Here is a 72089-nt window from a genome sequence, read left to right as displayed (position 1 = left end):
GACCCCGAAGTTATACCAAAACAAAAACAAAGTACAAAAGACATAGAAATAGTAAAGGACATATATATGTACCAAGAGATATATATGATATTTCATCAATGGCCTCTTCAATTATATAGTAGATGAGAAATTTCAACTTTGTTAATGCTTTGGGTTCACACTTGTTCATGAATAGGAGCTTTACAACTTAACTTGCTAGAGATCAAAATATCACGTCTCCATCCACAAACTTTTTGCCAAACAAATTAAAAGATAATAACTTTGCTTGTCGTCAATAGTGAAGACGATTAGGCGATAAGGTGGGGTTAATGTTTTGACAATTAAAATTGATAGAAGAGACTTAGGTAATAGCCGAGCCTTACATTAAAATTTAACACAATCGCAAACGTGAGAGAAATTACCGAGTGTTATCTAAGTACGTAGTGAGTTTTGAATGAGACTAACTCACATTGATGTGAAAACGACATTGAAAGTTAACCATAGAAAAGGTAATTTTCAACGCATAGTAACTATGTACTACCTCTGTTTCATATTATTTGCAACAATTTGACATAAAGTGTGAGTAGAAAATGTCTAATCGTTGCAAATAATATAAAACGGAGGTATTACTATGAATTCGAAATCTTTAACTTGGGAATTCAAATTAAATGGAGAGAGGGATAAAAGGGGTAGATAGGCCCTCGACCTTGAGAATGATATACAATTGCAACATATCCGTCATGTAGCTACTTAAGTGCATGGTGCACGTACTGTTAAGTGAAAGTGTTTCAAAGACTGTATATATAATACGTTAACATAACAAGCTAAGCAACATTGTGGAAGACAATTAATGGAGCCTCTAAGTAATATCACACATGTAGTGGGGACTTATAACATCTAGTCCATAAGCTAAGTAAGGTCCATTCCATGTTAAAGTAGAAAACAGTAAGCTTATCTCTTGATCTATGATGTTTACCTATAAATAGAAGAAACTTCATAGAACAAATCTAGACTATTTTGTAATTAGTACAGATTTAGGTAGGGAAATGGGAAACATGAGTGAGAGGTTTTTCAAGTGGAAAAAATGGGCAAGCCAACAAAGAGGAAAGCTTTGCGTTATTAAGATTTGCATCTCCATGCTTTTGAGTCGGCACAACCACTCTCATTGTTGATCACTTAATGTGGTACGACAACAAGTTTTTACTCTTTTTTTTTAATACTCTCTGCATCTCTAAAAGTTCTTTCTGTTTGCACTGTGATTTTCTCGTAAAAAAAACTTTTAAAGACAGAGAGAGTATATTTTAATCATAGAGAATATAATATAGTCTATAAATGTACTTTGTCTCGAACATAATATATGAGGGGTGGTAGTGGTGTTTACTATGTTATCTTAATGTTGAGAATTAGCTTTAGTTGCTTTCTTGTCTACAGTTTGATGATATAAGTAATGATTCGTTTTCTTCGCTTTAGTATTTCAAAAACTTAAAATTTAGACACACAATTTAGACAAACACATCAATTTAGATCTCTCTCACATTTATTTCAAATAAATAGAACACATTATTCTAATAACTAGTGTGAACACAAACTAAATAGGGTGTAAACGAACATAGATTTAAACAACAAACTCCAAGAAGGTGTGATACACCATTCTCAAGATTGGATGGAAACTTTTGATAAACCAAACCTCTACTCTATAGGATATATATATATATATATATATATATATATATATATATATATATATATATATATATATATATATATATATATATATATGGTTAAATGCCTAAATGTAGCTCAGGTGGGAAACTTTTGAAGAAAATAACGTGGTGGGTGTGGAGTATGGACTTGGGCGTTGCTCTGTCTCTACATACTCACTATTAGTTGTGATAGTTCGGTTTTAGGTCAAGATTTGGCCAAATCCAATCCAATCCGAAATAAATTTCGGTTTTTGGATTTTAAGTCCAGTACAATTCGAATGCACAAAGTTGAATTTGTTACAACTAATTTATGATAAACTAATTTAGATCCAATTCGATAATTCAAATTAATAAATTCATCCTATTTATTTTAGCATAAAGCCATAATAGCCAAGTCTACAAATAATATATCTATAATATATAGTAAAGCAGAGTAATATATAAGCCTCAAAAAATATACATTAAAAGTTTAAATAAAATTCTAGATATAGAACACTGTACCAGGGTATACTCTTAAAGAGAATTGATTATCTATATAATTTCGGTTTGTTCGGATTTTTTGATCCAATTCCATCCAAAAATCTGAATTTTCATAAAATTATGATGAGTTCATTCCAATTTGATTTTAATAATCCAAATTGAGGACTCAGTTTATTTTGGATAATTTCTATCCCCTACACAAACACTTTTCGAGTAAAATGCATGATTTATACTTTCCATCTTTGACGGGAAAATGCATGGCGCATTGGAGCATATACAAATAACCCCCAGGACCCCCACCCTACGTGAAGCTAATAGCCACATAATAAGATTTTTTTATGATGTGAAACTTTACTTTATTTTTTTTATATTTATTATAGAATATTAATTTTTAAAACACAAATTCTTATGTGGCTGGCCACAACCATTATGGAAGCTACTCGTTAGTGTTATAGGAGTTACTCGTTAATTGTTACAGGGGTTAATTCGTTAGTATTGTAGGAGTTACTTGGTCAATGTTGTAGGGGATGCTCGATCAATGTTATAAGGGTTATTCTGTCAGTAATACAGGGGCTACTCGGTTATTGTTACAGGGATTACTTTGTTCTTTTATAAGTGGTCACATGATGTGACCAACCGCACACAAGACGCCACGCTATTTTTAACATCCTCATTTATGTTTTATAGTGTAAAATTAAATACAAATACTGCTTATACTTATAAGATAAGTTCAAGAAAATTATTTCTTTCAAAAAAAAGTTGGAAATTATTTGAATATTCTACAAATAATCGATCATACTGTTTTTAACAAGCAAAATAAACAAATTCTTACGTTAGGCGAACTTTCATTAAATTATTGTAAGACGGGTTAAAGTTATCCCAAAAATATTTAAGTTACGCTTATATATACTACAAAAGTTACTATTTTTCTAATATAAATTTTAACCTTGAAAAACATTTATAATGTATAAGATTAATCATATTAGCCTTCATAGCATATACCCATTAGAAATTACACATTAAAATACAATCAAACTCATTACAAATTAAAAGATACCCTTATAGGATTTAAAGTTACCATTAAAATTGTTAAAGTTACCATCAAATTATCCATTTTATAGTAAATTTAATGTAAGTATGCCTTATACGAGACTTCTAGTACGAAATATCTACTTCAGTTCATTTTTAGTCTTTTAAGATAGTCTATTTTTATAGTACTATTTTATCTCATTACTTACATTCTCCAATTCCATCGCGTGCATGTATAGCTTATTTCGATATTATTAAATTGTATTTAATTTCAAGCAAAGTTGTTCCTAAATTATGAAAAGTTGATTATTCTTCAAGCAAAGTGTAATTTTTTTTTAGAATATAATTGTCCAACATCTTAATGGCATTGATATATCGTGTATTATGCGTATTTTTAGAGTCTTTTTAGTTAATTTTTGAGTCTAGTTTAGTTGATTTTGGTTCATTTTGGTTTGATTTGGTTTAGTTGCAATGACTTTGTGCTTTTATGGGTAATTTTTTTATTTTTGATGTATTTCAGGAAAATCGGAGCTAATTTGGAGATTATATAATGTTGCGAATATAAACCGAGGCTCACGATGATCAACGATCGAAGCTAAGTTCAGTTGGAGCAGTTTTCAAGTCATGCACGTCCATGTTGGATAAGGCATGGACGTGCCTAGTTGAGAAAGGAAGTGAATAAGCCAAGAAAAGAAGAAAAATGCCCAGCCATGTCCGTGCTCGATGGAGGCACGTCCGTGCCCGAGTAGGGTGTCCATGCCTTTGTGCGGGCATGGACGTGTGGATGCGAGAGAAGCGCAATGCTGTGCAAGCATGTTTGTGCCAATTCCAGGCACGGACAGGCAGGTCCATGCCTCATACATTGATGAAAAAGTTTGTAAAGTTACTGCCTCAATTTTGGCAAGGGGCACATCCGTGCCATGAGAAAGGCACGTCCGTGCCTTTACGAAGGATGTCAAGGAGCTGAATCCAGGCATGTCCTGCCCCAGCGAAGAAGACTTAGATGTGTGCGGTGATGCACATCCGTGCCTCATTTTGGCATGTCTGTGCCTGGACGCGTATTTTAGGAAGTTTAAGATAATTTTTATCTGTTGTCTAAGTTTTTCTATTTGAGTATAAATACTTCTTTAATTCCTTAGTTTTATTTTTATGAACTCTTAGACCTAGTTTTTTCTCTAGAACTTATTTTCCATTGCAATTCAAGATTCAGTACTTTCTTACTCTCTTTTATTTCTTTAATTATTAATTATGTTTTCTTTGATTCTTGTTATTGTTTTTGTTATCATGAGTGAGTAGTTTTCTTATTCTAAGATCTAGCGGAACCCAAATATGATTGATGCATGAATTATTTCTGTAAATTTTTTAATGATAATTGCAATTGACATGCTTAATTGATTGTGTTTATGCCAATACTAGATTAGAGATAATTAGTATTGTTATTAATCCATTGTTTTATCGCAACAAGAGTTGGGTTCTAACGGGTTTGAATAAATCAATTAAGGGTTTGAAGTTCATCACGAGAGTAGTTGAATGAATGATTAGGAAGCTAAGTAATGTGTTTAATGTCTCTAATTTACATAATTCTACGAAAGTAGGCTTGATTGTGATTAAGGAAGCCATTGATAACTCGAGAGAGACCTTTGGTATTTTCTAAGGATTACTTTTCCTCTTGTTGATTGTATTATATGTTAGGGGTAGAATGACTATGCATTGATTATATTCATGGTGATTCTTGATCTTGGATGTTTTTATTATTGATTTTCTCTTGGTGTTTGGATTAATTGTGCTATTTAGTTAATTAGTTAGGGGCCGTTTGGTTCGCAGTAATAATCAAAGGGAATCGGAATCCATGGGAATCATTCCCTTTGTTGTTGTTTTTTTTTTTTCCATTTCTTTCATTCCCTTTCCCCTTTGATTACCCAAAAACCCTCTACTCCCATTCCCCACCCCCCTAGCCTTTCCCATTCCCTTTCCCCAACAACCACCATACCCACATTAGCCACCCTCACCCACTTCTCGCCGAAACGTCGTCGCCCCTCACCACAATGTCACCGCCATCGCCCTCCCATCACCGATATGCATGCACCAACGACGATCTCCGACTGCTTCTGACAATGTACGTCCACCAACGACGATCTCCGACCATCTTTCGTCATGTTCTTGTTCCTTTTTCTTCATGTTTTATACCTTAACCAAGTCTTTTTTTTTTTCCTTTTTTTTCATGAATTGTTGAGGAAACTACACTTTATTCCTATTTTTGTTGAATTATGGTGTGTAATTAATACTAGTGCTAACGTTTGTCAAGGGTTTGATTTTTTTTTTTTTAATTTTTTTTTTTTGGCAATGACGAACAGTGGTTCCATGAATTTACCTTTTTTATTTTTATTTTTTTTCTTTAATGTTGAATGATCTCTTGTTTAAATATACCAATCTTCAATTTTGTCATGAATTATACGTTTTTTTCATGAATTTACCTTGTTTTTTTTTTTATTTAATGTTGGATGATTTCTCGTTTAATATACTAATCTTCAAATTTTTTTCATGAATTATCATACTCCTTTCATGAAGATAAGGTAAATTCATAAAACAAGTTTATCATATAATAACAGGTTACTGTTGGAAAAAATTAAAGAAATTTAAAAACTTATAATTTGATTCATGGCTTGAACCAAACAGTCACAAAGAGAATCAATGAGCAGTTCATTCCGTTTCCTAGACACAACCAAACAACCTGGCTAAATCAGGGTCAATCCATTCCTTTCTCCTTCATTCCCTTTGTTCATTCCATTCCGATTCCCCTGTGCAAACCAAACGGCCCCTTAACATTATTCGAATTGGTTTCTGCTTAGTAATTGCTTGAGTCGCTATAATTGGTTAAACCATAGTCTCTTGGTATCCGACCCTTACTTGCCCTTCTACATAGTTAGGTTTATTTTTGTTAGGTGCGCGACACGCTTATCAAATTTTGGCGCCATTGCCGGTGACTAACAGTTTCATTCTAGTTATTCGTGATTCGTTTTTACTAAGCTTTTTTTGTTGCTTTGGCTATTGTCTCTTGTGTCTTTGATCTCATGTTTTTAGTTTCTTGGTTGCATGCAAATGCGAAGTTCAGGTTCAGATGATTTAACACCTTTGACTCTGAGATCGAAGCTACTGCAAGAAGACAAAGAGGTAGAAGAAGGAGAAATTGAAAATACAATGGTTATTGACCCAGGAACAAAATCTCTTTTGGATTATGGTATTCCTGATACAACAACCGGATTCCTCTCTAGTATTATTAGACCACCTGTCACCGCTTAGAGTTTTGAGTTGAAGCCCCAATTCACACAGTTCATCTCCAATGATTCTTTGCGGGCTCATCGAATGATTGTCCTGTGACTCACATTGATAGTTTCTGGGAGAAGTGTGACACTATGAAGCTCAATGGTGTCACTGATGATGCTATTAGACTACGCCTGTAATACCTCGTATTTTTTGTATATTATAAATTATTTAAGTATTTATAAATTATATTTTTTAGGGCTAAATTATTTAAAAGGGATAAAGTATTTTAATTATTAAGTTTATAAAAGTAAAATATATTTTGAGCAAATCGTTTATTAATTATTTGGACCCGTTTAAATAACCGTATGTAAACAATCCTTACATACTCCTATTGGACTTACCCTATGTTATTTAACTAAGCCTAATTCCTTTATTTGAACTCTTGTGGGTCAAATATTTCATAACTAAAGCCCACTTATTTATTAAGCCCAAAATTAATCTCTATTCTCTACTCTATAAATACCTTCAAATTAAAAACCCCAAAATTTGCCACACAAAGAGGCTCAAAAATCAGATTTCTTAGGATAAGTTTTATATAAAAGTAAAGTATTTTCTTTCTTTTTCCTTATTTTTCCTTTTTTTTCTTCTTATTTTTCCCTTGTTTTCCTTTCATGCGTGAAATTCACGCATGAGTCCAGTTTGTTGCTACCGTACTATCGTTGCCACGTCACCGGTGAACGCATGTTGGCAACTTGCCATGTCACTCTTCCGGCGTCCCATGGCCAGCTGGCCAACCACCCTACGATGGGCTTCATCTCTCTCCTTTCTTAGTCGTTTTAATATATAATTTATGTAATTATATTTTTTGGATAATTGGTTTTGATTTTTAATTGTTAAATAACACTAGTATGTTTTGTAATTATGTTTTGATTATTAAAGAATGTAAATTTTAGATTATAAAGTGTGTTAAATTTTAGATTTTTAGGGTTTTAATTATTAAAGTGTTGATTTTTAGGGTTCTAAGTTGCAATCAAATTGAGGGTTTTGTACACCCATTGTTTATGATTAATAATTAGCCCTAGTGATTGTATTTTTATGAAGTTTTAATGAGTTTTCATTTAAATTAAATTGCTGAAATTTTTATTTAAGCACTAGTTTTTGGTTTTATAAAAAGGGTTTGATTACCCATATAAAGAGAAGTATTTGAATGGTTTTAATGGAATTTTTAGAGTTGTTTAAAGAGTTTTAACCTTAAAAAGTGTGCTAGAAGTTTTATATAAACACTATAATTAAGTTTTTACTTTGGGATTTTAATTACCTATTAAAAGAAAGAGTTTTGAGGGCTTTAAACCAAAGTTTCAGCATATTAGAAGGGTTTTAAAGTGTTTACAAGTTGCTGGAAATTTGTGTAATCAAGGGATTAATTGAGTTATGTACTTGGTATTATAGGAGGCTTTAAGTTTAAGTTACTTCCAGCATTGTGCAGTGGCTAGTTGGAAAGACGATTTAAGGTACGTATGCGCGTAAGATGTATTAATTATACGTAGTACCATGTTAAGAAGTTAAATTTGGTATCAAGCACTAGTAGAGAAATGCTCATTTGCGTCGCCTCATTTGCGTCGCTTGTAGAAACAAACGAAGCAAATGATATAATTTAAGTTCAATTTAAGTTATTTGCGTCGCTTATTTATTAAAAGTGCGACGCTGAACATTGATATAGGTTATTTGCGTCGCTTATTACTAAAAGAGAGACGCAAATAATAATGTCATATGCGTCTCTCTTTTAGGAACAAGTGACGCAAATGATTTTGTGAATAATTTGTGTCACTTGTTACTAAAAGTGAGACGCAAATAACCTACAGTGTAATTCCAAAACTGAATACAAAATAAAAAACCTTTCTAACTTTCCTTCGTTCCCAAAACTTTTCTAAGTACCTCCTTCCTTCGTTCCCAGCAGCAGCATAAGGCACGAATTCGAGCAAAAATTCGAAGGTAATTAAGCTACCTCGTTCATTCGTTCCCAGCAGCAGCATAAGAAGAATTTTCGAGCAACAAATTCGAGCAAATTTTCGAGCAAAAACGCACATGTAACGAACCCTAAACTTGTGCAGCGAATTCGAAGGTGTAATTCAAACCCTAATTTTCGAGCAACATGTATTGATTTTGTTGGTTAATGTATGTAAATTTATGCAGCAAATTTGAAGGTTTAATTTGAACCCTAATTTATAGCATAAACGAGAAAATTCGTGCCTAATAATAGCGAATATATTTTGAGGTATTCTTTTTTCTTGGTTTTTTTTTTCGTTTTTAATTGATTGTTATTTTTGTTTTGTTCAATCTTTGCTTCAGAATTCAGAATTTTATACTATTGTGAAGTGATGATATTATACTATCTGTGATGTGAGTTCAATTGATTTTGGTGGGTTGCTTATTAATGTTGCCATTGATAGGATGCTTTGTCCATGTTTTATTTGCTATATATTCAAGCAAGTGAAATTAAAATAGAATTCACAATGCTTTTGGCTTTTAGGATAAGTGATATGGAGAGATTGATAAATATATATATTTTTTTGATAGGTATGTTGCCTTACCTCTTAATTAGTGAAGAGGTATTTCCAATTGATGTTCAAAAAGTTTAGGTGTTATTAGCTGGTCTCTGCTTCAATTCACTGGAAAGAACTCTCTTAATTCTGATGAGTTATGAATTTTGTTGTTTGTCTGAATGAATAACTTTATGCCTTGTGCTTGTGGGTGGGTGAAGAGGTTATCAGTTTTTTTTTTCCAAGGAATCTTGTCTCATGCTGGTCTTTCAGCTGTAATGTTGTTATTGTTGTAGCTTGTTTTCTCTTTAAAATCAGTCTTTCAGTGGTTGCTGCTGTTTGAATAACGTTTTATTTTATTTTTATTTCTAATTAAGTTATTATTTTTTAAATTTGGATTTGGGTTGTGCCAGGGAAGTCCCTCAACAATGGCTTGGACTTGAAATATCTGATCTTAACACAACAGGGTTGTGTGACTTAGAAAAGTTAATCCAGAGTTCCCCTAATACCTTAAGTGGTGTTTTTGTTCGAAAGGTTTGTGTGCCTTTGTACCTTTATCATTTATCTTCAAGATTATGATTAAGCTAAATTGTTGGATAAACAGTTTAAATGGATGCACCATGAAGCTGAAATTATCTACCTTTGTGATGTAAGGTGCTTTTGCCATTTTATGAGGCTATTTGCTACTAAGAGGAGTCCATGTTTTGTAACTCATTATCTCTAGATGCAACATTCACTTATTAATTCACCAAAATTGTTGAATTGATTTGCTCAATTGTTGAGTTTGGTTGTTGATGGGCTTGGACTTTGAACTTGTTTGAGAATTAGGGTTTCAATTTGTTCTTGTATTCTATTTCTAAAAATTTAATGGATTAGCAGAAAAATGTTAGGTGAATTAGTAAGTTAATTAGGTAAGCCAGTTTGTTAATTATTACAGTACTGTAACAATTACTACCGCTGTTTTTTTTTTTGGTGTTATAATTATTGGATTTGACCACTGTTTTTCACAGATATATTATATATCCTCTTGTTAATTTTTCCTGGTATAAAGTTATTCATTAACAATAGTATATAACTAAAAATATATTCAAGTGAGTTCTTGTTAATTTTGCCTAGTTTGAGGCGATAGTACACATACGACATTGTAGGAATCATTAGGTTCTTCTGGTATTATGCATGACTAAGCGTGAAGTCTACATCTTTGATTCTATGAGGCAAAAGCGAAATTTGGCAATTAAGTTTCCAATGACAAAGTAAGTTTGTTTGTTTATAGAGTCATGTGAATTTATTTAAGGTTAATAAATGCTTTTATATAATTTGCACAAATATGTTATTTATTTCAAATGTATAGTGCTTTTCGAAATTACAAGACACTAGGTGGACAATCTAAGGGAAGTAAATTGACATGGCATTTGGGACAGGTTTAACTTAATGCCTTACCCAAAATATACTTTCTTAATAATGTTATGTATAGCAATTAAATTGAACTAATTGTTATAATGTATGTAGTGTCCTCAACAATTAGGTGGACGTGAATGTGGCTATTACGTCATGCGTTATATGTTCGAAATAATGCAATATCATCATAATAGTGAGGACCTTATTACGATATGAGGTGTCAAATATTTCATTTTTACTTAATAAATACAATTTGAAGTACTTACACTTGGATTAAACTTTTGCACTGATATTTTGTTTGTGTTGTGCTAATAGGATTTTTCAAGATCTACACCGTACACAAATGAGGAGATAAACGAGGTTCGAGATATTTGGGCAGACTATTTTGTATGCAATTTTGAACTTTAGATCTACACTTACAAAACTCCATTTACTTGTTAGACTCTTGTTCTATTTGTTAGGATTGACATGAATGTATGTATTTTGTTTACCAACAATTTGGGTTGGTGTTGGTGATTGTGTTGAATGATGACTATAATGTCAATGGAATTGAGTTGTAAATTTATTGGACAGGTTTTTGATATGCCGCCGTCATTCCCAATTTTATGGGTAGGCCAAATTACAAAGGAAACTCTGCCAAAATTTATATTTGAATTCTTTATTATTGCTTCTTACTTTTTATTTTGTATCATATATATATTTATATATCATTTGCATCGCTGATCATTAAATAAACAAGCAACGCAAATAATTCGCTTTTGAATTGTCAAACAAGATTCATTTGTGTCACAATATTGTATAAAAGCGATGCAAATAACTAGAATTCGCTTCACCATTTAACACTATTTGCGTCGCGTTTTTATTAAAAAAAGACGCAAATAAATCTCATTTGCGTCACTTATTTATAAATAAGCGACGCAAATAACACTCATTTGCATCGTTTTTTGTAAATAAGCAACGCAAATAATTATCATTTGCGTCGCACTTTTATAAAAGTGCGATGCAGATGACTTAAAAGTCATTTGCGTCGCGAACACTTGTTTCGCACCTAGAACCGACGCAAATACACTCTAAAAGTGCGACACAAATGATCATTTCTCTACTAGTGAAGTAAGAGATTAGTATCATGTTAAGTTGTTGGTGTGATACTTGAAATAATTGATTGATTATCCATGTCTTCTATGTAAGCATGTGAGTATATTGAAATTATTATTATGGGTTTGATATAAGTTGAATGTAATTGAAGCATATTATTTATTATTCATTATCAAGAAGGCATGTATTTAATAAGCAAGACTTATGTTTAACAAAAAGAGCTAATGTTATATTTATTGAGCATTATTCATGATTTTATTCTCACCCATATATTATTGGAGTTGAGTCAAGAAAGTTAGTTTATCTATTTACTCACTCACATAAGTTGGGATCAAGTCAAGGAAGTTAGTTTATTTAATTACTCACTCACATACGTTGAGATTGAGTCAAGGAAGTTTATTAGTGCATCTTATGCACCAAGGTAGTAATAGTGAAAGTTTGTGCACAAAACTAGACAAGGAACCTTAATTAAAATAAATTTTATGTGCTCACTAATTAATTCAAGAATGAAATAGAAGCATATGTTGATTACTGTTATGTTCGTTCTTGATTGATTGGTTGGAGTCATCACAAGTTAAATTGGTAAATCACATAAAGTGTAAGAGGATAGGCACCAAAAACTCTTGGAACGTATATACCTTGAGTATGAACATATAAGGGGAGTTATGGGGTATTATATTTAACCATAACTTCTATAGGGGTACAGGACGCTGTACTTTCTTTTATTATTATTATTATTATTATTATTATTATTATTATTATTATTATTATTATTATTATTATTATTATTATTATTATGCGTTGGAATTCCGTCACAAGGTGACACTAGTTGGTACTCACTTGGTTAGCTCCCAAGTGAGGGGTCCCTTATTATTAAGGGATAGTTAAGGAAGGAAACCCGTTCGATGCGTTATTCAAAGCTATTTATTAATAAATAAAATAGAGTCATGAGTCAAAGGTAAGTTGGCTTGTGTTGCATGGCGAGCATGTTTTACTTATTTATTATTATTGTCTATTGCTAGGATATTCATGTTAGTGTAATTATTCCTATTGGTGCATATGTACTCAGCTGTTACTGATTCGTACTTTGTTGTTTGTGTTTGGTTTTTCTTTGGATTGACCCTACTATGACCCATTTTATATGGCGAGTATTGAGTTTGAAATAAAGAGAATTACAGGTAGAAGGAGCATATCAAGCATGATGGGATTGAGCAAAGAGGGTTATATGTTTCTTTGTTTACTATTTATCGTATGGAATTATTTATTTAATTGTTGACACTAACATATAATTATTGTTTTAATATTTTAGTTTGATTTTTAAAAGGCCTTTCATGGTTCCAAATCATTGCTTGGTTTAATGTAAGTTGGTTTTGAATTCTGAGTTGTTTTATTAAACTCTATTTCATTTAAGTTTTTTAAAAGTCAGTCTTCCGCTGTGTGACTTTGAAAAGCCTTAGCCATTATCACGGTGGCAGTAATATTTTGGTTATTTCCTAAGTTTATATTTTATTTTAGAGAAAAATGGTATTTTAAAAGATGGAAATTTTCAAGGTATTACAGCGCCTTTTCCCTTTTTCATTACGGTATAGAGCAAGGGAATGGTTACGAGATGAAGGTATTGGTTCTTTTGATACGTGGGTTAAGCTTACCAAGGCCTTCCTAGTCAAATTCTTGGGGCAAGAGAAAACCCAAAAGTAAGGAATGAGCTATCTACGTTCCATCAATCTAATGACGAATCCCTATATAAGGCATGGAGAAGGCTTTCGGTAAAAGGAAGCACCTCCCTAGTTTGGAAACCTGCGGGCAAAAAGATTGGAGACAAAGGCATAATCTCGAAAAAGGTGAGAAGTCGTCTCAGAATCCACTCGGTAGAAGACACAAACCGAATTAACCGGAATACCACACTTGCAAAGAGTGGCTAAAAGAGGCATAGCGTATGGAGAAGTTTCCAGTAAAAGATCTTTAAATTGGAAGAATAGGCAAACCCCAAAATTGCTTCCACCATGACTTCGAAGTAGGATGGCTAACAATATCCTCCATCGAATGTCTGACCAGTAGAGCGTAAGCTGACTTAGTAGAGAAGTGTCTACCACGCATGAACTTCTAGTAAACAAAATCGCCCATTGGTTGCAGAGGGCGTTCCGCTGACAGAATACAAAATGTTGTAGGATCATCAAAATACTTATGAACCAACGAAGGTTCCCACACATAAGAACGCGAATTACGGATAAAAGAAACATGAGTTGGCATTTCCGACCCACCAACATCGACTTTAAATTGAACACGGCCCCCCAAGGACCAATCATCTTTAAGAATACGAACCTACGAACCCCAACCAATCTTCCAAGCAACGCCCTTGGCAATAATCTTCATCCCAACAGCCAAGCCACGAGACTACCCCACGACTTACAAGCGATCCAACCGGCAGACAGATTAAGCAGAGAAGGATACTTGGCAGACAAGACCTTGGAAGCCAAGAGTTGAGGATGCTGACGAAAACGCCAACATTGTCGGGCTAACAGGGCAAAATTAAAACATTCCATGGAACGAAGGCCCAGACCTCCCATACCCTTAGGAATATGTAATAAAGAGGACACCGTAAGGCCAATCCTCAAGAAACTACAGACGAACACCACCAGAAGTGAGCTAACAAGCCATCGATGACACGACAAATCGAGGAAGGGACCTTCAAAACAGACAAGATGTGATTAAAAGAGGCAACCAAAACTGAATTAATAATGACTAACTTTGCTGCCGCCGACAAAGGAAGGGAACCGAAATCAGCCCATTGACGAGAAATCTTATCAACCAGAAACTGAAACTCAGAGACTTTTCTACGCCCCAAATCCACCAGCAAACCAAGATATAGACCAAAGGACTTTCTACATTGAAGTTTCAAACAACTTGCCAAATAATAACGATAGTCGAGAGGAGTATTTGGACTGAACTTAACAAACGACTTTTGCAGGTTATTCATCTGGCCTGACATTTCACAAAAATCGTTTAATATGCTAAAAACACGGTCGCAAGCATTAGGAGAGACCTGGAAAAATAACAGCGAATCATCGGCAAAGAACAAGTGAAAGGTAGAATGGGCTTTTCTCGACATCTGGATACCATGAAAGAGAGACTAATCCTCTCTATGCAAAGCATAATTGAAAGTACTTCCATACAAAGGACAAACAAGTAAGAGGAGAGAGGATCTCCCTGACGGAGACCACACTGGGGCTGAAAGGGTGACGAAGGATCCCTATTGACCAAGACCTGACAAGAGACTATCGAAACACATTGCTGAATAATATGAATTCGGTAGACAGGGAAACCTAAGGCCTATAAGACATGGAGAAAAAAATCTTATCGAACTCGATCATAAGCCTTTTTCATATCTAGCTTCAATGCCGCATAGAAGCGCTTCTGAGCTTTAGAAGCATTCATGAACGAAAGTACTTCATGGGCCATCAATGCTTTGTCATATAATAATCTTCCTGGAACAAAGGCATTTTGAAAGTCAGAGATCAAAGAGGGTAAAACTAAACTGAGACGGCTGGTGTGACATTTTGCAATGCATTTATAAAGAACATTGCACAACCCAATAGGTCAAAAATCAGACACCAATTCCAGACATTTGATTTTGGGAAGCAAAACAAAAAACTTGCGATTCCATTCCTTTAGCATATAGCCATGTGCAAAAAAAAGTACTCAATAGCCGAGACGAAAAAAGGGCGAACATCCTGCCAATGGGTCTTGAAGAAAGTCGAGGAAAGACCATCTAGCCCAAGAGACTTATTATCCTCAATACTTGGTTGATTGGAATTTCCATGATACAAAAGAATAAGGAAAATACACTTTAATAATGCAACTATGGGCGATTTACTTCTAATAATCCCAACTAAAGTTTATTTTCTAATAATCCCAAATATGAGGTCAGTTTGCCTCTAGTAGTCCCAATGACCGGCAACCTGCTGAAATGATTTTTTTTTCTTAAATCCACGTGTCAGCATGTAATTGCTCCAAAGGAAGAAAAAAAAATTTAAAAAAACCCTAAACCCATTCCCAACCACCCCCTCCCCCTCCCCTTTCCCCACCGTGACACCCTAGGGCCCAACCCTTGGCCACCAAGAACAGGCCGACGACCTCCCCTAACCCCCCTACAAATGGTCGGCAGGCCCTCCCTACTCCCAAAATAACCTAACTGGTCCATTCCCACCCCCTAAACCACTCCCCTCCCCTCTGTCGAAAAACCAAAAAGGAGAGAAAAAAATTGAAGTATCGCTCCCCTCCTTTCCCACGCCCCTGAAATCACCTAGCGGGCCGAATTCGGGGGTTAGGGAAGGGAGGAAGGGTGGTTCCGATGGTTGGGAGGTTGTTTTGAAGGGATAGGGTGGTTTGCGGGTAGGAGAAAGCCGGATAGGGTGGTTTCGAGGGCTGGGAGGGGTCGGCTGGCCGTTTTCGAGGATTAAGGGATGCGGTCGGCCGTTTTTCAGTGGGTTGTGGGTTGGGCCTAGGGTTTCACGGTGGGGAAGGGGTGGTGGCTGTTAGACTTGGCAATAATAACCCGACTCGACCCGAAATGGAGTTGACTCGAACGTGACTCGATGCCCGCAATGACCCGACCTGAAATGGAACTTGACCCGACCTAAAGTGACCCAAAACCCGAAGTGACCTGACCCGATTTAAACCCGAATTGATCACTACAAGAAAACAGCTGGATTCCGACGGAATTTTTCCGTCTGAAACATCGGAAAATCCGTCGAAAAACGGCCTTCCGACGGAATTCCTTCGGAAACAGTTTGTCGCAATACCCTTTGTAGGAAATTCGACGTTTTCTGAGGGAAATTCCGTCGGAAGCCAATTTTTCGACGGAAAACATTATGTCGGAGCTGGTTTTGACTTTAACCGAAATTCCGTTGCAATTTTCTAACAGAATTTTCCGTCGGAGTTGGAGAGGATTCCGACGGAAAATTCTGTCGAAAGAGGTATATTCCGACAGAAATTTCCGTCGAAAAAAGTATATTCCGTCAGAAAAGTCAATAAAAAAAAATTAAAAAAAATGCCTCCACCACCCCCACCCCTACACCACCAGCCCCACCAGCTCCCCTACCACCTTAACCCACCTCAGCAGACCCACCCACCTACCACCTCACCAGACCCACCCACCTGATCGAAACCCACCTCCCCATCTCACCAGACCCACCTACCCACCTCACTGAAACCCACCTCCCCACCTTCCACCTTAACCCACAACCAACCCAATCACCTGCCCCCATAGCCCAACCCACCTACCACCTCACCAGCCCACCCACCCATCTCACCGAAACACACCTCCCCACCTACCACCTTAACCCACCTTCCCACCTCCTCACCTCACCAGACCCACCCACCTCACCGAAACCACCCAAAACAACATCGAAACCCACCTCACCACCCAAAACAACCACCGAAACCACCTTAAAAAAAATAAAAAAAATCCATAATTCACCAACACCATATATTTCAAAAAAATAAGAAAAATCAACAAGTTAAGTAAAATCAAAATTAAGAAGAAAAAAAGATAAACATACCTTAATTTGACAAAAAAACGTCGATATTGGGTTTATAAGGTCAAATTCGACCATGAAAACTCAAATTTTGATAGGCCATCGTCGAGCCTACCAAAGATAATAATTACTATCTTGGTCTCACTAACTATTAGCAAGGGTAATAAAGGGTCGAACCCAAGAGAGGCGTTGAATCAACCACCGAGTACTATCGTTTAAATAAGCTAAATGAAGTCGAAATTGGGTTGGTTTTGAGTAACTTCTACTAATTCAATTCAACTAAAACTAAGAGGAGATTAACAATATTTAGAGGAATCTAGGGCTTGGGTTATACCACTCAACTTCATCACAAATCACAATTAAAATGCAACAATCAAGGTAAATTAATGGGATAAATTAAGGGAAGTCATCTAAAGCACCCAACTACTCTCTCAAGCTAGAGGGATTACTTGAATCATGAATACAACCTACTCTCGTGGTTACATAGCATAAAACAAGTGTTAAGGCATAATCACGATGACATAAACATTCCCTTGACCGGTAATTCCTATTCTCATGGCATTTCGGGTCAATAAAGCATAAGGGAGCTAACTCAAGTTCATCTCTCGATCCTTCGTTGAGAAAGCTTGGATAAATAGTTCTAGCAATGGACATATACAAGTGGTGTATTCATTTTATATAGGATTTTATCCCCGTCCCGTGATCATAGTTAGGAGTATTTTTGGCTCTTTAGAGCCAATTTTATTACTAATATGTGTTTTCTAGTGTTTTCGTAGTTGTGGTATTATTCTACAGGAAACTGCAGATTTGGAACATTTTCCGACATTTAATGGAGCCACCGCGAGCATTGGAGACGAGACGCATTTCTATGATCGTTTTCCGAAGCCCAAGACCGTATTTTGAGGAATCAATCCGGTGATTAAGGGCTCAATGAGGAAATTTGGAGCTTGGGCAATTCGATCCAAGAAGGATGACGAGTTGGGCTAAGGTAACAAGGCCCAAAGGACGAAGAAGAGTAAGCCAAGCATCCGCCCGATCGGGCAGTGCCCTCGCCTGGAGGCGCGCCCGGCCGGGGAGAGGAGAAGACCATAGGGCGAAGGTTTGCCCGGATGCGCGCCCGACCGGGCGCGAGCAACGCACATTATAGGAAAAAGGCGCGTGCCTGCCCGACCGGGTGCGTGTTTACATTAGGATTTTTATTTTGTTTTAACTTTTTCTTTATTTAGCTTTAAGAGTTTAGAATAAATACGCTTTTGTTAAGTGAGTTTAGGGGCGTCACGGACGACTTTCCTTTCTCTCTCTCTCTCTCTCTCTCTCTCTCTTCCCTCTTACTTTCTCTATTTACACTTTATCTCTCTACACACTCTTGATTTATACAATTCATTATTTCCTTTAATTTTGGTAATGATTTCTTCCCTCTTTACTTTCGATAATTTAATTACTTTGATTTAATTATGCTTTCTTTAATTGTTTTGCTTAGTTTAATATTAAATATATGTGAGTAGTTTAATTCTAGGGTCGTGGGAATCCATGAATAGTACGAAGGGGTATTTGTTTATTGTAAATGGTTAATGATTGATTAATTTCCTATTGATTGATTTAATGCTATGCAATTAGATTTGCGCAGATTTAATCGTATGAGTTTAGCATTATTGATTCGAGATTCGAGAGATGAGAATCGATGTTTAGGCTTCGTTTCAATAGGCATGTTAATCTATTAATGGTTAGGTCGAGATTCGAGAGATGAGATTTAATACCAGTAGATTAATTATGTGATTATAATACGTAGCGATAACCCTTTAAAATCTGATTAATTTATGCATTGATGATTGATCGTATGTTTTACCCTGGAGTATTATTTATTGGTGAACCTATACCCTAGAGCTTTTTATTATTGATTATTCCCTTAAACTTGTTTGCTTAGTTATTATTAGATTGATTCACACAAACACAATTTTGGTTACTTGATAATTTAGATTATAATAATTTATTAGGAATAGAAGAACATTGTTTCCCTGTGGATTCGACCCTACTTCCCTATCTACTATAGTTAGAGGACTTAGGTAATATTTTTGATTAGGTGATACGACTTAAGCCTGTCAAAATTTGGCGTCGTTGCCGGGGAAACGGTTTTATTTTTATTTCTGATTATTTTTGTAGTCTAAAGTATTTTCTTTCATCTCAGAGGACGCAAGTTCTTTGGGATAGTTTCTCATATCTGTTTGTTTTGTTCTATGTTTATGCCCAGGATTTCTAGATCAGGTTACATTCCATTTGACCCTGAAATTGAACGTTCTTTTCATAAACAAAAGAATCTTTTTAGACAGGTACGAGCTACTTCCGAGGGTACTATACCTTTGGAACCACCATCTGATTCTAGTGATACAGAGGTTCATTCAGAATTAGAAGCAGAGATGACGCACCAACCACCTCGCAAGCTCAGCGATTATTCGCAGCCGACCCTGACAGATTTCCCACATCTTACTCCTCCACCTGCCCTCGAAGGAGTACAATTTGAAATCAAGCCCCAGTTTATCACTATGATTGAAAGGAAGCAATTTAGCGGAGCTAAGGGTGAAGATCCAAATCTTCATATTTTAGATTTCTGCCAGTATTGCAATACTATTAGGCAAAATGGGGTCACGCAGGACCAAATCAGGGAGATTCTTTTTCCCTTTTCTTTGTGTGGTAAGGCAAAATTGTGGTATAATGGATTGAATAGAGTTTCTCTTGGTATCACTAACTGGGATACTCTTGCTTTGAACTTCTATAATAAATATTACCCTGCAGAGAGAACAGCTCTACTACGGAGTTCAATCACAAATTTTTCCCAAGAGGTTGATGAAAGTTTATATGAGGCTTGGGAAAGATTCAAGGATCTGCAGAGAGAGTGCCCACACCATGGGATGCAACAATGGCAGATTATTCAAGCCTTCTACAACGGGCTTGGAAATTCTTCCAGATCAATCCTTGATTCGGCAACTAATGGGAGATTTATGAATCTGAATGAAGATATAGCAGGAACGATTATTGAAGAGATGGAAATACACAACTCCCAATATGGGAATCCTAGAGGTTTTGCCAACAAGGGGAAGCATAGTGTTGATTCAGTATCCTTTTTTCAGGCTCAATTAACCTCTATTTGTCAGAAACTTGATAATCTTAGTACTATTATTACTGCTCCCGTAGCTAATGTTTCTGCTGTGAAAAATTCCAATGATGCTTTTTGTGAAAATGGTGGAATTGCAGGTCATTGGGAACAAGATTGTAGGAGTTCCATGGAGCAAGTTAATGCCTTCCAAACCTATAGGCAAAATAACCCATACTCCAACACTTACAATCCTGGCTTCCGAGACCATCCAAATCTTTCCTACCGGAGTACCAATGTGCTAAACCCTCCACCTCCACAACAACCTCAGCAACAAGCACCATAACAAACACAGCAACAATATTATCCACCTCCCAACCAAAGGGGCCAACCACAAAATCCACCTCTACCCACTGACCCTGCCTTGTTTGAAATTAGAACTATGGTGACAAGTGTGCAAAAACACATGCAGAGTAGGGATGCGCAAATTGATGCACTTTTAGCACATAATAAAATCGTAGACAATCAAATTGTGCAACTTTCCTCTGCTCTACAAACTCGCCAGCAGGGAGCCCCACCATCGCAGCCGGTGCAACCTACAGATCACGTGAATGCAATTACGCTAAGAAATGGTTCAACTTTCGATGGGCCTCCTATGCCCAAAGATGATGAACCTATAATTACAAAAATTGTTAATCATGATTCTGTTATACCAAATATTGTTGTTACTAGCCCTGCAGGGCTCCAGAGTAAAACTAACATTTCTGATGATACATTGCAGGTTGTAACTCCAAAGAAGGATAAATATCAAGACAAGAGTGGGGATGTACAGAAACCAGTTATCAAACTACCATTCCCCAATATACATCTTAAGAATAAGTTGGATAAGCAGTTTAGTAAGTTTCTGAAGGTTGTCAAGAATTTGCAGGTAACAGTTCCTTTTACAGAATTAATTACTCAAGTTCCTGCATACTCTAAATTTATGAAAGAGATCTTGACTAGAAAAAGATCTATTAGTGAGGTAGAGACAGTTGCTTTTACTGAGGAATGTAGTGCTATACTACAGAATAAATCTCCACCTAAGCTAAAAGATCCGGGTATTTTTTCTATTCCTTGTCACATTGGAAATTTGGTGATTGATAAAGCCTTATGTGATTTGGGTGCTAGTGTAAGTGTTATGCCATTATCTGTGAGCTCTAAATTAAATATGGGTAATTTAAAAGCTACCAACATTACTCTACAAATGGCAGATCGATCTCTTAAATATCCTTTAGGTGTTTTAGAGGATGTACCTGTTAGAGTAGGTAAATTTTATATACCTGTTGACTTTGTTGTTCTTGATATGGAGGAAGATTTGCAAATTCCAATTATATTGGGTAGACCATTCCTTCATACTGCAGGGGCAATAATAGATGTAAAAAGTGGTAAACTTACGTTATGTGTAGGGGATGAAAATATTATTTTTAATTTACATAATGCCCCCAAAAACCCCATGTTGGAAGAAAAGTGCTATAGTATTGATGTGGTTGATGTATATAATTTTTCTAATAAGCCCCAAGCTCTCGTAAGAGATCCCTTAGAGGCGGTATCTTGCGTTACATCTTCCACAGGAAAAGTTACTACATGGAAGAATGAAGTGGATGCTATAGAATGAGCTCTAAATTGTGTAGGGCTTGGGTTTGACGAGGAGCAAAGTGAGAAAAATCGGACTCAAAGTGCTGTAGGGCGCCCGACCGGGCGACCTCCCGCCCGACCGGGCACGAGAGGAAGTCCGTATACGAGCATACTCGCCCGACCGGGCGAGATCCCGCCCGACTGGGCGCGAGAGAAAAGAGGATTTTTGCCCGAAATTTGCCCGACCGGGCGCGAGAACAAAGATCGAAAAAAGAGCTAAGTTCGCCCGACCGGGCGAACATCCGCCCCACCGGGCGCGAGATCGCGTCAGCAAAACCGGCCAACTTCAAAAAGCCATAACTTTTGCGTTTCTTTACGGAATTTTGCGTGTGACCTGTCATTGGAAAGCTCTTCAAGTCTACTTTCCAATGCAATTAGAATCACTGCATTATCATTTTTATAAAAAACTGTTATGATCAAAATAGTGAAGCTGACTTGTTTTTATTTTTTTTCTCACTAACATTTTGTTTCTTTCTTGTCCAGAATAGTAACAAGGTGATGCATCGCAATGCTTGGGATGGTGGAGGTTATGAGTTTGATGATGAGGGGTAGTCGCCTGGGTTACTTTCTTCCCTTTGAGTCAAAGAGGACATTGTCTGGTTTGGCTTGGGGGGGATTTCTTGTATATACAAGTACTCTTTCTTCCCCTTTCTCTTTATTTTCCTTTCTCTTTATTTTCCTTGGTGTGTTTAGTTTAGTTTTATTGCTTTATAGGTTAGATTTATTGCTTTAGTTAAAAAAAAAATATACAAAAATACGTTCCAATGAATTATAAATCATGCTTTCTTGTGCCCCATACATGAAAATTGTTTTGATTCTTGGTATATGATGATGAGTATTGTGGATAGGTTATCCATGATTTGATGTTTGATTGCTTTGAAATCTTAACATGAGTCAATTTTGCCCAACTGCTTGTGAATATAGTGCTTGACTAGTTGATTTGGTTAGGAATGTGTATTAGTTCCTGGTATGTCAATGAAGTTGAGTATTGGTTTATAACTTTGAGTAATGTTTGTATGACTCATTATTATGCACAATGAGGAGGACGAAGGCATTTGTTCTTTTAGGTGGCCTTCAGATGTTTTTAGATACATTTGTTCCCTTCTTGCTACCCATGTTGTTGCTTGTGCCCTTTTTATTGTTTATTAGCCACATTACAAGCCTATTTTGCCCCATTGGTTACTAGTCCCAAGCTTGGCTTAGGGGAGCTATTAGTGAGTGAGGTGAGGGAATTTGTAATGTGCATATTTATTTGCACAGTTTTGGGTGGATTTGAGAAGTTGTTTATTTGTTCTTATTTTTGTGGATTGAAAAAAATTGAGAAAAAGTGTTCAAAAGTTGAAAAATTCCGACTGAGTACTGTGAAAAAAAAGAGCAAAGAAAAAAAATTGTTGATTATCAAATGTTCTATTATAGGTTTCTTGAAAAAAATAAAAGAGGAAAAAAATCAGAAAAGAAAAAAAAAAAGGAGTTCAAGGTTTGTTATCACTTGAAGTTTATGATGTATATATATATGAGTGAATTTGTAAGTATGATTGATAGAAATAAGTGTTGGATGTTTGGTGAATTTTTGGTAGAGTTGAGTTGTGTTGGAGATGATTTGGTCATTATTTATTTTTGACCTTGGTTTTATTTGTTAGGATTTTGGCTCCCTTAAGCATAGCTTTACTCTCACATTTTCCCAAATATTTCCTACCCTTTACCTAAGCCTTACATTACAATCTTTGAAGACCTTCCGACCTTTGTGCATAGAGTTGTGTGAATGTGAAATTAGTTGCTTATCAATGCAAAGAATGATTTGACATATTTCGAGTCGACTATTAAAGTTGAGTGCTTGCTTTTCTTAAACACACGAGTGTTGTGAGTTTGGGAGGGCACTGTTCACAATAAAGGGGTTAGAAGGAGAGCGGTCGGATACATTTTATATCCGCCACATAAATGAGAGTTGAGTGTGTGAGCACTAGTCTTGAATTCTATATGCTCTTGTGGTTTGCTCTATTTGACAATTGTTAGGAAGGATGAGTAGTTAGATGAATTTGATTGGTTAATTTTGATGCATATTTGTTGGATTTGCCCTGAATCGGTAATGGTTGGTTTTGATTGATTTTTGGGGTGAAGTATGTTTTATTTATTCGTTGATGAGCTCTTTGCTTTGGGACAAGCAAAGGTTTGGCTTGGGGGAGTTTGGTGTATTCATTTTATATAGTATTTTATCCCCGTCCCGTGATCATAGTTAGGAGTATTTTTGGCTCTTTAGAGCCAATTTTATTACTAATATGCGTTTTCTAGTGTTTTCGTAGTTGTGATATTATTCTACAGGAAACTGCAGATTTGGAACATTTTCCGACATTTAATGGAGCCACCGCGAGCATTGGAGAGAGACGCATTTCTATGACCGTATTCCGAAGCCCAAGACCGTATTTGAGGAATCAATCCGGTGATTAAGGGCTCAATGAGGAAATTTGGATCTTGGGCAATTCGATCCGAGAAGGATGACGAGTTGGGCTAAGGTAACAAGGCCCAAAGGACGAAGAAGAGTAAGCCAAGCATCCGCCTGACCGGGCAGTGCCCTCGCCCGGAGGCGCGCCCGGCCGGGGAGAGGAGAAGACCATAGGGCGAAGGTTCGCCTGGATGCGCGCCCGACCGGGCGCGAGCAACGCACATTATAGGAAAAAGGCGCGCCCGGGCGGGCGGTGCCTCGCCCGACCGGGCGCGTGTTTACGTTATGATTTTTATTTTGTTTTAACTTTTTCTTTATTTAGCTTTAAGAGTTTAGTATAAATACGCTTTTGATAAGTGAGTTTAGGGGCGTCTTTGACACGGACGACTTTCCTTTCTCTCTCTCTCTCTTTCTCTCTCTCTTCCCTCTTACTTTCTCTCTCTACACTTTATCTCTCTACACACTCTTGATTTATACAATTCATTATTTCCTTTAATTTTGGTAACGATTTCTTCCCTCTTTACTTTCGATAATTTAATTACTTTGATTTAATTATGCTTTCTTTAATTGCTTTGCTTAGTTTAATATTAAATATGTGTGAGTAGTTTAATTCTAGGGTCGTGGGAATCCATGAATAGTACGAAGGGGTATTTGTTTATTGTTAATGGTTAATGATTGATTAATTTCCTATTGATTGATTTAATGCTATGCAATTAGATTTGCGCAGATTTAATCGTATGAGTTTAGCATTATTGATTCGAGATTCGAGAGATGAGAATCGATGTTTAGGCTTAGTTTCAATAGGCATGTTAATCTATTAATGGTTAGGTCGAGATTCAAGAGATGAGATTTAATACCAGTAGATTAATTATGTGATTATAATACGTAGCGATAGCCCTTTAAAATCTGATTAATTTATGCATTGATGATTGATTGTATGTTTTACCCTGGAGTATTATTTATTGGTGAACCTATACCCTAGAGCTTTTTATTATTGATTATTCCCTTAAACTTGTTTGCTTAGTTATTATTAGATTGATTCACACAAACACAATTTTGGTTACTTGATAATTTAGATTATAATAATTTATTAGGAATAGAAGAACATTGTTTCCCTGTGGATTCGACCCTACTTCCCTATCTACTATAGTTAGAGGACTTAGGTAATATTTTTGATTAGGTGATACGACTTAAGCCTGTCGAAATTTGGCGCTGTTGCCGGGGAAACGGTTTTATTTTTATTTCTGATTATTTTTGTAGTCTAAAGTATTTTCTTTCGTCTCAGAGAACGCAAGTTCTTTGGGACAGTTTCTCATATCTGTTTGTTTATTTCTGTGTTTATGCCCAGGATTTCTAGATCAGGTTACATTCCGTTTGACCCTGAAATTGAACGTTCTTTTCATAAACAAAAGAATCTTTTTAGACAGGTACGAGCTACTTCCGAGGGTACTATACCTTTGGAACCACCATCTGATTCTAGTGATACAGAGGTTCATTCAGAATTAGAAGCAGAGATGACGCACCAACCACCTCGCAAGCTCAGGGATTATTCGCAGCCGACCCTGATAGATTTCCCACTTCTTACTCCTCCACCTGCCCTCGAAGGAGTACAATTTGAAATTAAGCCCCAGTTTATCACTATGATTGAAAGAAAGCAATTTAGCGGAGCTAAGGGTGAAGATCCAAATCTTCATATTTTAGATTTCTGCCAGTATTGCAATACTATTAGGCAAAATGGGGTCACGCAGGACCAAATCAGGGAGATTCTTTTTCCCTTTTCTTTGTGTGGTAAGGCAAAATTGTGGTATAATGGATTGAATAGAGTTGCTCTTGGTATCACTAACTGGGATACTCTTGCTTTGAACTTCTATAATAAATATTACCCTGCAGAGAGAACAGCTCTACTACGGAGTTCAATCACAAATTTTTCCCAAGAGGTTGATGAAAGTTTATATGAGGCTTGGGAAAGATTCAAGGATCTGCAGAGAGAGTGCCCACACCATGGGATGCAACAATGGAAGCTTATTCAAGCCTTCTACAACGGGCTTGGAAATTCTTCCAGATCAATCCTTGATTCGGCAGCTAATGGGAGATTTATGAATCTGAATGAAGATATAGTAGGAACGGTTATTGAAGAGATGGCAATACACAACTCCCAATATGGGAATCCTAGAGGTTTTGCCAACAAAGGGAAGCATAGTGTTGATTCAGTATCCTTTGTTCAGGCTCAATTAACCTCTATTTGTCAGAAACTTGATAATCTTAGTACTATTATTCCTGCTCCCGTGGCTAATGTTTCTGCTGTGAAAAATTCCAATGATGCTTTTTGTGAAAATTGTGGAATTGCAGGTCATTGGGAACAAGATTGTAGGAGTTCCATGGAGCAAGTTAATGCCTTCCAAACCTATAGGCAAAATAACCCATACTCCAACACTTACAATCCTGGCTTCCGAGACCATCCAAATCTTTCCTACCGGAGTACCAATGTGCTAAACCCTCCACCTCCACAACAGCCTCAGCAACAAGCACCATAACAAACACAGCAACAATATTATCAACCTCCCAACCAAAGGGGCCAACCACAAAATCCACCTCTACCCACTGACCCTGCCTTGTCCGAAATTAGAACTATGGTGACAAGTGTGCAAAAACACATGCAGAGTAGGGATGCGCAAATTGATGCACTTTTAGCACATAATAAAATCGTAGACAATCAAATTGTGCAACTTTCCTCTGCTCTACAAACTCGCCAGCAGGGAGCCCTACCATCGCAGCCGGTGCAACCTACAGATCACGTGAATGCAATTATGCTAAGAAATGGTTCAACTTTCGATGGGCCTCCTATGCCCAAAGATGATGAACCTATAATTACAAAAATTGTTAATCATGATTCTGTTATACCAAATATTGTTGTTAATAGCCCTGCAGGGCTCCAGAGTAAAACTAACATTTCTGATGATACATTGCAGGTTGTAACTCCAAAGAAGGATAAAACTCAAGACAAGAGTGGGGATGTACAAAAACCAGTTATCAAACTACCATTCCCCAATAGACATCTTAAGAATAAGTTGGATAAGCAGTTTAGTAAGTTTCTGGAGGTTGTCAAGAATTTGCAGGTAACAGTTCCTTTTACAGAATTAATTACTCAAGTTCCTGCATACTCTAAATTTATGAAAGAGATCTTGACTAGAAAAAGATCTATTAGTGAGGTAGAGACAGTTGCTTTTACTGAGGAATGTAGTGCTATACTACAGAATAAATCTCCACCTAAGCTAAAAGATCCGGGTATTTTTTCTATTCCTTGTCACATTGGAAATTTGGTGATTGATAAAGCCTTATGTGATTTGGGTGCTAGTGTAAGTGTTATGCCATTATCTGTGAGCTCTAAATTAAATATGGGTAATTTAAAAGCTACCAACATTACTCTACAAATGGCAGATCGATCTCTTAAATATCCTTTAGGTGTTTTAGAGGATGTACCTGTTAGAGTAGGTAAATTTTATATACCTGTTGATTTTGTTGTTCTTGATATGGAGGAAGATTTGCAAATTCCAATTACATTGGGTAGACCATTCCTTCATACTACAGGGGCAATAATAGATGTGAAAAGTGGTAAACTTACGTTATGTGTAGGGGATGAAAATATTATTTTTAATTTACATAATGCCCCCAAAAACCCATGTTGGAAGAAAAGTGCTATAGTATTGATGTGGTTGATGTATATAATTTTTCTAATAAGCCCCAAGCTCTCGTAAGAGATCCCTTGGAGGCGGTATCTTGCGTTACATCTTCCACAGGAAAAGTTACTACATGGAAGAATGAAGTGGATGCTATAGAAAGAGCTCTAAATTGTGTAGGGCTTGGGTTTGACGAGGAGCAAAGTGAAAAAAATCGGACTCAAAGTGTTGTAGGGCGCCCGACCGGGCACGAGAGGAAGTCCGTATACGAGCATACTCGCTCGACCGGGCGAGATCCCGCCCGACCGGGCGCGAGAGAAAAGAGGATTTATGCCCGAGAACAAAGATGGGTGAGTAGTTTAATATTAAATATGTGTGAGTAGTTTAATTCTAGGGTCGTGGGAATCCATGAATAGTACGAAGGGGTATTTGTTTATTGTTAATGGGTAATGATTGATTAATTTCCTATTGATTGATTTAATGCTATGCAGTTAGATTTGCGCAGATTTAATTGTATGAGTTTAGCATTATTGATTCGAGATTCGAGAGATGAGAATCGATGTTTAAGCTTAGTTTCAATAGGCATGTTAATCTATTAATGGTTAGGTCGAGATTCGAGAGATGAGATTTAATACCAGTAGATTAATTATGTGATTATAATGCGTAGTGATAGCCCTTTAAAATCTGATTAATTTATGCATTGATGATTGATCGTATGTTTTACCCTGGAGTATTATTTATTGGTGAACCTATACCCTAGAGCTTTATATTATTGATTATTCCCTTAAACTTGTTTGCTTAGTTATTATTAGATTGATTCACACAAACACAATTTTGGTTACTTGATAATTTAAATTATAATAATTTATTAGGAATAGAAGAACATTGTTTCCCTGTGGATTCGACCCTACTTCCCTATCTACTATAGTTAGAGGACTTAGGTAATAGTTTTTATTAGGTGATACGACTTAAGCCTGTCAACAAGAACTAAGCAATTAAATCACTTAAGCTCAACTAATTATCATCCCACAACAACCAAATTAGCACATGCAACTAGTTATTAGTGACTACATTGAGGGTTCTACCCAAACCCTAGAAATTAGACTACTCACAATCCATGGAGGTTAAAGCAATTAGAGGTTTCAAGCAATTCATGAAAAAGTTCAAACTAAGGATTAAGCTAATTAACAATCTAAGCATACAAGAATTAAGCAAGTAATCAACAACAAAGTAAAGAGAAGTAGAAAAGATGAGTAAGAAATGGTTACTATGAAGCTTCAAAGTGAGCAACAATGGTGGACTTTGTCTTCTACAATGATTGAATTTGAATATTTCCAAGCAAATAATTAAGAACTAACTAATGATTTGAGAATTTAATGTTCTAAGACTACAAACTAAGAGGAAAGCTCTAAAAAAACTGCATAGTCCGTACTAATGAGCTCAAAGGGGGTATTTATAAGACCCCCAAATAAAAAGGACGGAGAAAACAAGAATCGGGCTTGACTGCAGGTCCGCACGGACGTGCCAAATTTGGCACGGACGTGCAAGGATAAGCACGGTCGTGCCAGATTTGGCACGGACGTGCAGAAGGGTTAGAAATGAGGCAGAACTTACTGCCCAGAATCGAGCAGGTCCGCACGGTCGTGCAGATATTGGCACGGACGTGCAGCTACATCTGCACGGACGTGCCAAATTAAGCACGGTTGTGCAGGCCTTGGCAGAATGTTCTAAGTTTCTGGAGCACTCCTGCACGGACGTGCAAGGTCTGGCATGGTCGTGCAGCCTCTTCTGCACAGACGTGCCAAATTAAGCACGACCGTGCAGGCCTTGGCAGAATATTGAAACTTTCTGGAACCTCCTGCACGGACGTGCAAGGTCTGGCACGGCCGTGCAGGGTCTTCTAAGACCTTTTTTTCATCTTTTCTTCTATATTGCTCCTTTCCTTGGCTTCTTTCAACCATCTTCTTGCTTCTAACCTCGGCTTTGTATCCATAGGCTCCATTTGGTCGTTTTTGAACCTAGAATCTCAACAAAAACACCAACAACCCGTGAAGCATAGGATACACAAAAATTGCATAATAATAGAGTAAAAGTGAACCAAAACACAAATTTTATCAAGTAAACTAGGTTCAAAAACACCCTAAAATCATAACAAATAGCAAGTTATCAAATCCCCCCAAGCTAAGCTTTTGCTCGTCCTCAAGCAAAACAAACATGTCAAACCAAAGGAGGAAAACAATTTGCTAACATCAATCCAAGGAGAAGCAACAAGGAGGAAGCATAAATACACAAATCCGCATGGTGACAACCATCATCACTTTTAGCACAAGTGAGAAGCAATTTAAACCTCTAAGTCGCCTTAGAGGACGAGTTTTTATCTCGTGAGGGTTTCCATTGATCTTAACCCACAACTCACACAGACCTTGACAAAACTATCAACTACACAAATTCCAATATTTTTATCACCCAAGTCAACTCATTGGGATATAAATCGTGAGCAAGTCAAGTGAGCAACTTTCAAGGATTACCAATCATATAAATGTACGAATTTGACATGAAAACCTTGAGTTTCATTGAAAATCTTGAAATTACCTTGAGTTGAAAACCAAAGAAAACGAAACGAAAAAGAAAAGAAAGAGGGGAAGAGGAAAGAGAAAGAGGGAAGAGGAGAGGAAGGAGAAGGAGAAGAAGGAGAAATAGGGGAAGAGGAAAGAGGAGTGATGCGCCGAGGAAGCAGAGAAAGGAGAAGGTCGGAAAGGAAGGAGAGAGAGGGGAATAGGAAAGAAGAGAGGAGAGAGAAAGAGAAGAGAGGCGGGGAGAGAAGAGGAGAGGAGAGGAGAGAGAATATGGTTTTTTTTTAGGTTTTTAAGGGTTTGTTTTTTATATTATTTAATTATTTTTCGACGGAATTTAATTCTGTCGGAAATTTAATGTTTCGACAGAATATTCCGTCGGAAACTTCCGACGGATTTTATTTCCGTCATAATATAAATTTTCCAACGTAATATTCCGTCGAAAAGCCCATATATTCCGACGGATTTTTATTCCGTAGGAATCCGTCGGAAATTTTCGACAGAATATAAATCCGCCGGAATATATAGGATTTCCGACCGTCGGAAGATGTCCGTCGGAATCTGGCCTTTTTCTTGTAGTGGATTGACCTGAATCGACCCGACCCGAAGTGACCTGATTCTTGAAGTGAATTGGGTGAAATGGTGAATTACTTATTTTAGGGCTTCTTTCTTTCCTAAGTAATAGGTACTCATGATTTTTCTATTTTCTTAATGATTCTAATTTATTTTACTAACTATTTTTTAAAGTGAATTTATTTTAGTGACCCAACCCAAACTTGACCCAACCGGAACTAACCCGACCCGAATTAACCTGACCCAAATTGACTCGACCCTCCCCGAAATTGACCCGAAAATTGGTCCTTGATATTGACCCGACCCGAACTGACTCGACCTGACCCGAACTTAACCCGAAGTGCTGACTCGAATTTGACCCGAAACCCGAATTGACCTGACCCGAATATTTGCTGACCCGAAATTGACCCAACCCGAATCCGACCCGTTTAGTGGCTGTTAACATTTTTATTTTATTTATTTTATTTTACACCAATCACGTGTTAACACATGTCATAGTCACCTATTATAACAAGTCGTTTACTTGGTGTTGACCGGTTGGGACTACTAGAGGCAAACTGACCCCATAGTTGGGATTATTAGATAATAAGCTTAGTTGGGATTATTAGAAGTAAATCGTACATAGTTGGGATTATTAAAGTGTATTTTTCCAAAGAATAAATATAAAGAAAGACGGAAGACAAGTCCTTAGAAAAATATTGGTGGAAGTTAAAAAAATAAAAAATAAATAAGATGTGTCCATGAGTATGCTATTAATGCATTAATCAAAAGGGTTTACAATGTGTACGACAATCTTAATTAAGATAGAAAATTTGTCAAATAAAATACTCCATTATATTTACATTAAATAAATATAGAAAATTTGTCAGATATCACCTTTTCAAATACGAAGTACATTTCTTTTGGAAAATTGCCTTTAAGAAGTTGTAAGAATAAATCTTTATTTAAAAAAAATTTACAAGACACCACTTTTGGCCGAATTTTGATGGTTAACCCTACTCTCAGGCATTGACTCCTCACGTGCTACTCATATGACAACTTAAAATATATTGGAAAATTTGTCAAGAATATTATGATCTTTGTCCGGCATTCCAAATATAAAACGACCTTTTGATTATCACAAAATAAAATGACCTTTAACATACGTCTCTCATAAATGGGGCTTAACCGGTTGTGACCTGCTTAATTGGTTAAGAGTGACACGTGTCACTTTGTAATTGTTCAGTTGCTTTCTATTTTTTTTTCAATTTTCTTATTTTAAGAAATTGTTTTTAATAAAAAATGATTTTAATTAAGAAAAAACCTTTGCCCTTATAGCCCCCCAACCCTGTGAACCCCCACTGCAGCCTCCACCATCAGTGCGTGAACCCCCAACCTCATCCTTCACCTTAAACTATGGCCTCCACTAGCCACAAAAACCCCACCCTCGCCGACCACCATGGATTGTTGCCCCTCAAAAAACCAACGCCAACTAACACCTCACAAATTGGCCTACGAATTGCCTTTACCATCGCCAGAACTGGGTTGTGGGGTTGCTAGAAGAGAACAGGGAAAGGGGAGGGTGAGGCGGTTAACAAGAGAGGGGAAGGGTTGCAATTGTCGAAAAATGGAGAGGAAAGGGGGAGGGTGGCCGGGAAAGGGAAGGGAAGGGGTGGGGGTCGAAAATGAAAGGGGAAGGGATGGGGGCTGCTGGAGGTCGATTTGAGAGGGAAGAGGGTGGGAAGGTCGGAAAGGGGAGGGGAAAAGGGTGGGGTGGTCGCCAGTCTTCGGAAAAGGGCGGGGCTGGTCAGAAGGGGGAGAAGAAGGGGTGATTGCCGGAAGTTTTAGGGTCTGCCGGATAGGTTAGGAGAAAAGGGTGGGTTTTTTTAAAAAAGAATTTATAATTTTTTTTAATTAAAAATCAAAAATCTTAAAAAAGAAAAATGTAAAAATAAAAATTTCTAACCAATCACAATGCGACACATGTCCAGTGTTAACCTTTTAAATAGGTTATGGTAATTTCTTTTATTTATGAATATGTACGTTAAAGGTCATTTTATTGCGGGATAATCAAAACGTCGATTTATTCTTGGAAGACCGGGCAAAGGTTATAATATTCCTGACAAATTTTCCAAATATATTTCTTCTATTTTTTTTTACGTGCAACACTTTCCTTTTCACGGTTGTCGATGCATTATTTCGATCGTTAATATCTTTAATTAACGATATATAAAATTATAAATACTTTATGTTGAAATTGTATAAATCAAAACGAATAATCCTACAAGATCTCACATGACTATATTTTTTCTTAGCTATAAATCATAAATGCTAGTAAAAGTGAAGTAAATAAATAGTGTAAAAATCAAATTAATTTAATGCAATGAATAAAAAAATGGAGGAAGTATATAATTTTTTTTTCTTCTCAAAATCCTCTTAGTAAAGTTGAAATGCTATACATAAGAAGCTAATAATGTTAAAAACAAATGAAAATATTACATTAATTAAACTGATTTGCACGTGATTTGTCATTCATTCCTAAATTAATACCGAATTAGGAAAGATATTAAATGTTGGAGTTATGACAATGGTAATGAAAATCGGAAGAAGTTATTACCGAGCTACCTAGAGAGCTATCATTCTCTTGGTGACGACACACGAAAGCAAGGGCGAGCTATAGCTCGCAGGTGAGTGAGAGATAGCTCAGTTGCACACATGTTGCGGCAAGGCCAAGCTATAGCTCACAGGGAGCGAGCGATAGCTCGGTGCATACTAGTGTGCGACAGGGCCGAGCTATCATGCGAGCGATAGCTCGGTTGCTCATGTGTGCGTGGAGTGTAAGTCAAGATATTTATTTTATTTATTTTTCTTGTTTACTCATATATATACCCTCTTTATCCCCCAAATTGAGATATACAGTTTTGTTATCACTGAAACCCTAAACACATAAACACAAACAACCCTTTGAGGTCTGAACAATTCTTGAGTAATTCCGCTCTTCGGGTTCGGGTACACGACTTACGAGGAAAGTTGTGTTAACATTGGGGGGTGTGCGTCATTAGGAAACCTGTACCTAAAAGGAATGTTGTCCTACTAACAAGTGTATTATTCCGATACAGGGTTTAGAATTAATTACGGAGTTAATTATTCAGTGAAGTCAAGTGATTGGAAAGTTGGGCCACATGCCATCTCCGATCAGTGAGATTAATTATATTTATCTCACAGCTTTCCTTTGACTGAACCTAACGGGTCACACCCAAGCGTGCAACCAAAATAAGGCGACAAATTAAGCCGAAGGACTTAATACGTCGATCTAATTCAAACTCAGACGTCGGATTTCGAGCTTGGAGTGTCGAAGCCGAACGTGAAAGATCGAGTGAATTATAGGAATCGACGAGACGAGCAAATAAGTCAAACAACAAGTCACAAGTCAAAACCCCGAGTCGTAGCCTCGCAATAACCTAGCAAAGTGCTAGCCATGCGAGGGCTAGGCTCATGGGGTAATGGCCCTACGCATGGCCTGGCAGCCGGCCAAGCATGCTGGCCATGCAGGGTAAGCATCGCTGCTTGCGAGCATGCTTGTAGGGCTGACAACGCTGCTAGCGCAAGCGCGCTAGCGAGCTCGCACAAGCAGCACACTAGCGTGGTCGCGCGCACCGGCCCAACCCACCAACCAGCAGCGAGAAAATGCCCGCATGGGCTTGCTGCAGCAGGTAGGCCTAGCCGAGGCATAAGGCTGCCATCTTGGCAAGCCTTGTTTCCCTTGACCGGTCATGCTTGAATGTGATTGGTGGAGTGCTTTGCTTGGGGATCAAGGAGTGACTTGTGGTCCTCACATAACCCTTGTAATTGTCGGACAAGTCACTACTACATTTTTTATCAAATGCAACGGTTAAAATTAGGCTAATGCAACGGCTGTATTGATTAACGTTGCATTAGCATGGTCTAATACATTAGTTGGTTAATAGTAGAGCCTAACACAACGGTTGTGAGTTTGCCGTTGCAATAGAGCGGTCTAACGCCACGACCATTAGGATTATACCCCTTTTATTACTTTTCCTTTTTTCTTTTAGGTTCTTCACAAAAAATAGAAAACCCAGAATTGCTCTCTGCCTCTCTCTCTCTCCTCTAAATTTTAGAACAATATGATAACCTCCTTCACTCCTTGTTTGCTGCTCCACCGCTACCGTCGTCGTCGGCTGGCTTCTTCCAATCATTCGTTCTTCGCTGCCTCACACCTCAGTCCTCACCGGCCTCCTGTAGTCCAGTAGATCGACCGTCGCCCATGACCCGTCGTGCCTTAGTGCCTCACAGGAACTCGGCCGTCGTTGCTGCCTCATCGTCGGCCATCTTCGATGCATCAATGGTATGTCTTAATGTCTTATACTCTTAATTAATAATTTAGTATATCTTGCTCTTATAATTGAAATCCCAAATTTGAAATTTTGATTGTTAACCCTATTTTTCAGATTTTAATGTTTCAGTTGTAATAATAAACAAGCTCAATTGCTTATTATTCGATTTTAATCCTCAATTTTAATCTTCGATTTTTGTAGTCTTCTTCTCCTTTCAACCTTTTATCTCTTTCCTCATAATCTTCACAAAAATTGGGTACCTAATTCTTCCTTATTATTCTCTATATTGATTTTTTCATGTAATTTTTTTTTTAAATTTTGATTGTTATATGCAGTGGTTTTTGTTAATTGTATAACTTATTTATAATAAATTTGTTGTCTTGATTGTTATTTGTTAATTTTAATTTCATCAGAATTTTTTGATGAAAGTTGCAGTTTCTGGTATTTTTCGTGATTTACTGTCGAGTTTTGAATCTGTTTGATCAGCTCGTTGTCCTATAGCTTGCGAATTTTATGGGATTATAATGATATAAGTATTTGGATGATAATACTATACTTACAAAAAAATTTGGTCGTGCATACCTTAAGTATTTACATAATCTGTTTCTATGTTCTTTTGTTTGTTTACATTATTTCACAGAATCTCTAAAACAATAGGGATTGATAAATGTCGTAACTTGGTTTTATGTCCAATGTATTAGTGACTGTCCAATAAACTCAATACATTCTTAACTTATTGAGCTTCTTAATTGTCATGTAACTAAGAAATTTGTCTACAAACAAGTGAGCAAATGAATGTGGTCAATATACTCATACCTAGGGTACCAGCCTCAATATTGACTATTCTGCTTCATTGTCTAGCAGCTAGAAGACTAGAGCACCAACATGTAATACTCAGGTAAAGCGGGGTGAAAAACCGAGGACGACCTACAAGAAATGATCTAATGAAACTTACACTAACTAATAGCTACACCTACACCTAACAACAATATTACTTGAGGAATTCCAAGATATCCCACAATTCCACAAAAAGCTATTGTAGAACAGGAAAAAAAAAGGGCTTTGATTAATTAAGGATGAATTATAAGTATATCCTTTTAAGTTTATTGTTTATTATTAATAAATTCCTTCTCTCGAGTTTTGTAAATGGATGGAGGGGATTACATTAACAGGTAGATGTAGATTATAGTATAAACTTTTAATCAGTTTCAAGTTTTTTCTTTACTGTAAATATCTTTCAACTCTTCTGATCTTTTCTATTTTATAACTGCTACCACTATGAATTTGTTTGCCTACTTTGTCTCCAAGTAGCTTAGAAAAGCTTAATTGCAACATGATAATAAGATTATAAACTAAGTGAGATTGCATTGTTTACTACATATTCATGTCGAGCTATTTATGGTTAACATCTTTTTATTTATTTAATTTAACCAAGGAGTATCTCATTATATAAATAAGATATAAAAAAAATTACAATTATTCATCTCTTAAAGCTTGGTATGCCCATGGGGTTGCTGAAGTCATTTTGAGTAAGAGGGGAAGGGAGGGAGGTGATTCCCTCATTTGGCTAAAAATTTGTTAGTGTAAGTTTTATTATTAAAACCCTTAAAATTAATAGATTTTGTAGAGCACGCTCCCAGATAGGTAGAATCAATTTATATTGGGTCCATTAGCCTCGAAATTCATCGATATTCATATTGCAGAGCAGTAGAAAACACTAAGGACATAATTTAGCTTTTGAGGAGTAGGACTTAATTGTGTGTGCATTATATGTGCTATGATGCTAGTTCTTTCTCTTTTATGTTGCTGAAGATAAATTATAGCCTCCCCTCTTCTCATGCCTTTTCCTTGATGAATCCTATAATTAATACTTGTTGTCACTCATTATTACATAAGGAACATTTTGTGAGCAATTAAGATTGAAAAGGAACATTTTGAATACAGTAGGCGAATGCAGTGGTTTAATTTTGCGGAGAAAAGGAAGGGTCAGGAGACAAATTGTGGCACAATAGGTGTAAGGAAAAGGTTTGATCCCTCAATTGCCCTGTCCTTTCTTCCTAGATAATTATATTTGTTTTGTACCCTGACATGTTGATGAAGTTTCAGTTGGTGAAGTTGATCATAAAGCTTTGTCAAACTTAGAGCAAGATTTAGAAGTAAATTAATTATTCTCTTCTTTTCTTGCTAGTTGTTTGTATAATGATTCTCTAATGATTCTATTGTGAGTAAATTAATGATGTTCTCTAATGATTCTATTTTGATGTGGAGCTAATATATAGGGTATTATTGGATTATATTATATCTTTTAGTTATGTAGGTGACTTGATGATTCACAGAGGAAAAATGGTTGAACTTGAAGTGAATATGAATACTGAAGTTTCTTGTTATATCCCCGAAAAAGCAAATCTGCATTGATAATACTACTTTGAGTCTCTAGTATAGTAACAAGTAAGATCCTACTTCGAGTCTATCTCTACAGTTTGGCCATAGTGTATTGAAAGTTTGACACAACTGCCCTAGCTATTACTATAATAATCAATGTTTTGAATGAATCTTCATGGTGTTTATCTAAATTTTTTATCCTTTTGTTTTTGGTTGTTGCCTAACTGCCTACAGTGGGTGGCAGGTACCTTATAAAGTAATGGCTCATTGATCATCAACGTTTGGTCTTCCTCGGTTATTTTTTTTGGTTCCCTACCTTTTGAAGCTGCCGGTGATTCTATATTATATAATTTGGGAACAAAAGATGTAGAGCTTTCATTTCAGTCTATTAAATTTTTGTAATAATCTTCCTCGGTTATTTAGCTATGAATTTTAATGCTAATTTAAATAGTGATAATTTATTTTATAATTTTCCCAATGAAAACAATGTATAAACCCTTTATTTTCATTAATGAAATTTCAATTTAATTGTCTATGCACTGTGTGGCATTAGGTGTAGGGAACCGTGGCATTAGGGTATATGCACCGTGTCATTAAGTGTAGGGAACCGTGCACGACAATAATATTGTCGTTGCATTAGGTACTGATCTAACGCAACGAAACATTGATGCCGTGGCATTAGACCTACTGCAACGCCACCAGATGCCACGACACATGGCCGTTGCATTAGGCTTAATGCCACGGATTTTGACGCCTAATGCAACGGATTTGGGGGTTGCAATAGGTCAAAAATGTAGTAGTGAGTGTTGCTTGACTATATGTTCTAGATATTTGATTTATTTTAGAATAAATTAAATGCTAGATTTTTCACTTTATGAAAAGTCCCACATTATATTGAAAGATTTTAATGGGATGGGAGATGCCAATTCTATAAATACCCAAGCATGCTTTGGGAATTAATTGCAAGAGTTGGACTCGAAAAGTGCATCTCCACATAAAACTTGAGAAAACCCGTGGAGTACGTAAACCTCTTGTAGTAGTGTCGTGTATTAGTCTAGCCACTAATACTGACCAAGTTTGGGCGCACGGGTGGACTCTGTTGGAGGAACCACGTGTGAGGTTCTCGCTCCGTAGTATGAGGTTCTTGCTCGAGAGAGGTTCAAGCACGCTTTAAGGGTATGATTGTCTTTTCCCTCCTCTCTCTCTCTCTCTCTCTCTCTCTCTCTCTCTCTTGTGTGTTTATTGCTTTATTTATTATATGCATGTTAGTCGTATTAATTTATGCATGTGGTTCGGGGCAGGGTTTGTTTCCGCTTGGTGTTCGTGACATCGTAAAACCCTACAGTACCGATGGTGGCGTATTATTGAGATTATAAATCAAGTATTTTTCCTTCCATCTTCTTTAATTTATTATTGAAATCGACATATATTTTACCAACATTAAATATTAATTTTAGTCCTAAAGGCTACATATAACATTATTATCATTATTTTTTTTAATAATACACCATTATTTTTTTTAAGAACACCTTATTCATATATTTTTTTCTTTCAAAGACCACATGTAGCAACTTTCAATCTTTGACTGACATCAAAATTAAACTATTACACTGTTTCACAATCTATAGGCATTGGTAGTGCCTACATGTGACACAAAGACACATACTTCGTAGTAAGTTAGTAACACCTCATCACTGACTCACCGTGCCTTCTTTTTAAAATCAAACAACGTTATACTACAGGTTTCCCTTTGAATTGAATTGAAGTTGCATTCCCCTCTAAAAATAGGGTTCCTTTCAACCTCTATTCTCGTTGAATTTTACTTTGAACGATTGATTTACATTTACTAAATTCTATTACAGACTACTGCATTGGATCTGGGCCTACGGCCTTAGTTGGAATAGTTGGTTTTCATAGGAGCCTTTTATTGTTCCTTTTCAGATTGCTCATTTTATAACTCATACAAGTACATGATTGTTGGTACTGATGAAGAATATGGATCTACTTATGCATTTAAAATTGAAGAATTAAAACCGTTAAGGATGACTGAATGAGTATACGTTGTTGGAGATGTCGTTGAATAATAGTCTCCTTGGTTGCTTCAAAATAAAAGAACAAAGTCCCACATTGGTGAGGTAAAGAGGTTTTACCCTCTTTATATACTTCATTACTCATGTTTGTTCTTGAGTAACTTGTGTGGGCTATTCTTGTTCGTGATACGTGTGTGCGGGTGTGGCCAGATGTTACACATGGTTCTAAATTTTTATGTAAACTTTCGGATAACGGTCACAATATCATTGTTGATATTATAACCGTTATTACGCGGATTTAACCCTTGATTTATTCCGTAATTATGTCAATCAATTATTTGACTGATTAACTTCCCCAAAATCTCCTCCGTTTTCTTTGACTAATTACCGAGATTTTCTCCCTTAATTTTTCGGCTCTTCTCACTTTAAATACGGTTTATTTTCAGTCTTTGAAGAACACAGAAAACACCGACTTCTACACTACTTTTCTCATCTCTCTCAGAAATATTCAAAAACACTATTTGGGCATTGTATTATTGAGTTCTCTATTCATCCTTTGAGATAAGTTTTTGAAGTCGTGTAACCCTCGGGGTCGATTGCCGCGAGTCCGTGTGTACGAGTGCGCGGAAAATACGACTTTAAGGCAGTGATTTCTGCCACGCCACGACAATTCTTTTTGCTTTGAGATAAGTTTTAATTTCGTTATTAGCCTTCTTTTTCTAACATACATATAATAAATTTATGTCACGCAATTGATAATCCAGCTAAATATGCCGTCTTTAACAAATAAAATCATGACAATTAAAAAAATTAAAGGTGGTTAATAGTTAGAAATCCAAATTTTAAAAAGTTGTTTTTGACCCAAAAAAAAGAAGTAAATACTAGTAGTAGTTACTAGCCCGTGATAGTCATCGCCTAATCTAAACAAGGTCAACCGTCGAACAAAAAAAAATCATGTATCTCACTGTAATGTTTTTTTTTTTTTTTATTTTTTTTATGTTTTTATTTTTTTTTAAGTTTTGTTCTAATCTTTTTTATTTAATTTTTTTTATTAAAAGGAGATTTTTCATCATTAAAAAAAAGTGTAATTTAAAATGTGGTTTCTTACATATTGTTCATAACATAACTAATTCTAATATACTATCAATACGAAAAATTGATTTTTTCAATTATTAACATTAAATCATATTATAGCGCCTTGTGTAATCATTTTTTGCTTAATTGATTCTTGGATGGTTTGGTGTCCTTATTTATTTAATTATTTATTTTAATGGTTGTTCTTGTCTTTAATCTCTTGATTACATTCTAGATGGCTTTCATCATGTGATTAATATCATATATTATAATATAGGTGTTTGAACTTAATACAAAGCGCTTGGAATCAAATACGATTATACGAAGCCTCATATTCTCAATCAAATCATGAATTTTATAATTGCCGTATTTTGAATCAAATGAGTCAAGATTCCTAGAATTTTTTTTATAGAAGATAATTACCTACAATACAAAATTTTCTAAAAATAAGAATAACTAATTTTAGATTTTCCAAATTGATGCGACAAATCAATGGATGTTTATTATCTTCTAGTCTAGTGAGCAAGTGGATATACAATACAAGTACTAGTGGGGTAGTAACTAGGAAGGACTAAGGACTAGTAAGTAGTAACCAAAGTAGGCATACAAATGATACAATACAAATATACAATACCAAAGTAGGCATACAAAATATTTTATTGTATGATTGTATCATTTTTTTTTCTTACAATATTTTGAAAATACTCCGTAGAACAAGTTGCCAAATTGGAATACTGATTAAAACCAGCCAGGTGGTCATATTGGAAAATTCATTGTTTTGAAAATTCATGTACTCTTCTACTCTTAAATAATTGACATATTTAATTTTTATTTTTTATTTTTTTCATTATTCATATTTAAGATTTTGTTCTGTTCACCTTATTTTCACTTATTTCAGGTATAATGAGTTCAGATAAATTCAGTTAATTTCAGTTCAGGAAAAATAAGTTCTGATAAGGGCTATCCAAGTATAAATTTTAACTAAAATAAGTTTTAATAAGGTCTAATAAATTGAGGTAAGTTCAAATTAGATAAAATAAGTACAGATAAGTGAAAATCAGGTGAATAGAACACACCCTTAATTTTGAGCATCGTTTTTTTAATACTCCCTCCGTCCTAGATGAGTTGATACGTTGAATTTTTTTCGCTAATCATATATTAAATTTGACTATACTTTTTTACTAACATAATAAAAAACATATTTTATCATCATAAGATATATTGTTATATAGATTTTCATGAAAACATATAAATTTTCATAATAACTTTTTTTTTTTTTTTTAATCTTATTGATATTTAACTATATAAAAATAAGGTAAACTACTACATCGACATATATACAAAGTTTCACTGTGTCAATTATTCTAGGCAAAGGGAATAACATATAAAAACAAATTTGATCATGAGATATATTGTTAAATAGGTATTAATATAAAGTTTCCTAATATCAATTTTGTACATGCCAGATCATAGATATATAAGGTCAAACCACTGCATTAACATTGTGTATCAAGTTCAAGTGTGTTAATTATTCAGGAATGGAGGGAGTATGCACTCTATTTGAATTTTTGGAATTTTTTTGTCAAATTAGTCATATTATATTTTTTATAAAATAATTTTAATAAAATTAACTAATACTCCCTCCGTCCCAATATATAGTTACTGTTTGTGTTTTTTCATGCTATTTAAGAAATAGGAGGAGAAAGTGGATGAAGTACATTAATAAAAGTGAAAAGCACAATTATAGATAAAAGTTAGAGAGAGAAAGTGGAAAAAAGTACAAGACATGTGCAAAATTCAAGGGTAATGTAGGAAGTGCAATGAATAAAGTAAAAAAAATGAGGATATAATAGTCTTTACATATATATTATCCAAATAGAAACAAGAACAACTTTTGGTCTCCAAAATAGGAAAAAAGAAATTATATTATGGGACGGAGGGAGTATAATATTTAAGATATTGTACATTGATAGGTTCGTCAACCAAAAACTCAAGAATGCACTTATTTAAATATGGAAAAACTATGATATAACGCCACTAAGATTAACAATTTAGGATGGTCTATGTTGTGCTGCTATATTATTATTCTGGAAAAATTTTGGGTGAGACGGACTCACCTTGAGTCCGCCGCCTAAATAAGATCACCGTGACTCATCGAAAATCGGAGTATACAAAGATCAAAGCATACAGAGCAGGATCGAAGAAGACGATTCAGATGATGATCTGATGATGAAGGTGTCGCGAAGAAGACGATCCAGATGATGATCTGATGATGAAGGTGTCGCGAAGAAGACGATTCAGATGATCATGATGAAGGTGCCGGCTAAACACATTAGTAATGACTTCAAGCAATAAAACTGCTAAGGTGATGACTTTATGAGTGCAAACAAAAGTGAGGTACGCACAAAGCTAAAATACTACTAAAAGAGTTGAAAATAATTCCACAAACTACAGGTTTTTATCAACCAACCAGTAACTACCTAATAAATGTAACACAATATGATATCAAAATACATAAATAGTCTATCTTGTGTGCAGCTAGCCACATCATATGATCACTACTGGTAAAAAACACAAAATAACCTTATAACATTGATCGAGTAATCCCTGTAATACTAACCGAATATCCCTTGTAACATTGACGAATTAACCTCTGTAATATTGAGCGAGTAACCCCTATAACAATAACGAAATAACCTTTATAATAGCTATCTACACCGTGTGTCTAGCCACATATAAAAATAATTGTGATTGAGCATTGTTTGTATCATCGCATAAATGTTTTAAAAAACGCTAATAGTTAGAGATCAATGTACAATAACACCGTTAAATTAAAAAAATAAAAAATAAATAAAAATAGATGAAGGGTCCAATATCTTAAAGTCTTAGATAGGCGGTCTTATTAGGCCGCAATTTAATAACTTTGACGACTATATTTTAAATTATAGCCTATTTTTTAAATTTAAAATGCCACACTTGCTAAAAGTTTATAACGATTATTGTTCATACTTGATTACTACACTTCAATACTCTATATAAACGAGGCACTATCCTTTAAAGTATCACAGCCTAAGAATATCCAAAGAAATCTCAAAATACATTTTAAAAGCTTAAAAGATGTCTAGTGCAACATCTGCTTCTCAACCTATTGCTTACTTTCATCCAACCCGTTGGGGTGACCAGTTTTTAGAATTCACTCCTCTCGATAAGGTTCATTTAATTTATCCTTACTCTTCGTAGTTGAGTCTTTCAATACTCTTCGTAGTTGAGTCTTTCAATACTATAAGTTAATCTTGCGTGAGACTAAAGTTTTGTTCTCCTGCAACTTGGTTTTGTTGACTGTAATTTAAATAATATAATAGTTTTTGTTTTGCTTATTAACTTTTCTTTTTGTTGAACTTAAGAATATGGATACAGCTTGATATAATATAATTCTTGTCAAATTTGTTTCTTACAAGAAGAAGATTGAAATCCTATAGATTTCTTAGCTACAATTTAAGTAAACGAATTGAACCAAAAAAAAAAAAAAACAAAAAAAAAAACACACAAACTAATACGAGTAGTACGAATTGAACCTTTTATACATGTATCGTAATTTGTAAAACAAATTAAAATATTGGATGATATAGGCAACCCAACTTGAAAAGGTGCAAGAAGTTGAGCATCTAAAAGAGGAAGTGAGGAAAGAGCTACTTGCAAGAGTTGCAAATGTTAACAAGCAATTGGAGCTGCTGAATTTCGTCGATGCAATCGAACGCCTTGGATTGGCGTATTACTTGGAGAAGGAAATTGAGGAAGCTTTACTTCAAGTGTATGAAACCTACCATGATCAATGTGACAAAGATGATTTGTACCATGTTTCCACTCGATTTCGAATCCTTAGGCAACATGGCTATCACGTGTCTTGTGGTACGTAACAAACAATAATTTTGTTTTAGAGTATATTTTTTATTAACCGTCATGTATATAATATTATAATATATCCGAATGTGTAATGGATATTCTACTTGACTTGATTGGTGATGAATAATGAAGATGTTTTCAAGAAGTTTAAGAATGACCAAGGAGGCTTGGACGATTGCATACTCAATGACACTCGAGGCATCCTAAGCTTGTACGAGGCATCCCATGTTCGCATCCATGGAGATGATATCCTAGACGAAGCTATCGCCTTCACCACAACTCACCTTAAACTTATCGTCGATAAGTTGAGTTCTCCTTTGGCTGAACAAGTAGTTCACGCCCTTCACCAACCACTTCACCTAGGCTTTGTTCGATTAGAGTCAAAGCACTACATCGGATTTTATGAACAAGATGCTTCTCACAACAAAACTCTTCTCAATTTGGCTAAGTTAGACTTTAATTTGCTTCAGTTATTGCATCGAAAGGAGTTGCAAGATATAGATAGGTAATTCTCTACGTATTTCCTTAGTTTTTATTTACTGATAATAAGAGAAGTAGCCCTTCCAACATTCTAAATCAAACCTCTCTCTTTTTATATTAATGTGAATGGACGTATAATTGGCCATAATTAAATTTAAGGATCGAGTTTCAACAAGTTGTGACTTTGAATATGCTTAATTTGTCAAATTAGTTGGTGGAAAGACTTGTATTCGAAGGCACCATTTGCAAGAGATAGATTGGTAGAGGCTCACTTCTGGATATTGGGATGCTATTATGAACCTAAATATTGTCGTGCTAGACAAATACTCATCAAACTATTTATGATTGTGGAAGTTTTTGATGACATATTCGACGCATATGGCTCTCATGAGATCCTGAAACTCTTCGTCGAGGCAGTTCATAGGTACGTAAATTCAATCATATTATACGAGGTACCAAAATTGTAGCACTAGATTATCATAGTACTATTGTTTAAAGGAATTGAGTTAACGGTGCAAATTAAATACATAGGTGGGACTATAGCTACGTAGCTCAACTGCCAGAATATTTCAATAGTGTGTACCAAGTGCTTCTTGAAACATTAGATGGATTTGAGAAAGAATTAGCTGAAGAAGGCAGGTCATACGGTGTACAAATTTATAAAGAGCAGGTATGTTGTTCTGCTTCAATTCAATTCGCATGAATTTGTTGATGTTATATAATAGGGCTTGTTCGGCAACAGTTTTTGAGTAGCTTAGCAAGAATCAGCTTCCACAACTAACATTTACTCACATATTCCGTATATAGCTTGGCTTTTGAGCTAACCATGGGCTATAATAGACAATATGACAACTATTTCTGGTCACCTTGTTAATAATCATTTTATCTTATGGTGGCAATGCTTTACTAGTGCATTTGGTTCTGTAGTTTTACCGTGGTTGCAAGGCATGGCTTCGTGAAGCCGGATGGCTCAAGAAAAAGTATACCCCCAAATACGATGAGTACTTGGAAGCTTCTATAGTGTCAATTGGCCAAATTCAGGGGATCATCGGATCATACCTTGGCATAACTGAACCCATTGCGACCAAAGAAGACTTTGAATGGGTGTGCCAAGATCCAATGCCTAAGGTAGTTGAAGCATCACTAATGATCATTAGGCTTTTGAATGACATTGCAAGCACTAAGGTATACATTTAATTTACTGTTGACATTCTTAGTATTGTTTTCCAGGTGCATGAAATAATTAGCGCGTTACATATTAAACATAGTTGATTTATCATGCATGTATACTGCAGATTGAGCAGGACAGTAGAGACCATGTAGTCTCTTCTGTACAATGCTACATGAAGGAAACAGGAATCACAGACGAGCAACATGTTTACCAAGTACTAGAAAAGAAAGTGGAGGATGCATGGAAGGATTTAAATCAAGGAATGCTTCGACCATACTCAATCCCAAAGCCTTTATTGGATCGGATCATCAACCTTGCTCGTGCACCTGAAATCTTCTATAAGGGAAGAACTGATGGTTTTACTATTGTCAATCAGATCATACAGGATAAAATTGCATCACTACTTTTTGAGCCTATTCCTATATAACTACGTGAAGCATAATCGATTTGGTGTCCTAGCTTGTTGGCCTATTGGTAATCCCATCGAACCTCCTGAATTAAGGCCATATTTCTATTTCAGTTCGTCACAAAATAATAACAGTGTTTCTAATTTTACTTTTAATAGGTGTGTATCAAATTAATACCTATATTTTCTATGTTTTGGCATGTACGTTACAAGTGTATCAAATAAACTCTTTAACTATTGCAGGGTGATTTGGCATGTACAATACAAGTCTATCAGATAATATTTGAATCCTTTGTTTGAATAAAAAGAAATTTGTCACTATATCCATTTACAAAATTGGAGAAATTTCATTTTTTAGTTTCAAGAGAAGGTTCAGTAGTAGTTTCATGTAATCTCATTGAGACAGAAACCTCTGTACAAGACTTATGTGGTGTCGACGAGGCAGAATTTTCCATGCTTGAGTCGTAAAGCAATTGTGAGAGACAATTTTCCACATTAGAAGACTTCCGCCGATTGTGTCCTTGATTATTTGACCCAACCTACAATTAAACATTGAAATATCACAGTCTTTCTTAGGATTAAAGGAACATAACCATGTGGATCTTGTTAAAAACTTAAAATCGTCTCGATGCATCTATCAAATCCTCTCATCAGTTAATCAAGCTTTTATATCAAATCTACCATCTATTGTGAAGCATACTTTTATCATATTTACACATGAAAAATCCTATGAAATTAATAAAACTTGTAGCTGTTTGTTCTTGGATCCAAAATCTTTAAAATTCCAACCATTAGTGTTGGCTCTCATATATGAAATGACCTAGTATGATGGAGCTGAATGTGAGCTCTAAGGAGATCCAAATGCAAGTAAATTACCCGAGGTACTAACAAAATATCAACTTTTTAACTAAGATCATTGTGCATATGCTGATAATATGTACTTATTGTATAAGTGAAACAGCTAGTTATATTAATATTATTAACATCATGCAATAGATAAATTCAAGGAAAACTTATTGGTGCCTTGTTCAGCCTTCTCATTGAAGGGGCTCGTGCAATCGAAGAAGCAGCAGCTGCAGCAGCCACACGAATCCTGCAAAAATTGAAAAGCAAACAGGCCGGGTTGATCTCATCATTCAAAAATCATGCCATACCTTATTAATAAGAAAGCTTTAACCATGAAATCGAACATACTGATTATGCACATCAACATATACATCTGTCTCATCAACAATTTCCTCCTGAAACGACGAAGAATTAGCTAGTCAAGAATATTTCAGACAATATAAGGCCAGGGCTAATGTACACTAGGATTAAAAAATATACTTAGTAAGTTAATGTACAGTCCATATATACCTGTAAAAGTTCTTCAAACACATCCTCGAGGGTAATTATACCAACGACCTCACCATCTTCAACATTAGATGGAAAATTTGTGGCAGCTTGCCCATTCATAGTGATAGCCTTCCAAGTCTTCTCGATGTCAATGACGGTCTTTTCCGAGCTCTCTTCTTCCTTTGGAAGCAAGGGAGTTGTTAATGCAGAATCCTCAGTTGTGGCATTATTGTAGTTCCTTGGTTCCTCTTCATGGTTTCTAGTTGGGCTCTTGCTTTTGGCTCTAGTCCTTACAACTGCGGCCATATGACTACTTCCTTTTTGGAACTCATTTAAAATGTCATAGAGAGGCATATCACAAGGTACCCTAGCAAAGATTGAATACACATTGAATTTTGTAACCGTTTCTTACATTGCAACGGCAAATAACTCAAAGATGTTGCAAGAGGCATACCTAGGAATTCTGCGGATGGAAACAGCACTGACAGGGGTCTCTGTTTCTGCCCGAACAGTAAGCAGACTTTTCACCTTTACCCAAAAGAAATTATAATAAAGATGAGCTTAACATTGCGAGCAAAATATAATATTAACTCTATGGATGTATCTCATGTGATTCCATGAATAGATTTACTGAATAATGAAGAAAAAACCCACCAACAATAGACCAATAATGTTTTTTGGATTTTCAGAATATACAGGAACACGACTATGGCCCCTTGCTAGAATTTTTCCCATTGCTTCCCTGTATTAAAGTAAAACAATAAGGGAATATACCAATTTCAGTGTTTATGGTATACACCTACTATGATAAACCTAGAGGAGCATTACAACACATGGATTTCATAGAACTAGTCATAACCATCAACTTAATTTGTGCATGTAACACAAAGAGCTAACCACAAAAACTCTTAAAATTTGTGTGATAAGGCTGCATATATCAAATAATTAGATGCATTGATTTCCAACAAAAGGCAAGACCGCAAGAGGCTTGTGATAATGTATGGTGTATATTCTACAGTAACATGAGAAATGGTACTCCATATGTGATATTGTGTACAACTAAGGTATATAAATTGTTCAAGAACTTACCAGTCTAACTTGGAATGAACATCTAATGAGAATGTTGACTCAATTGGTGTCATTGCTTCCTTGGCAGTCTTCCTCGCATCACAGAAAAGAAAAAAAGTAGAAAATTGAAAATTGAAGTGAAAAAAAATATAGTTATTGATAAGAGTAGCACGCTTAGATGACAGTAAACAAGTAAAGCCTTCTTTTATAGACATTATCAAATAATTTCTGAACAAGAGATAATGTATAGTGTATTATAGATGAGAAAATATTTGTTGGAAAAAACCTAAATTTTTACCTTTTTCCCAATCTATCAGATGAAAGAATTTACAGTCTGGTTACAGAGAGATGACATACCTTCTCGGTCAAATCGAGAGCACCACTGATGATTGTTGTTTCGTCGTGGGTAAGATCACCCCCTTTGCCAGCCTACACTTTGATCAAGGTAATACAGGAACATAAATAAATAAATTGGACAAGTTGTTATTGTCAAAAGATTGTAGTGTGCATGATGTTAATTTACCTCCTTGCTATGAATGCTAACAAGTGCTTTCAATTGAGCACGCCTGAAAAGAACCTCGTTATGTCCCAACAAATAGTCTAGTACCTGCTATCAAGTTGTTAAGTTGTTTGATCGATTTGCATCATATTGGGTCAAATTGGGATAGGGTCCAAAAATAGAAATTGAGCTAATACCTTGCCAATTGGATATGCAATTGGGTAGCAAATTATCAGCAATATACGCACAAGCCAGACAAAATTTGCACCAACAGCAAGTCCATATCTGGTGCATATAGCTTGAGGAATAACCTAGTAAACATGTTAAATTATGAACTTCATAAATGTGGTATTAAAATTTATCTTTAGAAATCTGTCATTGTTTATCTTCACAAATATACCTCTCCAAAGAATAGAACAAAAGTTACTGAAAGAACTATAGCCAAAAATTGATTCACAAGCTTATCCAAGTATAAAGGAAGGGCCTGCAAAAGACAGTTTGATTACATCGAAGACTTGACAATTAGTTTTACATCATTAAAACATAATAAGTGCACAATATCATTGCTAACTAAAGCAACAAGAACAAAGCAATATTGCAAAGAATGCTGACATTGAAGAGCAACTCGGAGTTAATTATTTTATATTTACATGTTTTTTGGCCACATTAAGCATCATATACTAAGAATTGTATCGAAAATCCTTCTCCCATATATATTTAGGTATGGCATGAAGCAAAGTATACAGCAACAAATTTAATACGTACATGAAATTTGATAAATTGTATGATCTAAAACAAGAAGATACCATAAGTACGATTATAAAATTGAATAGGGAAGTTGAAATGTAGGTACCTCCATAGCACAAGCATTGCATAGAAGCAAGGTGACGAGCAACTGATGTTGCTTCTGAACAACAGGAAGAATGGCAGCTGCATATACAAGCATACAAATCACTTTACTATATATACAAGGAAAAACAATAAAGAAAGGTTGAGAAATGAAACTGGCAAGGTAAAATGTATACTAGTAAAAGAAATGTTTTCTAATTCATATATGCCCAAATTAATCAATGATTGAAATTTACACTTTGTTTGGATTGAAGGAAATTGAGGGAAAAAAAGGGAAAGAAAATGTTGGGATGGATTATCTTTCATTTGGATAACAAATAAAGAAGGAAGGGAATTGAAGGGGAGAGAAATTAAAGAATTAAATTGTAAGAAATTAATCTCTCTAACAATGGAGAGATTTGGAAGGAAAACTCATCTTTCTTTCCTCCCCCTCACCTCCCTCCCCTTCCTTTCTTTCCCATTTCTTTATCCAAACACACCGTTAGTAACTTATGTTTAATAATGATTGTCATATTTGTTGTACATTCTCATATTTCTACCCTAATTAATTAAAATATTTTTAATTGTTCCTCAATTCATTTTAGTAACAAGACTCATAATCCAGTCTATTTTCATTAAATTTTCTTATAAAGCAATAACGAATACATTTTTCATTCTTCAACAACGAAAATTCGACAACATTATCCACATCATAAAAAATCAACAACACGAAATCAAGGAGAATAAAAGAAGAAAAGAATGATCACCAGCTTGGTTTTTCTCAGAAACATCACCACTACGTTGGAGAATTTCAAGGTCAACAAGACTAAGAGACATCAACCCAAGAGTAAGACCCGACATTATACCCGCAAAAAGTACCATCATAAATGATATTGCTGCGTATATTATCCACCACATTGACCCGAACGGCAACCGCCTTACTTCCGCCGAATCCACCGCCCCCAAACAACGTGCCGCCGTGCGCGCTAATATGATTGCATTCATCATTATGTGCATCTTTTTCTTTGTTCATTGATCAAATACCTATGTATATTTTGAATGTTGATGAATTTGGGTTGAATTAGCTAAATTTGTTCATTATTATTGCGTAGAAATTAAGGTGCAATTTTAATTTTTTTTTATTTTTTTTTGGTGCACCAATTTTAATCTTTAATTGGATAGGGACTAGGTTCCAAAGATTTAAGGTATGTAAATGTGTTTAAATAGTTCTAATATTAGTCTAACAAAAAATAGTGCTAATATGATTTTAGGAATCATGATTGTGGGGCCAATAAAATCTTCATAGTTTGTTTTCGTAAGTAATAAATGCAATACAAAATAATCTAAATGCATAAATGAATTAATGATATCAATAGAATAAAAAGACTAAAATACCCTTTTCAAAATAAAAAAGACTAAAAAATGACAAGTATTTCACGTTCAACAGCCTTCTTTTTTCAGTTTATTTTTCAATTCATTTCTACTCAATTTCTACCTCTTGAATCCCTAATCCCTCAAAATCCTTCAATCCGAGCCCTAAATATGAAGAAGTTGTTGTAATTTATTCTTTAATTATTGTATAAATGATTTTAAGTAAAATTTCTATATGATTTTGAAAACTTTTAGATCGTACAATTGTGCCCAAATTGACGAATTTTGTGACTATTCTTTTTGAGTTGTAATTTTTCATATGAAGTGACTTGATTTTTTATTTTCATTTGGGTATTAATATATATATATATATATATATATATATATATAATTTTTTATTTTTTTATATTTTTTTTCCTTTTTTTCACATATGCTTAATAAACAGAATTAAAAATTACAGATTATGGAGTAAGTTCGATAAACTACTCATAGAAGCCTTACTAGCTTCCATGATACAAACATTATAAATAAAACTACATAACATCTTCCTTGCAAGAAACAGCCGGTTTGATAAATCAAGGAGTTGCCATCGAACGTGCTTCATCAAGAGATACCCAAATTTACCATTGTTGACTTGATATCCCATATGCAATTGAACTTGGAGAATGGGGTGGCTAACAAAACCACGAGTTCAAAAGGACACCAAAAGTCCTGAACGTTAGGCAACCGGGGTAGGAAAAACAGACGACCTTGACTTGACAACACACTATGAGTCACTTTTAAAAATGACTCGGTACCCTTACCTGTGGGTACCTTCACTATAAGAAAACAGGCCGTTTCCGTCGGAATCGGTTGTCGGAACAGCTTTTGTAGGAAAACCATATTTTCCGACGGAAATTCCGTCGGAAACACTTTTTCGACAGAATTGAGTCGTCGGAAGAGATTTTCGGCCCGGAAAAGTCTGTCGGAAAATTCCGATGGAAAAAATTCTGCTCGAAATTTCCGACAGAAATTCAGTTAGAAAATGGTGCAATCAAATTTTAAGAAAACAAAAAAAAAGGCCGCACCACCACCAGCACGGCATGTGACCACCTTCAACCACCCGAAAACCCATTGTCAACCCCACCCTCACCCAACTGTCTGAACCACACCACAACCACTCTAACCGAACCACCCCACCACCCACCTTAACCGAACCAGACCCCCCTCCTAAGTCCTAACCTTAACCGAACCGAACCCACCCCACCTAATCCTAACGCACCCAAACTAAACCCAGATCTACAACGACCCACCACGGCCCACCTAACCCCAGATCTAAAACCACCTAAACTAAACCCAACCAAACCCAGATCTAAAACCACCCAAACTAAACCTAGATCTAAAACCACCCAGACTAAACCCACCACCCACCTGAAACCACTCAACACGGCGTCAAAACACCCCAACCACCGCAAATATTAAAAAAAAAATTGAAAGAACAACTAACAAAATAAATTCAAAATTAAAAAAAAAAAAAAACAAAAGATACATATTTATTCCACCACACAAAACCTCGAAATTGGGTTTATGAGGCCAAATTCGACCACGAAAACTCTAAATCTAGAGTTTTCATGATCGAATTTCACCTAAAAACCTTCGTTTTGACTAAAAGACTACAAATTTCCGTCGTCATTTAAGCTTTTTAGGCTCTAACCATGAAAACCCACCACCCTAAAAAAAGAGAAGAGAGAGAAAGGGAAAGGGAAAAGGAGAAGAGGAGGGAGGAGAAGAGAAGAAGATTGAGAAGAGAGAGAAAGGGGGAAATAGGAGGGAAGAGAAGAGAAGAAGACCGAGAAACAGGGCGGAGAAGAGGAGAGAGAAAGAGAAAGAAGTAGGAGAAGAAGAGAGAGAGAAAAAATGAAATAAGGGGTAGGGGGCTGTCAGTTTAGGTAAGAGGGTAAGGTTTTGTTTTTTTTTTTTATTATTATTAATTTCCAACGGAAAATTTGTCTGAATTTTCTGACGGAATTTTTTCCGTCAAAAATTTAATCTCTGACAAATTCATTGATTTCGTCAGAAATTTCCGAGAGAACAAAAATCCCTCGGAAATTTTAATTTTTCTGACAGAAAAATGTGTCCGTCGGAAATCGGCCTATTTCTAGTAAGGCTTTGGCCTTTTCTCAAAGGAAACGACCATTAACATACTAAAAACTCCCAAAAGAACCTTAAGGGAGCCCCTATGTTGGAGAGTATGATTAAGATAAAGGTGTTTTACAGCAATGGAATCCATTGCTTAGCTGAAATGAAGGTCACCAAGAGATATGTAGCACCCCCAATTTACTAGATAATAATAAATAATAAATAAAGGAAAAATAAACAACCTTTGAATAAAAACTACGGAAGCATACACCTAAATCGGAGGTATTACTGCCACACTCAACAATTTGTCAAGTGCTAAGGCTTACAAAATCCCAATAATTACAACCCAATAAACTAGGTGAACTATTTATACAACTTTACAAACTTGTTATAAAATACTAATCGAAACACTTGAGCTCCTTTAGCTACGATCACTTGATCAACCTGTTTAGACAAACTTGACTGCTCACCATTAAGGACAAATTCCGAAATAGATCGTCGTAAGGCCACCATAAGAAAAAGACATTGTCGCAAACACAAGTAGCACAACGAAACAACACACACGTTAGCAAAAAGCTAAGTAATCATCACATATCAGAATACAGAGTATAATAGAATAATCAACATTACTAGGTCAATTACACAATGTAGTTCAAAAGTACATTACACATTGTACTCTGAAAATAACCTTTGTCAAATCCAACCTTGAATAATAATACGATCTTTACTCAATTAACTCATCAATCCCATAAGTGCGCCACGCGCTTTGTTTTATACCTAGCCTTGGACATGAGTAATTCGAATAAATAAACCAACAAGTATAAAAACTTGAATATTCTCAATAACCAGAAAAACACCTTGAACCAGACCACATATGGGTCAAATCCCACTATAGGGGACCATAGAAAAATATAAATAAAGATTGTATCTCATTCTTAACTCATGATTATCATTTCCTTACCAACATGCCAAGGACTAAGGTATATAACGCTGAGCTTTAAACCAAGAACAAAATAATAATTCTCAACCCTTTTGATCTCATACTTCATCAAATAAGCATTTACAGACTCATAATCAATATCTCAATAATGGCACGGGTTCCCAAATAACATAACCATTCGAATTTGATTCAATCATAGTATATCTCAACTCTTATATAGGGAAATAAAACTAATACCCAAATATAATTAACTCACAACCCAAAAACAATACTAGTAACCCTAAAACCTTAATAAAACAATACTCCCTAAAGCAACAACATTAAAAACCCTAGCATAAGAACATAATTAATAATACAACAATTAAATTATATATCACGACATATTAACCAATATATATATGAAACTTGATCATATAAACAACAAATTGTGAAACTTATGCATAATAATACGAATTATAACATAGTTGGTTCCAAGAAAAAATAAACTCGTGTGATTACCTTGTCGACGAATACCCACACATTGAGACATAACTAATTACCGAAAAAGAAACTACTACACCAAAAATGCGAGGGGTACGCACTGACGAACATTGTGGATGATGATCAAATTAATACAAATCATATGATGAGAGTACTGTTTACATGCATAGTGGCTAGCAAAATATCAAAGCAAATTGGATTTTATGGTGAGGAAGAATACGTAGGAATGAAAAAAGGAACACAGAAAAAGAAAAGAAAGTCAGGAGAATTTAATAAAAGCTACAAGTTTCACCTAATATATTTAGGGTTTAAGATATTTTTATAGGATAACAAAAATAGAGTATAAGATCGAATTTATAAAATAATTTAAAAAATATCTTATTTTAGCCATAAAATATATCTGATAAAATCTCAAAATATTCGGGTATTACACGAATCATAACCGGCCCCTACTGCGTAGCTTAGACAGGGCTAGACCAAAAAATAACTTGTAGTTTACAAACTAAGGTTTTCTCGCTTTTGGAGATCCTTTAGAGTTCACCAATGATGAGTGACATTTATGTCACTCTTAGGGGTAGTATTTAGGTCTTTTTCCTCTTCTTTTTCTTAGGTTTTTCCACCTCATTATCCTCTTATGGCTTCTTTTTGTGTTGATGAAAAGTAATTCTTATTTTGATAATCTTTATGCATTATTTTATCATCCCCATGCTCTCGTGAACTTTGGTATCTTCTGCAGGTTCCGTGACGGTCCTGTGCACGGTGGGAGGCCCCTTGGCCAAGCATGGAAGCCATGGACAAAGGCAAGAGGAGCAAAAGGGAAGGAGAGGAAGCAAGAAAAGGAAGTGCAAGAGGAGGTGTGGCCGAACCTCTGAAAGGTCCGGTCGAACCTTGGTGTGGTCAAACTTTTCAAAAGTTCGACCGAACCTCCAGGGTGCAGTGAAAGCAGTGTCAAACCTGTTTTCAGCAATTTTGCAGGAGAGGTCGAACCTCAAAAGTTCGACCAAACAAGGATCAGGGAGGTTCGACCGAACCTACACAGGGTTCGACCGAACCTACCCTGAGTCCGACCGAACTTACCCAGAGTTCGGTCGGACCTTTTCCCGATCTCAGCCAATTTTGTACGGACTATTTAAGGTCCTTTTGAGATCGTTTAAGAAAGAGGGGAGAAGAAAGACAGTAGCCTAGTTTTCAGAAATCTCTCTTAGTTTGAAACATTCCTTAGGATTAATTTAGCTTAGTTTTCATCAAATCAAATCATTGTATTAGTTAAATTCAAGAATTATTCTCAAAGTTTGGCAATTTGTATTCAACATTTGAAGCTTCAATTAGTAATTTCTCCAACCTTCTTCCTTTTAATTTCAGATTTCATTTGGTATTTGCATGTTATTTAAATCTTCTTAGTTCTTGGTAATTTGTTATTGGATGATAGTTATTTCAATTGTTAACCACTTTTCCCCAATTATGGAAGTATTTAGAACCCTAATTCTTGATTGCATGTTGATAAACATGAGTTGTGAGTAGTTTTCTTGCTAGGGGTTGGGTGAAGCTCGATCTTTTGGGTTAACTATGCAAATGTGGGAGAAGCATTGATGTTTGTATTGCAATTAAATTGATTATATGAGATTGCTTGTTAGTTCCTCATGATAGGTTTAGCTACCCTTGACTAAGGAGCTTGATAATATGATATGCCTAATTTGACATGGAAGTGTAAATTGAGTACGTCATTACTTATTGTAATTTGATTATGTATCATCTATTGCTAAACTAATGAGGAATCTAAGTTTAGTAGTGTGAGTTGTTTTCTAATTGCATGAGGTTGATTTTACATATAGTCCTTGCTATATCTTGTCTATTTTACTCCCCGTTTGCCTATTTGCCTTGGTTGAGTGGATCTCATTCCCTAGTATCTTTAATTCATTGATTTAGAACCATAGTTTGTTTGTCTTCTTGACGAACCCCTATTCACCAATTGACTTCGAGTTAGCTTAAGTGTAAAGATCTTTGGCAATCATATCATGTTCCTTGTGGACCGAACTCTTACTTGTCATTATGCTTGGTTTGTAAGGTGTTTGTTAATAAATGTGTTTGATTGAGTGTGGAATATACGACCGTTCTAACGCCCATCAAAATGGCGCCGTTTCCGGGGAACGGTGTTGTTGATAGCTAATTGATTACTTGAGTCTAGTTCACCATAAAAAAAATTTCGAAAAGATTGTCTCTTTTTGGCTACACTTGTAGCCTTGGTACTAATTGCGTTTGTTGAGAGTGTATGCGCAGAACTCATAACAGGATCTTGGTACCTTACGATCCCGAGATTGAGCAAACTTATAGAAGGAGAAAAAGAGCCGGTTCTAGGCCGTTTACTACTCCCCCAGCTAGAGAGACCAATTTCGAGGAGGATCGAGATCAAATGGGTGACGCGAACCACCACCTCAAAGACCTTTAAAGGAGTTGGGAACTCCAGGAGCTTATAGAGCTTCAAGCGGCATTGCTCCACCCGTTACTCAAGCCAATGACTTCGAGATTCGGCCCGCAATGATTAATTTGATTGAAAGGAGGCAATATAGTGGAGCAAAACATGAGAGCCCTCTTGCACACTTGAACGAGTTCGAAAAATATTGTAACACGATCAAGGTAAATGGGGTAACTCAAGAGTTTGTGAGACTAAAGTTGTTTCCTTTTTCTTTGATAGGAAGAGCTCTTGAATGGCTTGAGAAGGAGGTGAGGCCTAACTCCTTGAGAACTTGGGACGAGGTCACCACGGCTTTCTTAGGAAGATTCTATTCCCAAAAGAAGACGGCCGAGGCAAGAGCTTTGATCCAAGGTTTCCGTCAAAAAGCTAGTGAAACCATTTATGAAGCATGGGAACAATACAAGGAATATCAAAGGGAGTGCCCTCATCATGGCATTCCGTCATATCAAGTGCTTCAAATTTTCTATGGGGGCTTGAGCCCACAAGGAAAGACTAGCTTGGATGCAGGAGCGGGTGGCCCGATTATGAACAAGACGGAGGAGCAAGTCATAGAGATAATTGAGGATGTGGTGAGGCACCACATGGATTGGCAAGAAGGAGAGAGAGATTCTCTAAACAAGGGAGGAAATGTGGTTTACTCCGTTGATCACCTTAATGCCATCAACAATTTGACCTCCCAAATCGCCAACCTTGGAAAGGAGATGACGTCCATTAAGGCAAAACTAGAGACCTCTAGTTCAACACAAGAGCATCCCTCCCAATCTAAGGGGAGAGGTATGAATTCTAACTCTTCTCCCTCTACTTCTAATAACATGCCTCATGGATGTTTGTTTTGTGAAAATTGTGGGCTTATGACCATGATACCTCTTCTTGTAATTATGATTTCCAACCCCAACCCCAATACGAAGATGGTAATGAAAATGAAAATGAACAAGTTAATGCCTTGTCTTATGATAATAGACATAGGAATGACAATCAAAGATACTTACCACCAAATAGAAGAGAACAAGGGGGGAATTCCTATAACCAAAGAGGAAATGATTACGATTACCATAATCAAAATCAATGGGGAAGTAGGAACCAAAGGGACCAAAATCCCCAAGGTAACTACAACCAACAAGGTGGTTATGGTAACCATAATCATAATAATCAAGGAAACTATGGGAATCAAGGGCAATTTCACCAAGGGGGAAACTCTAATAATCGGAACAATTGGAACAACAATAATAATAGAGTTTCTTCTAATCAAAATACGTCCAATTCGAATGCTAGAGGTAATAGGGCTTCCCAAGACAACCACTATGCACAAGCACCACATAGTAGGTCTAGCTTGGAGGAAATGATGGAAAATCAAACTAAAATGTTCAATTCTTTCATGGCCTCAAGTGAAAAGAAATTTAGTGAAGTAATGACCCATAACAAAATGCTTGAAACACAAATTTCTCAATTGGCCAATGCTTTAAAAGAGGGAGCTAGCACTTCTAAACTTTCACCCCAAGGACTTGACCCCAAGAAACCGGTGAATGCTATATCAACTAGGAGTGGGAAAGTGTTGGAAGAGAGAGTCCCTAAGGAAAACAATGAGAAAGTGAACATGAGTGAGCCTCCCTTTAAAAGTGATTTTGAACAAGAGAGAGAGAAAAACCATGAGAATGAAAAGGAGAAAGAATGTGAGAAAGAAAAAGAATTTGAGAAAGAGAGAAGAGAAAAAGAGAGTGAAAAAGAAACCAAACAATTGCAAAGACTTCCATATCCCCATAAATTTGTGAGACACAAATTAGATGTGCAATTCGGAAAATTCCTTGAAACACTGAAGCAAATTCACCTTTCAATCCCTTTTACCGATGCTATCAAGCAAATGCCTAACTATGCTAGGTTTTTAAAAGATATTTTGAGTGGAAGGAGAAAGTGTGATGTGGTGGAAACGGTGAATCTCACCGAGAATTGTAGTGCTATTATCATGAATAAGATGCCACCAAAGTTAAAAGATCCCGGTAACTTTTCTATCCCATGTGCAATATACAAGATGCAAATTGATAATGCTTTGTGTGACCTAGGGGCTAGTTTTAGCCTAATGCCATACTCGGTATACCAAAGACTTGGGATAGGGGAACTTCTACCCACCAACATCACCCTTCAATTGGCCGATCGCTCTATTAAATTCCCAAAGGGTAAGGTAGAGGATGTTCCTCTAAGGGTGGGGAAGTTTGTAATCCCGGTGGATTTTGTTTTGTTAGAGATGGATGAAGATGTTAACATTCCAATAATTCTAGGAAGACCTTTTCTTGCTACTTCGGGTGCTTTAATAGATGTTCAAAGTGCTAAAATTTCACTAAAAGTAGGAGATGAGGTGATAGAATTTGATTTGAATGAGAGTATGAAATATCCAAGCTCTAGTCTTGATAATTGCATGATGATTGATACTATTGATTCTATTGTAACTTCTATGCATGAGCACTTGCTCACTACTAACGATGCCCTTGATAATGTCCTTTTGAACAAGGAAAAGATAGGTGACCAAAGCAAAGAGATGGCATTGTATGAAGAGATTCTTGAAGGAAGTACGGAATCAAGCAATGAGCAAGTGTGCATGGGAATCACAACACATGATGAATTAGAAGTAGCTATCTCAACAGAAGGTAAGGGTGTTCCAATGGTAGAGTTGAAACCTCTACCATCACACCTAAGGTATGAGTTTCTGGGCCCCAATTCAACTTTTTCGGTTATTGTGAATTCTTCTTTGAACGAGTGCCAAACTCAAATGTTATGTGGTGTTTTGAGAGATCACCAAGGTGCTTTAGGCTATACCATAGATAACCTCAAAGGTATTAGCCCCGCTTTATGTATGCACCACATAACACTTGAGGAGGGTGCTAAGCCTTCCATTGAGAGGCAAAGGAAACTCAATCCTCAAATGGGGGAGGTGTTGAAGAAGGAAATCACCAAACTCCTTGATGCCGGCATCATCTTCCCAATTTCAAGTTCTAGATGGGTTTCCCCCGTTCATGTGGTCCCTAAAAAGGGAGGAATGACCGTAGTTGAAAATGAGAATGGTAATCTCATTTCAACTAGAACGGTGACTGGTTGGAGGATGTGCATAGACTATAGACGTCTAAATGCATCCACCAACAAGGATCATTTTCCTCTCCCTTTTATCGACCAAATGCTTGAAAGACTAACCAAGCACAAGTATTATTGCTTTCTTGATGGTTATTCGGGTTTCTTTCAAATCCCTATAAACCCGGATGACCAAGAGAAAACAACTTTTACTTGTCCCTATGGAACCTTTGCATACAGGAGGATGCCCTTCGGGCTTTGCAACGCACCGGCAACCTTCCAAAGATGCATGATGAGTATTTTTGGGGACATGCTTGAAGCCGAAATGGAAATTTTCATGGATGATTTCTCGGTAGGGGGCCTTTCGTTCGAGGATTGTTTGTCCAACTTGGGCAAGTGCTTGACAAGATGTGAGAAGGTCAATTTGGTTTTGAATTGGGAGAAATTCCACTTTATGGTGGAAGAGGGAATTGTCCTTGGTCACAAGATTTCAAACAAAGGGATTGAGGTTGACAAGGCCAAAGTTGAAGTGATAGAAAAGCTTCCCCCACCAATCAATGTGAGAGGAGTAAGGTCATTTTTGGGGCATGCCGGATTCTATAGGAGATTCATCAAGGATTTCTCACAAATTGCTAGACCCCTAAATGCTCTTCTTCAAAAAGATGCCATCTTTATTTTTGATGAAGAGTGTCTCCAAGCTTTCAACAAATTAAAGGAGGCTTTAATCTCAACCCCAATTGTGCAAGGGCCAAGATGGGATTTGCCATTTGAGCTTATGTGCGATGCAAGTGATGTTGCGATTGGAGGTGTATTGGGGCAAAGGGTAGAGAAGAGGCTTCACGTGATTTACTACATGTCTAAGACCTTGAATGAAGCTCAACGGAACTACACCACAACAGAGAAAGAATTTCTTGCCGTGGTTCATGCTTTTGAGAAGTTTTGGAACTACCTCATTGGTTCCAAAACTATTGTCTACACTGATCATGCGTCTATTAGGTACCTTGTGGCAAAGAAAGAGTCCAAGCCTCGTCTTCTTCGTTGGGTGCTATCACTTCAACAATTCGATGTAGAGATTCGGGACAAAAAGGGGGCCGAAAATGTGGTTGCGGATCATCTATCCCGGTTAGAGAACGTGCAAGATAATGACGATGGGGTCCCAATTTGTGATGAGTTAAAAGATGATGTGCTTTACTTGTTGGCCGAGAAAGATCTTCCTTGGTTTGCGGATTTGGTGAACTATTTGGCTTGTGGGGAGTTTCCTCCAAATGCTTCAAGGAACCAGAAGAAGAAGTTGAAAAGGGAAGCAAGGCATTACATATGGGATAATCCGATCCTTTTCAAAAGAGGAGTAGATGGTTTACTCCGTAGATGTCTGCCAAATGATGAAGTGAAGAGCGTTTTGAAGATGTGACACTCCGATCCTTGTGGAGGGCACATGGGTGCCAACAAAACAGCCTTCAAAGTATTACAAAGCGAGTTATGGTGGCCTCAAATCTTCAAAGATTCATGGGGATTTGTGAAAACATGTGACTCTTGCCAAAGAACCGGTAATGTTTCGAAGAGAAATGAAATGCCTCAACAACCGATTCTTGAACTTGAGGTGTTTGATGTGTGGGGCATTGATTTCATGGGACCTTTTCCCTCATCTAATGGAAATCAATACATCCTTGTGGCGGTTGATTATGTTTCTAAATGGGTTGAAGCCATTGCCTCCCCAACTAATGACCACAAGGTAGTGATGAAGATGTTCAAAAAGGTGATATTTCCAAGATTTGGGATCCCTAGAGCAGTGGTTAGCGATAATGGTTCTCATTTTATTCATAATGTGTTTCAAAAGATGCTAAGAAAGAATGGGGTCCATCAACGCTTTGGAACGACTTATCACCCACAAACAAGTGGGCAAGCGGAGGTTTCCAATCGCCAAATCAAGGTAATTCTTGAGAAAACAGTGGCTAGGAATAGGAAAGATTGGTCGGACAAGCTAGATGATGCCCTTTGGGCCTATAGAACCGCTTTCAAAACCCCATCGGCACTACCCCCTACCGGCTTGTATATGGTAAGTCTTGTCACCTTCCGGTTGAACTTGAACACCGTGCTCAATGGGCTATCAAAAAGATCAACTTTGATTTGGCGAGTGCGGGTGAACAAAGGTGGCTAGACTTGCATGAGTTAGAGGAACTACGGATGGATGCTTATGATTGTGCAAGCTTGTACAAAACCCGGTCAAAGGAGTGGCATGACCGACAAATTGAAAAGAAGACCTTCAATGTTGGAGATAAGGTGTTGCTTTACAATTCAAGGATGAAATTGTTTCCCGGAAAGCTCATGTCAAGGTGGAGTGGTCCATTCACCGTTAAGGAGATGTTCCCCCATGGAGCAGTTGAGCTAAATGATTTGGATGGATCGAGGTCATTCAAGGTCAATGGGCATCGCCTCAAGCTTTATTATGAGGATGCTCATGTTGGTTTGATTGAGTCAATGCAATGCAATCTCATCTCTTGAATGTGTGAAGTACGTCAAGCTAGTGACGTTAAAGAAGCGCATCCGGGAGGCAACCCGAGTTTCTAACCCTCCTCTATTCTATTTGCTTGATGTTTTCTTTTCTTCTTTCACAACTTTGGATTGATGGTTTTGCGTGTATTTGGTTTGTGTTGGTATTCTTGTTTGTCTTGCCTTAAAAAGGAATGCATTTTCCATATACCTTAGGCATGATTGTGTTGTATTTTAGTGTGTCTTGAGGGGAAGTTTTGTGCAAATTTTCAGATAGAGGGATTTAGGGGTATTCGACCAAACTGCAACAAGGTTCGGCCGAACTTTGCAAAAGTTTGACCGAACCACCTAAGAGTTCGGCCGCTCCTCCCCTAGAACTCAAAATGGGCTAAAAACTGTCGAATTCTGGAAAATCAAAGAGTTCGACCGAACTTTTCATAAGTTTTGGTCGAACCTATGCTGGTCCGACCGAACCTTCATACAGTTCGGCCGCTCCTGTTCTGGAAATCAAATTAGGCTGAATTCTGGCAGTTTCTGGAAAATCCAAAAGTTCGACCGAACTTTTAAAAAGTTTGGTCGAACTTATTATGGTCCGACCGAACCTCATAAGGTCCGACCGAACCTTTTTCGAGCTTGCCCAGAATTAAAAGGTTTGAGCCGCTGCTTTCTCACTCTTACTTCTTACATTCGGCTCTCCCTCTCCCTTTTCTTCTCCTTCTCACCCTAATACTCCATAGTCACCCTCCTTCAACCTCAAATCTCCATAAAAATCACTCCTATCTTTTTTCCCTCCTCACTTCATTTACATCCACTACTCAATTCCTACAATCTCCCATAAAAATCACTCCTTAAATTTTTTCCACAATTTCTAGGGTTTGAGTGACTTGAAACTTCTTGATTTCTACTTACTTCCAATCAATTGTGGTATGGTTATACTAGCTTTTGCAAGCTCATTTCTTCAATTTCTCTTTGTTTTACCATGTTTTACATGTTCAAGTATGATATGTGGTATAATTGATATTGTTAGTCATGACTTGTTTGATTTAAATGGTTATTGGGATTTCCTTGTTGTAATTGGTTGGTTGTTATTAGTAGAACTTATTTCATGATGAATATGCATGTATGACTTGGGTTTTCATGATTTCAATTTGTTTGCTTGAATGTGTTAATCTTTCACTAGGTTGTTCATGCTACATTTTGATTGAGAAATTCTTGAGTTGGATGGAATTTTGTGACTATTACTCATTGTTCTCGGTTTGATTTCGATGAGTTTTGAGTGGATTTCATGAATTTTAGGGGACGTCATGCCCATTTTCGCCTAGGTTTTCTTAGGATTTGCATTCGATTGCCATAGGATTTTTAGCTCATGCCTTGGTTTATAAGTGTCCATTAATGCCTTGAATTGTATTGTTGCTACCGTCTACATCTATTTCACAACTCATGGCTTTTACTCTCATTGCACACACTTTTAATCTCGACGAGCTTCTTGTGCCCCCTTTTGGCTTGAATCTTCCTAATGTTAATTCTTGGCGATTTTTGTAGATTCACAATGCATCTTTTTGGCAAAAGCAAGTCCAAGAGGAAGAGGACGGGTGAATCTTCATCGTCAAATTTTCCTCCTCCACCCGGCATCTATGATCATGGCATCATCGCTCCAAACAAACACTTTTGGGATGTCTATAAAAACCCTCATAGACCGTCCCATTCGATCTACAAGGTTCTTCTGCGGGAACACCTTAAGAAAGCTTGGCATCATGGATGAAGTAGTCCGGCTCGCACAAAACTTTGGTTGGGGCGAGTTCATTGACCTCCACGCTCACACCTATGAGCGTGTCACATTGGAGTTCCTTGCTTCCCTCCGCAAGGAAGTCATTGAAGAAGATGATGAAGGGAATGAATCTCAAATTATTCTTCACTTTCGTATGTTCAACGAAGACCATTCCCTAACCGAGAGTGAGCTCAATGAGATCTTCCATTGGCAAGCAACCGGGATGCATCGACCTTCCGATATGACCTCAATGTGTCGCATTCCCTATAATGAACAAGAATGGTGGCAGAGCATCTCCACCAAGCCCATCTTTCGCACTAACACCGCAAAGGTCAACAACATCATCCATATTGCTTTGAGATACTTTGCCCGACTCCTTCAGTATGCCGCATTCTTCAAGGCAAACCTCGGCTCTATGGTGAAAGATGAGGTAGCTTGCCTTTTCTTGGCCGACAATCCTCAGCGTTTAAAGTTCAAATGCTCCACCACTTTTATCTCGAGATTGTTGGACACTCGAGATGGGCGGCTTGGTGATGAGATACACATGGGGCATGATCACCCTCATTTCCCTTTCTTTGAATGGTGGAGCTTACAAGGACCAAATTGATTTGCTCCCCATGTGCTCCAAAACAAAGAAGAAGAGGCCGTTGGCTACCCTCCTTATGCTCTTTCTATTGTTGCTCTCCGCAACCAACGCTTCATCAACTACTCCACCCAGAATCGCAAATTTATCCTCTTGGTAGATAATGGAGAAGAATGGTGTGTCCTCCCGGATCCTCCTCACACTTCGGTAGACCCTTCCAACCCGCTAAGGTGGAAGATTGCGCGAAAATTCATCCCCGATGAATTAAGGAAAAAACAAGCCCGCGGTGCAATCCCTCACCCTCAACCGGTCTACCAAGTGGAGCATAATTTCCCCCCCCCCTAGTGGGGGAGGTGAGACATCTTCTTCTTCTTCCTCTTCTCCTTTTGATATGAGTGCCCTGCGTAGTACCCTCGATGGTATTCGTTTTGATAATCAGGCTTCTATTGAACAATGGGGGTACTACGCAAGGATGAACTATGATAGTCTTGTGCAAGCGGGCATTAAACGCCCTATGTTAACTATCCCTACCACCCGCCTCAAGAGGGTCCAGTTCCACATTGGGACACCTATGACCCTAACAACCCCTCCCCCAACACCTATGCTTATTGGGAAGGTCCTATCGACCCATCCCAACGTGTTGGTACCCCACCATACAACCCTTATCGGCCGGGTGGGTGTGACTACGTCTATGATCCGGCAAGTCCATCAACCCCGAATCCTTTTGATGGTGGTTGGGGTACCCAAGGGTGGCCCTATGAGCACTTTAACCAACCTTTCCATCCATCCATGGATCGCCCGGGGTTTGATTTCATGAACCCCCCTAAGGAACGGGAGGATATAAACCCCAATGAGGGTTCTCTCCCTCCATTTCCCCCCCCCCCCCGGACTTTCATGCTATTCCTTTTGCTCGAGACGTGCAAAAGACTAGCGTGGGGAGGATGTTCCTTTTGGTTGAAGTGTACATAGGAGGGTAGTGTGCTAGGATGGTAGCTTGTGCATATGGAGAACCATCACGGATAATGAATTTATTGTAGTTAGAGATGATTTTTGGTTGGTAATATTCTTATGATGATGATGTTTATGAACCATTAAAAAAAAAAAATAAAAAAATAAAAAATAAAAAAAAAAAAAAATTGAAGTTGTTTTTTCCCTCTTCTCTCTTGATCCCATAATCCAAATCTCAAAATCCAAATCCCTAAATCCAAATTTTGTAGATAGCTTTTTTGTCAATCTTTTTTCTTTTGTTTATAATTCTAAGTCTTTTCCTTTTGTTCACTAACTTTTCTTTGTATAGTTTGTAGTGTTTCTTTTCTTTTGGCTCACTTTCCTTGTAGCTTGAAAACGGAAGCACAAAATGATGGGATAAGGAGCAACTCAAGCTCCGGAAACCTTGGTGAGATCGCAATTTTGCCTTGTGTTCTATTTCAAGCAGCATTTGGTGAGATCTTTCCCTACTTTCCTTTATTTTTCCTTGTGTGCATAGTTTAGTTTAGACTAGAATGGAGTTGATTGTTCGAGGTTGTTTGCATTTGATTCCTCGGAATCTGGTGATCGTTGGTATTGATGCCGAACGATCTTTGTTTGTCGATTGAGAATTATATGTTTACTAGCCCTCTTATCTCTCTTGTACTCCTTGCATTAAAAAAAAAAAAAAAAAAAAAAAAGTGAAAAAGATTTTCCTTTTTATTCATGGCAAACCACGAAAAGCTTAGTTGTTTCATTTTCATTTCGAGCATAATAATGTTGACTCGTGTGTTTGAATGCTTTGCTTCTTGAGTGTTATAAGTTTGCATGCTTCGGGGATTGCCATTGGTTGACTCTGGGACATGTTCATGCTAAAGGTAGTTGTTCTAGAACTCGTTAGGCCCCATCGAACCCAAATTCACTTGTTTGTGGTAAGAAGGTGTTGCTCTCATTAGGGGATTTGAAGCCCTAGAGATGGTTTTTGTAACCCGATGTGAGCTTTATTGTTCAAGCCTCCAACATTACTTGTATGAGCGGCGTAGGATCCTCACCAAGGCATGTTTAGATCTAGAACTTGGCGTCTGGCTCCCGAGATCGAGACCGAACTAACCTACGAATGACAAAGGCATTCTTCATTCGGTGACTATTTTTGTTTTCTAGTATTAGTTTTTTTTTTCTTTTGTATTTTTGGGTTGCATTTGCCCTTACCATGTTGAAATCTTCCCCTCCTTGATTATAGCACATTGCAAGCCCATGGCCCTTTTGTTTTACTTTCACCCTTAGAATCGTGAAGCTCAAGCCATGAGGGCTTATTGTAGTTTTGATTTGAAATTTGGAAGGGAATGGTTCTACTTGAAAAGTGAAGCAGTGTTTTTGTGAATATATGTTCAAGAAAAGCAAATGTAAATCCTAGAAAAAGCCTTTGAAGCTAAAAAAAAATAAAAAATAAAAAAAATAAAAAAAAGAAAGAGAGAATGTGACAAACGAAGGGTTGATGAATGAAGATGTAAGAGGAAAGCGAAAGCTCAAAAGTGTTTGGCATTATAGTTCAAGATTGTGGCAACGTAGTTTTGAAAATTGGTTGATGATTGATTTTTTAAAAAGAGGCTTGATCACCTTTGCTTCACGGTTAGGCTAAGCACCAATTTCCAAATTCCTCCACACCCTTACCCCTAGCCATCGTTATAACCCTTTCAATGCCCTGTTGACCTAGGTTGGTTGAGTCACTAATCGGTGGAGGGAGCTGGAACTCAAGCATATGGAGAAGGCATGACTTGGTGAGATGTCGGGTTCCCCTATTTTGCAGTGTTTTATCTTTGTTCCGGCTCCTTCGAGGAGTCACTTGATGCTATCTCCAAGGGCGGATTTGAATCTAGATGAGGGAACGCGGTAAGATTTTATGGAATGCGGGGGGGAGTGGTGCATGTTTGAGTTCTCTATGCTTAGCATAACTTATCCTTCAATCAACTTTTGGCATCCCCTTGCATGCTCACTTCTACTACTCAGAAAGTTTGACACTCATTCATGTTTGTTATCTCCAAAAGCTCGATTTGGCTATGATTTGTGTTGGATTTGTTGTTTCTCTTTCCCTTGTTTTTGGTTTGTCTTGAACGCAATTTTGTAAGAGTTGTGGGGTATGCTCTCTGGAAACCCTCACGAGATCACAACTCGTCCTCATCGGCGACCTTGGGGTTTAAATGGCTTGTTGCTTTTGCTAAAAGCAATTTCGGTTTTTCTTTTGTTCCTTGCATGTTTGAATAACTAATTCTTTCTCCCTTGTTCTTTTTCCTTTGCTTTTGCTCGAGGGCGAGCAAAGGCTTAGCGTGGGGGAGTTTGATGAGTGACATTTATGTCACTCTTAGGGGTAGTATTTAGGTCTTTTTCCTCTTATTTTTCTTAGGTTTTTCCACCTCATTATCCTCTTATGGCTTCTTTTGTGTTGATGAAAAGTAATGCTTATTTTTGATAATCTTTATGCATTATTTTATCATCCCCATGCTCTCGTGAACTTTAGTATCTTCTGCAGGTTCCGTGACGGTCCTTTGCACGGTGGGAGGCCCCTTGGCCAAGCATGGAAGCCATGGACAAAGGCAAGAGGAGCAAAAGGGAAGGAGAGGAAGCAAGAAAAGGAAGTGCAAGAGGAGGTGTGGCCGAACTCTGAAAGGTCCGGTCGAACCTTGGTGTGGTCAAACTTTTCAAAAGTTCGACCGAACCTCCAGGGTGCAGTGAAAGCAGTGTCAAACCTGTTTTCAGCAATTTTGCAGGAGAGGTCGAACCTCAAAAGTTCGACCAAACAAGGATCAGGGAGGTTCGACCGAACCTACACAGGGTTCGACCGAACCTACCCTGAGTCCAACCGAACTTACCCAGAGTTCGGTCGGACCTTTTCCCGATCTCAGCCAATTTTGTACGGACTATTTAAGGTCCTTTTGAGATCGTTTAAGAAAGAGGGGAGAAGAAAGACAGTAGCCTAGTTTTCAGAAATCTCTCTTAGTTTGAAACATTCCTTAGGATTAATTTAGCTTAGTTTTCATCAAATCAAATCCATTGTATTAGTTAAATTCAAGAATTATTCTCAAGTTTGGCAATTTGTATTCAACATTTGAAGCTTCAATTAGTAATTTCTCCAACCTTCTTCCTTTTAATTTCAGATTTCATTTGGTATTTGCATGTTATTTAAATCTTCTTAGTTCTTGGTAATTTGTTATTGGATGATAGTTATTTCAATTGTTAACCACTTTTCCCCAATTATTGAAGTATTTAGAACCCTAATTCTTGATTGCATGTTGATAAACATGAGTTGTGAGTAGTTTTTCTTGCTAGGGGTTGGGTGAAGCTCGACCTTTTTGGGTTAACTATGCAAATGTGGGAGAAGCATTGATGTTTGTATTGCAATTAAATTGATTATATGAGATTGCTTGTTAGTTCCTCATGATAGGTTTAGCTACCCTTGACTAAGGAGCTTGATAGTATGATATGCCTAATTTGACATGGAAGTGTAAATTGAGTACGTCATTACTTATTGTAATTTGATTATGTATCATCTATTGCTAAACTAATGAGGAATCTAAGTTTAGTAGTGTGAGTTGTTTTCTAATTGCATGAGGTTGATTTTACATATAGTCCTTGTTATATCTTGTCTATTTTACTCCCCGTTTGCCTATTTGCCTTGGTTGAGTGGATCTCATTCCCTAGTATCTTTAATTCATTGATTTAGAACCATAGTTTGTTTGTCTTCTTGACGAACCCCTATTCACCAATTGACTTCGAGTTAGCTTAAGTGTAAAGATCTTTGGCAATCATATCCTGTTCCTTGTGGACCGAACTCTTACTTGTCATTATGCTTGGTTTGTAAGGTGTTTGTTAATAAATGTGTTTTATTGAGTGTGGAATGTACGACCGTTCTAACGCCCATCAACCAACTTAAGTGAAAATCCCAATACCCAATGATTGGTATTTATAGGGAAATGTCCCCTAGATTTCCTATCATCTTTCAATGTGGGATAGTTTGTAAAATGCCAAAAAAAGAATTAATTTAATTCTAAACTAAATTAAGGATAAATTGGAAGTTAACACCACACAAATGTCTGAAAATGTTTTTTAACACCCCCCAAAAAAAAACATTTATTTTAACACCACCAAAAATTTTAAAAATTGGAAGTTACCACCAGTTAACAGTTTCTGTGATGGAAAATGACGTGGGTCCCACAATTTTGGTTTTAACTCCAACTTTTCACCCAGCAAAACCGCCAAAACACGAACCTTCTTCCTTCATTGAATTCTCACCAACCATCTTCATTGAATTCTCTCTGAACCACCATTGATTTCGCATTGTAACCTAAATTGTGTGCTGAGGAGTGCAGTGTAGGAGGGAGCTGTCAACATTGGTGAAGATTAGGTCAGCAGTGTTTCGTCACCAATCTTCATCGACTAGAAAAAGGGCCAAAGTTGGTGGAAATCTGACAGCAACGAAGGTAATTTTTTGTTTTTTTGACTTTTGATAGCAATTTCGTCTGTTACTGGTGCTTTATTGATGTCAAAATTGCAATATTGGGCTAAATTAGGGTCAATTTTGGAAACAGAGTAGAAAACCCTTAAAAAATCAATTTCTGCAATTGAATATGCATGCGACTTAGGTTAATTGGAGTGCTTAATTGCAATTAGAGATTAAAAAAGTGGTTTATTGTTTTTTAATTGTGCATGTGTGATTTGTTTATTAATTTAACTTATGTTACTGAGCACCTAAATTGGGTTTCAATTGTTTATGAATGTTGGAATTGGAGCTTTATACGGTATGTTTGGTACTTGTGTTGTTTATTCGTAATGTGCATGTATTGATACATGGCTTTTAATATGGTAGTTAATGGGTGACAATGATAGTATGGTTGACATCTACCTTAGGGTGGGAGGTGATTTTGTCCCTAAAAGAGTTAGCAAAGAGAGACAACTGCTGTGTTGGTGTGGTGGTTGGTGTTACTGGAAGAGGAAAGTCCAGGTTTCTAAGGTGGATGTGCATTTGATTAGAACAGCTGCAATTCATGGTTTTGTTAGTGGTGATATAGCCGTGCCTATGCATTACAGGTGTTGGTATAGGCAGAAGGGGAAAACCTTTAACACTGGGAAAAGGGAACTAGTTAACATTGAAGAGGTTAAGGGCCTTTTAGAGACAGTAAATGCAAAGGGTGTGTTGAAGTCTTTGTAACAGCAGAAGCTCCTACTAAGCCCATAAAGGAGGCCCAACCCAATCCACCAAAGACAAATAAAAAAGGGCAAGAAAGTAGG

At 36.7% G+C, this 72089-nt stretch overlaps 3 protein-coding genes across 3 annotated transcripts; 2 read left to right on the top strand and 1 right to left on the bottom strand.

Moving 5' to 3' along the window:
* Nucleotides 1–10140: 10140 nt before the first annotated feature.
* LOC110733179 lies at nt 10141–10958 on the top strand. Its single transcript, XM_021913190.1, has 4 exons — nt 10141–10248; nt 10347–10416; nt 10505–10603; nt 10709–10958. Exons 1-4 carry the CDS (start codon nt 10172–10174, stop codon nt 10799–10801), a joined length of 339 nt encoding a protein of 112 aa, XP_021768882.1. The 5' UTR covers nt 10141–10171; the 3' UTR covers nt 10802–10958.
* Nucleotides 10959–43099: 32141 nt separating this feature from the next.
* Nucleotides 43100–47089, top strand: LOC110733209 (valencene synthase-like). The gene is made up of 7 exons (XM_021913219.1): nt 43100–44080; nt 44500–44779; nt 44906–45278; nt 45465–45677; nt 45785–45923; nt 46181–46438; nt 46549–47089. The coding sequence occupies exons 1-7, from the start codon at nt 43988–43990 to the stop codon at nt 46849–46851; spliced, it is 1659 nt and encodes a 552-aa protein (XP_021768911.1). The 5' UTR covers nt 43100–43987; the 3' UTR covers nt 46852–47089.
* Nucleotides 47090–47177: 88 nt separating this feature from the next.
* LOC110733243 (DUF21 domain-containing protein At4g14240-like) lies at nt 47178–52088 on the bottom strand. Its single transcript, XM_021913259.1, has 13 exons — nt 51328–52088; nt 50586–50662; nt 50133–50216; nt 49930–50043; nt 49757–49840; nt 49591–49662; nt 49255–49322; nt 48820–48907; nt 48620–48693; nt 48187–48532; nt 48025–48071; nt 47854–47923; nt 47178–47369 (listed from the first exon to the last, which is right to left on the bottom strand). The coding sequence occupies exons 1-13, from the start codon at nt 51575–51577 to the stop codon at nt 47178–47180; spliced, it is 1566 nt and encodes a 521-aa protein (XP_021768951.1). The 5' UTR covers nt 51578–52088.
* Between the last annotated feature and the right edge of the window lie 20001 nt (nt 52089–72089).

Source organism: Chenopodium quinoa, unplaced genomic scaffold (genome assembly GCF_001683475.1).
Source record: "Chenopodium quinoa cultivar QQ74 unplaced genomic scaffold, ASM168347v1, whole genome shotgun sequence".
In the NCBI taxonomy this organism is placed as follows: Eukaryota; Viridiplantae; Streptophyta; class Magnoliopsida; order Caryophyllales; family Amaranthaceae; genus Chenopodium; species Chenopodium quinoa.
Note: the sequence above shows the minus strand (reverse complement) of the source record. Positions and strands in the feature narration are given on the sequence as shown.

Coding starts and splice junctions, on each gene's coding strand:
- LOC110733179 (XM_021913190.1), top strand. CDS start 10,172: ATGACTAAGCGTGAAGTCTACATCTTTGATTCTATGAGGCAAAAGCGA. Junction 10,417..10,504: donor TGACATGGCATTTGGGACAG/GTTTAACTTAAT, acceptor TAATGTATGTAG/TGTCCTCAACAATTAGGTGG. Junction 10,604..10,708: donor ATAGTGAGGACCTTATTACG/ATATGAGGTGTC, acceptor TTGTGCTAATAG/GATTTTTCAAGATCTACACC.
- LOC110733209 (XM_021913219.1), top strand. CDS start 43,988: ATGTCTAGTGCAACATCTGCTTCTCAACCTATTGCTTACTTTCATCCA. Junction 44,780..44,905: donor TGGCTATCACGTGTCTTGTG/GTACGTAACAAA, acceptor TGAATAATGAAG/ATGTTTTCAAGAAGTTTAAG. Junction 45,279..45,464: donor GAGTTGCAAGATATAGATAG/GTAATTCTCTAC, acceptor TTGTCAAATTAG/TTGGTGGAAAGACTTGTATT.
- LOC110733243 (XM_021913259.1), bottom strand. CDS start 51,577: ATGCACATAATGATGAATGCAATCATATTAGCGCGCACGGCGGCACGT. Junction 49,841..49,929: donor TTGCATATCCAATTGGCAAG/GTATTAGCTCAA, acceptor ACTTGATAGCAG/GTACTAGACTATTTGTTGGG. Junction 47,924..48,024: donor TATGTTGATGTGCATAATCA/GTATGTTCGATT, acceptor CAATTTTTGCAG/GATTCGTGTGGCTGCTGCAG.